A 72,089-nucleotide genomic window follows, 5' to 3' on the forward strand; every position below is an offset into this window, starting at 1 on the left:
TCGCGGAACGGATTCTTTTCGTCTTGCGAGGCACCACTATATATATATATCTCACAATAAGATGTCCTAGGTCATTTAGGTGTTGTAGCAACAACTACATGGCATGCAGCCCTCTGCGGTTTGTCTCAACTGGTAGCGTCTGCACTGTCTGTGAAGTCTACAACTTTTATGTTTACCGATACGCTCTTCTTGTGGCCTGCATGAATTGCCGTGTCCACCTACTGAAGAGATATTTGTTGGGAAATTTTCAAGAGCCAATTTGAGTCTAGGAAACATATTGGGACCTCTTGTTTTCAACTGTGAACACTGCTGTGACTGAGAGTCCTGTGACTGCTCTCTCCATCACGATCAAATTTGCTGTTCGTTTACACATAACTTGGTGTTCTTCTTTCTACAAAGTTATATGTTTCACCTATGATTTCATTACCTTGTACCTCCAAGCTTCATTCGATTTCCTTGCTGCTTTCTTTGTCTGTGCTTCTCTTTTTGTTCTGAATGTGATAAGGAAGCTTATGTTTTCTAGAGTCTTCTTGGTACCAGTCACTTGAGGGGGGGATACTCAATGTAATTGGTAATTTTGTGATTGAAAGACCATTATTTGAATCTCGCCTCTACCACAAATGCTGCCAATTATACCAGGCAAGTCAGAGTGCATGGAAGTACATGTTACAAGGGGAGCAAGTCAGATTCCCCCAAAAAATCTATGTGAGGAGTTCTTCCCTTCATTAAAATGTCAGCATTGCTGTGTCCCATTAATAGGGAAGACCTGCAGATTATTGGAACAACACATTCTTTCCATGCAAACAGTCCCATATTCAGTCCAAGTAGGGCAGAAAAATACACTTCCTCTCTGGGTGATCCCAGCCCATCACTTTTAAATAACTGCTGCTTTTACACATTTTAATACTGTTTGATGATCTGCATTGTGTTTTATATTCTGTTTCTGCACACAGCTTCTATCTTCTCTAAATGTATGGTTGTCTATACATTTTGAAATAAATAACATTTAAAATTGCCATTTCAAAGATTCTCTAGATTTCGGTGGATGTGACATTTGGGAGAGATTGTTGAACTCACGCCCTGCTTGAATACTTCCCACATGCATCTGGTTGGCAACTGTGAGAACAGAATTTTGGATAAGTCTCTGGACTGATCCAGGAGGTTCTTATGATGTTCATTATGTTTCCAGATTTCATTCCTTAAATATATGCTGGTGGCTAGGTTGCTTGCTCAGTTGAATACATTGAGTCCAAATCAATTGAGTTTCAAGCCAGGAATGTGATGACTGATTCAAAGCTTGTGCTTTTGTCATCACCATCGTTGGTTAATTTATATATTGCTTAAATGCCAAAATCACCATCATCACTTTTAATTTGTATACAATTTTTCTATCTTACAATACCCAAGGCAGTTTACAAGCTGAAGAAACAAAGAATGCACAGTGGTACCTTGGGTTAAGAACTTAATTCGTTCTGGAGATCCATTCTTAACCTGAAATGTTCTTAACCTGAGGTACCACTTTAGCTAATGGGGCCTCCCACTGCCGCCATACCGCCGCCGTGCGATTTCTGTTCTCATCCTGAAGCAAAGTTCTTAATCCAAAGTACTATTTCTGGGTTAGTGCACAGAATCTACACTGGCCATATGGTCAATATCAATTTATTTAATGTATTGATTTATTATAATTTATTACCTTCCCTTCACCCTAGCGTCCCAAGAGGGCTGTTTGCAATATGTGAATTGCCCCTAAATGTCTGGATATTGTATAGTTATTGTTTTCATTAATGGATGACATGAAAAGACACACAGTTGCTGAAGGCAAAAAATAATTATGGGGCTGACTTCTAATATGGAGCTGACTTCTAATACAGCAAGTGTTAGATTAAGTTTCTGGAAATGCCACTGATACTATATAAAATCTGGCATGTATCAGAAAGTAGTTACTTCTAAATGTACTATGCTCCTCTTTGGAAAGTAATTTTAACCACTCCAAAGAAGGGGTAATCAAACAGTGCCTACTGAAAACTTTCTTCGTATGAATTTTATATTAATTTTTAATTAATGTCATATATTACTTGGGCTTTTATGCAATTACATGATAAATTATTCAATTTTGATGTTCGGTTTTAGACAGATGTTAAATCAAAGACGTGAATGATTAAACACATTTTAATAGATTTCCCACTATGGCTTTATTCGCTATATCCAAATGAATTCTGGTCTTCGTGTAAGTGTGGAGTTGAGGGCTGTATTTCTTTAAGAAAGGGGACCTTTATCTGGCTCCCGACTTTGATTTTGTTGTAAAGCAGCCATGATGTGGTTCACATGCCTTAAACAAAAGCTCCTTTGCAAACAAACGGCTAATTATGCAGATTAACTTCCAAAAATAAAGCTTTGAAAGTCAAAAAATGCCAAGTCACGGAACATTTCTTAAACTAGCCTGGCACCCTTGCTCTTCCAGCTAATGGTAGCTGCGAGTATTTCTAGTCTGCTTGTGCTCACTGAAGCCAGGTGAGAATATTGGATTAGATGAGGACAAAGATAACATGGCAAACGTTCCTTTCCATTCAATCCAGAATGTGAACTGTAACAATATTGTATAGAGACACCTTGTAAGTGCCAGAGTTCACCTTCAGCAAGCAATAGCAACATTTTATTGGATCAAGCAGAAGTCATCACAGTTTCGTCAGGAGTCAAAACTGCACATACAGAAATAAAGCCCATTTAAAAATGATTCTCTACATGGAGCTCCAAAATGAGGAGCAGCAATTTCCGTCAAAGTACAAGAGTTTCCACCCTTGCTTCCTGTACAGTGGAAGTGTTTTTAATAATATTTTTATTTATTTGAACAAAAACATATGCCTCAATAACACACAAGGAAAAAAAAGTGAACAGAATAAAAACTAAAATTAAACATACCCAAAGTACAAATTTGGGTTGTTTCATTCACAGTCCCTAGGAAAAAAACACACCATTATTATTACTGATGTTGGGGGATGGTAACATTTTTTAGGATATTCATTTTATTTATAAATATTAGTCTATTGTCCATGTATGGCAGAAGTTGAGGTGAATTTGTGAATTGTTTCTCAGGTGAAACTTGTGAGGAATTTGTTGCTGATTACTAGGTTGGCTTCAAGTAAGATCTCTCTCATTCACAATTTGGTTATGGATGAGAAGGTGAAAGTGGTCAGTATCACTGAGACCAGTGCAAGATTTACGTATAAGCTAAACAAGCTGTAGCTTAGGGCCCCACTCTCTTGGGGGCCCCCCAAAAAATTAAAGGAAAAAAACCTGGATGTACATTTCCAAAATATAAGATAAAAAACAAATAAAATAAAACCTACATATAGCAACAGTGTTTTGTGTTGTGTAGGCTCCTATGATGTAAGTAATGGGCCCTGACTGCTAGCCTGCTCCCTAAAATATCACTGGTTTGCTAATTCTATATCAATTACTTTGATAAAATACATATTTTGTTATGTGCAAATTGCTTTAGATACCTATTAGGTCCATAAATTACCATATAGCATATATTGGGACACCAAAAACAGTGACAATTTATTGTTGACAAAGGACAGCTGGACATATAAAGGGCCCCATTACCTTCAGTAGTTTAGGGCCTCATCATACCTAAATCCGGGACTGACTGAGACCTGGGTAGGTGAGCAGGTGGAGTTGGCCTCACTCAGCCGTGCCCACCTGGGTACTCGGTGCATCATCAAGATAGACTTGAGGGTCATGCAGGGGGATTTGCTGTAGTCTATACTGATTTCTGAAGAATTGATGCTTTTGAATTATGGTGCTGGAGGAGACTCTTGAGAGTCCCATGGACTGCAAGAAGATCAAACCGATCCATTCTGAAGGAAATCAGCCCTGAATGCTCACTGGAAGGACAGATCCTGAAGCTGAGGCTCCAATACTTAGAAGAGAAGAGAAGAGAAGAGAAGAGAAGAGAAGAGAAGAGAAGACTCCCTGGAAAAGACCCTGATGTTGGGAAAGATTGAGGGCAGAAGGACGACAGAGGACGAGATGGTTGGATAGTGTTCTCGAAGCTACCAGCATCAGGATTTTAGAGATGCTTAGGTGGGGCAGGGCAAAAAAAGGTTGGGAACCACTGATCTAGAGTTTGTGTTCCTGGCTCTGGGCAATTGGGACAGATATGGGATTCTGCTGTTTTACCGCCCACCTCGCTGCCCAGCAGTCTCCCTGGCTGAGCTGACAGAGCTGGTCTCGGAGGCAGTGTTGAGGACTCTGAGACTGTAGGTTCTGAGGGACCCTGTCATTTCATTCACTGGACTGCATTTGAATGTAATGCTTTTTCATTTCATATTATTGCCAGCTGATGAAGATTTATCATTGAAACAGTTCATTATCCTGGAAGAACTGCAGTTTGGAGCACCCATCATCTCATGTTTGTTGTGCCCATAGCACCACCGTGTTCAAACTCCCTTCCAACTACATTTTGGATAGCATATTGACTGTGGAAAGGCATGCTGCCTTTATTTCAGTGATCCATGACAGTGACTTACAGTACCAATCCTACCATTCCTGGTTATGGAACATTTATCTGATTCTCATTAGTTTGTGACTCCATGCACATATTATATGTCTTTTGTTTATGAATTTTGATACAGGATAGTGTTATAAAAATATTGTCAGTATATTATTAGCCGACGTGTTGCTTGTTGTTGTTCAGAGTGTTCTATTTTGCAACACAGGGGATTTTCTTTGTTGTAGAATAAAAAGTGCATCAGGGTGTCAAGATGACTATATACTGGATTGCTTGATTAAATAAATAAAGTTCTTTCACATGCTGGGTTTTGTGTGTGTGTGTGCAACTTGACTTACCTTACTGTTCACAAGCACATCGATCATAACAATAATTTGCTGTTATCAGCCACCTCCTTTTGTGGCACCCAAGACAAAAGAGGGGTGGGGGGAAATTAAGATACTTCATCTTCATGCAACTCTGAACCATCTAAGAAAGGATGAGCAGTTATGCTTGAATATTCATCTCAAATTGGCTGGCAGATACTCAGCATGGCTGAAATAAGAAGCCATTCTAGATAAATGCACTTTCATTGGGGTAACAGTTATTTTCTATAATTGAGCTTGTTTGTTTTGATAGGCTCGTAATTTGCTTCCGTACATTTTGCCCATAGTGCATTTCAAGTGGTCAAAGTGCTTCATGTATATTATGGTTATTTTACGTCTTTATCTCTTTCTCCAAAGAGCTTAGAGAAGAATACATAATCCCTACTCCATTCTTATTTTCACAAAGGCCCTTTGAAGTGGGTTTTATGGCTTGCCATCTCTAATTAGACAAGTTAATGGAGGGCATGGCTATCAATGCCAACTAGCGACAATGGCAGGCTTCTACTGCCTCTGAAAAACAGTTGTTTGAAATTGCAGGAGGACAGAGGGATGTTGTGCTCATGTCCTGCTTGTGTGCTTCACAAAGGAGTCTGTTTGGCACAGTGAGAACAGGGTGCTGCTCTAGATGAGCCACCTGCCTGAATCAGCAGGCTCTTACTATATTTCAGGAATAGGCAAACTCGGCCCTCCAGAATTTTTAGGGCTACAATTCCCATCATCCTTGACCACTGGTTCTGTTAGCTATGGATCATGGGAGTTGTAGGCCAAAAACATCTGGAGGGCTGAGTTTGCCTATGCCTACTATATTTGATGGAGAGAAGTGTAACTGGACCAGGATCACCCAGTGACTGCTCCATGATTGCAGTCATGGGATTTTTGTCTATCACATGATGGTATATGTTTTGACTCCACAGAGTGGGAAGTGACGGAGACAGGATGTTTGTGTTACTGTGTTCCGTGAAATGGAACTATTGTCCTTTGTTTTTTCTCTTTGCTGTCTGATGCTAGAGAGAGAGGGAGCCATGTTGCAGTGCTCCATGTGTGTTTATATGTGAATAAAGTAGATTAGCCAAAATGCTGAGTTGCTGAGGTCTGTTATGCAAGCTGCACAAACTCTGCGGATCCCTAAGTGTGATGGTGTCTGTTGGCATTGGTCGCTGTGATGTTCAGGCAGAAGAAAGCTTTTAAAGCTCTCAAACGATTGACCAGGAGGGAGAGAACATGCCGGTCGAGCATGTGTCTCTGCCAGGGTCCTACTCGAGTGCAGGCTGAGCTCCTGACACCTTACTCTTTCGAGTCCTAGCAGGGACACCATCTTTGCAGGGACGTGCTCCCCCAATTTTCAATGAAGTGGCTGCCCCCCAAAAAAATTCTGTGTGGCTATGCATGCATACTATGGAGCATGCTCACATTGCAAGCATGCCGTGGGGCAACAGTACAACACGTCAGCATGCATGAGTGATGTCAGCATGCATGGTGTTGGGGACTGGACAGAACAGGAGGAATGGGAAATGAGCCCTCGGTCTGATCAACTCCTCTCAGGAGAAGAGGGGAAGGGGGATGCCCCCCCCTTTTTCAGCAGTTTCAGGAGGAGAGGGAGACAGGGATGATGTGCAGATGAATGAGGAAATGCCTAGTTACAAGATAGTGGAGAAGGAGGATGAAGTTGGAGAGCAGACAGCAGAGACCTCCCTGGAGAGTATAGGAGATGCTCCTAGTCTAAAGGCACGCTGGTCCCTTCCCATTCAAGAACAGAGAATGCGGAGGGATTTGACTCCTGTGGCTTCCCGTAGGTTTCCAGGATGTTGTGGGAGACGGAAGAGGAGGGACTCAGAGTAGCCAACATCTGCTCTGTGTGGAGACATGGGTCTTTTGTCTTGCAGCCAGATGACTGAATAAAAAGCCACAAAATGCAAACTGTTTGTTTTTCTTGCCTCTGAGGCATCACACCTGAGTCCGAGCTTGGTAGTCATACCCCAGTACCACACACTCTTGACTCAGCTATCCAGCTGCAAATAAAACATTTTTAGCGTGTTTTAAGCGCAATATACATTGTGACACAAGATGGAAAATTCAATGTATTTTTAAAGATGCTTTTTAAAAAAGCATTTTCAGAACGGTTTTTATATGTGTGTAGATTCCACCTCTGTCTCTCTAATGGCCCTTCAAAGTTAGACAGTATTTTTATCTGAACATATGAAATGGGCTGGGCTTGCAAACAGAAGAACATGAATAAAAATACCTGGAATCCTACATTGAATAAAATAATACATGGGATGATGAACTTGCACAACTAAAATCCTGCATTAAAATAGCCCAAGGATTTCCATAATTGTTCTTCCCACTTTTGGGGGGTCGGGTGTGTGGTGGAACTCACATTAGTGCTGTCAGGAATTGAACCACCCGGTTGAAAGAATGATGGAAATCCTAGTAAAGGTTACAGAAAGACTGAACATGACAGTGAAGGATTTAGAGAATTAATCAACAGGAAACTGTCCAGCACTTCATTTCTGAAGAAAAGGCAAGATATAAGCCTGCTGTCTTTATTATCAAGCTTCAAGAATCTTTTACAGTGGCTGAAACTTTTGTTTACTTTTTTATTTTGAAATCCAACCCACCTTTTCATGTTACTGCAAGATCTTGGCAGCAAGGCTGGCCAGTGTTTAAAGCCTTCAGATCTCTGCCTGAGAATGAGTGGCAATTCAGGATATATTTCTAAAATGATGTTTGAATAGCACACCGGCCAATTGGGCGCAAATAGTTTGGGGGGGAATAAAGAAAAAATCCCCCCCAGGCACGGGGCTGGGGCGGGGGAAGCCCAAGCTTCCCCTGACCCCAGCCCCCAGAACAGGCTGCTATCCGCAAGTCTGGGGAGACCGCGGGAACTCCCGCCGGTCTCCCCAGGCTTGTGGATATCTGCCCAAAGCCTGGGGCGTGCTCTGCTGCGCTCCCTGGGTTTCAGGCTGCAGGCTGCTGTCCACAAGCCTTGGGAGCCCGGCGGAAAGTCATGCCAGGCTTCCAAGGCTTGCGGAGAGCTTCCTGAAGCCTGGAGAGCGAGAGGGGTCGGTGCGCACCAGGCTTCAGCGAAAGCCTGCATTCGCCCCATAGGACGCACACACATTTCCCCTTCATTTATGGAGGGGAAAACGTGCGTCCTATGGGGCAAAAAAATACGGTAATTCCCATTTTTAAAGGGAAGTGTTAATGAACCAAAGGAGAAGGGAAATCGTACATTTCCTTTAAGTGCATTTGGATTTATACAAAAATAAAGCACTTGGAGATTTGATCCTGATGTGAATCACAGAAGCTAAGGGAGAAGATCTGTCTCCCTGAATATCAAAGAGATATTCTCACAGCAATATTCTAAATCAAAACTGATGTATTCTGGTTCCTGAGCTGCTAGTACAATGGCTAGCGCCAAACAGAAAACAGAATGATGGGGGCTGGGATGAAGGGATTATGGGAGTCTGATGGCAGCTGGGTGTGTGTGTGACATCTAGTCAGTAGAATAGAATGTCCCTATTTTCATCTGAGGAATGTTGGGGGGTATGCTATGGACTACAAAAGGCAAATCTAGAATGTGAAATAAACCAAGGAAACTAAATCTGAAATAATAAACGATTTGACTTTTAGAAGACATCTGAAGGCAGCCCTGTTCAGGGAAGTTTTTAATGTTCGATGTCATACCGTGTTTTAATTTGTTGGAAGCTGCCCAGAGTGGCTTGGGTAACCCAGTCAGATGTGTGGCTTCTTCTTCTTCTTCTTCTTCTTCTTCTTCTTCTTCTTCTTCTTCTTCTTCTTCATCTTCATCTTCTTATTGATCTAGAGCTAGTTTGCACCTTGTGCTATTCAATAAACTGATTCTCTGTGAAGAGGGATTTGATTATTAAACCACTCTGGGATCTATAACTCTGTGTGTGTTTTAGGGGGTCTCCTGACAACCATCAGAACTCTTTAAAAAACTGCAGCTCCCAGAATTCTTTGGGGCAGCTATGATTGTTTAAAGTGGTATTGCAGTGCTTCTTAGTGGCCGCTTCCAGACTTTGGATCTCCCTCCCTAGAGAAGCTAGACTGACTCCTTCTGCGAGTAAATGAATACGTTCTTGTTCCAGCAAGCTTTTGGCAATTGACTTCTTTTAAATAAAGGGCTGGTGCCATGCTGATATTATTGTAATTGTTGGTATGTTTTAAACAGATTTCACGTATCAGTGTTTAATTGTATTTTAATGATTGATTTTTCTGTTTTGAGTGGTTCTTGTTTTTACCTGCCTCGAGTCCTGTCAGATAATAATAATAAGTATGGTTTGAATACGACCATAGTTTAGCTGACTATAGAGAACATAGCATTTTCCCTAACAAAAATATGGTGTACTATCTACATGTAATATTCTTTAAGTACATGGTTATAAATGAATAGGGGGTCAAATTCCATAATTCTTTCTTCAAAACAATAAATAACATAGCACTTATATTAATTTTAAAAAGAGAGCTGAGCTAAGACCTTTTATAAATAGTCTCACCTCATAACTTTGTTTAGAATCACATTTTTTTCCCCTACAATTCAATATGAATGGTGTTTCATAACTGCACATTTTAAAGTGAATGTTAATGTACTTGAGTTCTGGAACAAAATAGTTATTATTTTTTTCTTACAGATCTAAAAATAAATAAATAAATCTGCATGACAATGCACCTAAATATTAAATTCAGCTCTTTGCAGAATTTGGATATTTTTTTTAAAAAAAAAAACCATTGGCTGAATTCTAGCCTTATGAGGCACTAAAAGATAGTAATAGCTTTATGGACAGAGTTGTCTTCAAAATATTTATTTATTTTGACCGTTATATCCTGCTCTTTTTCCTAGAACTGTCTCAGGGTGAAAACAACATAAAAACCTTTAAAACCAACAATTTATTTACAAAACCCCAATACAGCGGTACCTTGGGTTAAGTACTTAATTTGTTCTGGAGGTCCGTTCTTAACCTGAAACTGTTCTTCACCTGAAGCACCACTTTAGCTAATGGGGCCTCCTGCTGCTGCCGCCATGCCGCCGGAGCACAATTTCTGTTCTCATCCTGAAGCAAAGTTCTTAACCCGAGGTACTATTTCTGGGTTAGCAGTGTATGTAACCTGAAGCATATGTAACCCAAGGTACCACTGTATATTTACAAATCCCACAATGTGTGTGTGTGTGTGTGTAAAATATCTAGTGTTTTCAACCAATGCACTGGAACACCCTGGGATGCCTTGAATGATGGCCAGGAGTGCCATGGGTGGGGGAAGCTGTGGGCAGCACCAACCTCCTTCCTTCCTTCCTTCCTTCCTTCCTTCCTTCCTTCCTTCCTTCCTTCCTTCCCTCCCTCCCTCCCTCCTCTTAATAGATAGATTAGATCATGTATATTAGATTAATATAAGTGGCCATGTGTGGAGGAAGTGAGGGCTGCATCAACTGCAAGGTGTGCCTAGTAGGAAATAGCATTCCTGAGCCCCACCTCCACCTCGAAGGAGGCTGGGCTGCCAGCAGATAGGGGAAGCCACACAAATAACATAGTTGCTCAAGGGAGCCATGGACTCAAAAGGTTGAATACCTCTGCAATAATCCATTCCTCCACCTGTAATATTTAAATTGGTAGGCCAACACTTGGTTCAAAAAAAGCATTGAGGGATTTCCTCAATATGATAGGGAGCAAACATATAGCAAGATATGCCTGGATGAGCAGCTTAGAATTGGGTGGCTCAACAAAGGATGTCCCTGGTGTAGCTGGGATTTGCTGGCTTAACTCTCTCATCTTCATCTTAGCCTAATACAGGCATCCCCAACCTGCGGCCCTCCAGATATTTTGGCCTACAACTCCCATCATCCCTAGCTAACAGGACCAGTGGTTAGGGATGATGGGAATTGTAGTCCAAAACATCTGGAGGGCCGAAGGTTGAGGATGCCTGGCCTATACCACAAAACCAGCTAATGTCAGTGCTGCATTGAGGTGTTGCTGCCAAGAAAGTGCTATTGCAAGTTTTGTCAGCTCAACAATTGTTTTCTTATAGAATAGCTGAAAAGATTTTTCCTTGCAGAACTTAAATCATGGACAGGACAGTATCAGGAGTGGTGCTGCTTATAAGGCAGCAATGGCAGCAGCATTTTATACTAGCTGGGAATTGTGAATTGTCTTCAAGGGCAGCACCACGAAGAGCACATTACAGTAGTCTAATCCTTAGATGACTAGGGCACGCTTTGCTCTGGTCAGGCTACAGTACTACTGCCTAATATGAAATCTGAAACAAATTTTGGGGCTCCCCTTCCGGTAAAATATATTCTGTGCCACATCTGCCAATAAGGTGCGGACTTTCTGAGAACATCAGTCTTCAGGAAAAGTTCCAGAAGCATTTAGTTTTTTTGAGTTGGAGTTTGATAAATACGAACAAGTCCACATACCTCATCAAACGTAGGGGTGGATCATGATATGGCAGCGGTGTGTTTAAGGTGGTAGTGAATAGATCAGATTGTCTCATAAATAATGCAGAGGGGAAATTAATTCAGCTCCCTTCTGCATCAAAACAACTCTACAGAAATTGCTCTAAGATTAAAAACTATCAGGAAGAGATAGTTGGGGTATTTTTGCCACAGTAGCAGATGACTTATACAACCACCAATTAGTTTATCTGTACATGTACACAGAGATTTATTGTCAGGATTGCACAGCCATGGTGGGGTTGGGGTTTTTTTTGGGGGGGGGGGACTTAAGATTTTACCTCAGATGTTCATCTCTTCTCTCTAACCATCACAGTTTCTTATCTCCATTGTTAACCCTCTCGTGTACACCATCCCAACGACTGCAGCATTCTTAACCCATGTCACATTAAAAGTTTTAGACTACATATGTAATTGCAACGGCCTATGAACTTCTCCAACAAATGGGGCTTCCCCCACTCCCTTCACTTTATTGATTTCCATCCAAACACTAGTTATACTTCTAGCTTTTTGTAGCCTATTAGCTACAACCTATTTTGTTGGCATCCATCTGTTACCAGAGACAATGGAATGCCATCTCTCGGGGTGAAGTCAAACTGCTGCGTTAGCAGCACCAAAATGACCTCCCCGGGGCACAAGCCTGGGCACTGTGTATATGGAAGTCTGGGTTACCCGAATGACCAGACCTCACTGACATGGTCCAAAGGAAAGCAGACCAATTCATTTGGCACCACCTTGACTGCAGGACTTGCTGGAAGTAGGTATACACCATCCAACCCTCTTAAAGATGCCACTCTAGATTTGTGTAGGGTTTACTCCTTGGCCTTTTCTTCTCCCAAAGATATCTTGCAAGCCAATAGAGGTTTAGGATGAGAGTTTTCCTTCTCCTAGATGGGCTATCTTCCCATGCTGACGAGCCCCATATGTCCCTATAGCACATGCAGAAGCTGCTTTCTTTACTGTTGGACCCATTGCTGATCATCTACTTAATCTGCTGGAGCCTGTCTTTGCATGTAAGAGAAGTCTCTAACTCACCAAGGGTTTGAGACCCATCAGCTACCCTCACCTGGTTTATACCCTATACAGTGGATGATATAGCATAGTTGTGTTTTCTACCATTCATTATCTTGGTCCACAACCATTATGAAAAGGTATGAAATAACTGTTACATAATATACACTTGTAATACATACAGGTAGAAGCGCAAAAATTTTTATTCAATCCATATTAATAGTTAAGGAGCGAGGAAGTGGATATATTTCAGAATCATTGATTCAGCCATTTGCCCGTATCATGATTCATACATGCAATTTCAAAAATGATTCTGTGCTAAAATCCAGTTTGGCTTATAGATGCTAAATGCCTCTTTGTAAAAATGAACTTCTATGGGGTAGATACACATGATAACAATTTCTGCCACGCTTCTTTAAAAAAATTCTCCTGTTATTGATCAAACTCAAACAAAATGGTCTTTTCAAGTGACTGCTCCTCACAGATATTTAAGTTAAAATAGTCACGGGACATAAAGGTTGCTCTTCATGTAACACAGCAAGGCCACCTGGTAGATTTTGAAACATGGAGTTGCAGCTACTACTTAAAGTGGTTCTCATTTAATTAAATGTGAAACTCCTGGGGCCTCTTACCCAATTTCACAGCTGCATCACAGCACCTTTCTGTGAACTGCTGTGCAACTGAATACCAAAGAGCTCTGAAGGTTTCTTGTGGGAAAGTCGTAAACTGAACCAAATCAACAATTCTTAAATCTCATGCTGAACCTTACAGGCACATTTAAATCTGGTGCTTAAGTACTTTGATATTTATAATAGAATTGTCCTCAGATTCATCCCTTTTAATTTTTTACTCCTGAAAATACTGATCTGGTATTGGTGAGAATTGTTTGTTAAATCAGAGTCCTCTGTAATGAGTTTGGCCTCTGCTCAGATTTTGCCAGATTGGAAGAGAATCTGCTGGTCTCTCTCTTCTCTCTCTCAGCAAAATCTAGCTTTCCCCTTATTCCATCCTGACTAGTTAAATGATTGCTCATTCACCCCAAAGAACTTGTCAATATTCTGGAGAAAATTAGTCAGACATAAGTTTGCTTAGGTGACTGTGACAGAAAAGTTTCCCCTAGGAATTTTGTGTCTGCATGTTTTAATCAAGAGGTTTTCAACATTTCCTATAATAAAGAATTTCATCAAACAGAAAGAAAGAAAAGAAAACATTGGGAACCATCTCTTTTGAGCCCCTGACCTTTCTTTTTTGTTCTAATGTCTATGGGATGTTGTTGTTGTTGTTTAGTCATTTAGTCGTGTCTGACTCTTCGTGACCCCATGGACCAGAGTACGCCAGGCACTCTTGTCTTCCACTGCCTCCCGCAGGTTGGTCAAACTCATGCTGGTAGGCTCGAGAACACTATCCAACCATCTCGTCCTCTGTCGTCCCCTTCTCCTTGTGCCCTCCATCTTTCCCAGCATCAGGGTCTTTTCCAGGGAGTCTTCTCTTCTCATGAGGTGGCCAAAGTATTGGAGCCTCAACTTCAGGATCTGTCCTTCCAGTGAGTACTCAGGGCTGATTTCCTTCAGAATGGAGAGGTTTGATCCCTTGCAGTCCATGGGACTCTCAAGAGTCTTCTCCAGCAACATACATAAAAGCAATTCATGTTTACTATACAAAGGCAGTATCCAATGAATTAGTTCTGCTAGCACAATGATTTCTGGCTGCACAACAGAATGGCTGTTCCCTCTTTTCTCTCTTTGTCCCCCCACACATCCCCTTAAAATTGTTCTTGGGGTTCCCCCAAGCCTCTGGAGCAAATATGGGGAGGGCACAGTGGCACACAGGAGATGTCTAGGATGAGTGTGTTTTGTTGTGAAAGTGGAAATTCCTGCACTAGCTTTATCAGATCCAGTTTCCCTAAAAAAAACCACACAGATAAAAAACCAAACCATTTCCCCTAAAAATAATAACGTGTGACAGTTATCCTCATTTACCTCAAAAATAGCTTCTATTCACATGAACTAACCCAGACCCTGCATTTGTCACCTGAGGCTTTTCTCTTGTGTTGAGATTGTGTTGGGATTTGTGTTGGAAAATGGAAGCACGTTGATCAAGAGAAATGAGCTAAAGCATAAATAATAATTCTGCTAGAAATAAAAGCTGGTAGACACTGGCTTCTCACAGGAGACAAAGAGTGCACATTCGGGGGTAAAGTCAAACCATTGGAGAGTTATAGTGCCTGCTGTGGCTCCTCCCAGCAGTTATTCCTCCTCTGGTCACTGCTATGGATACCTGACTGTCTGCCTCCAGGCACTGTGATCATCTGCAAGGGATTCCCACACAGTAGGTTTAATGTCACTAGCCTTCATGTCTTGTTTGCAGACATCTCTGTAACACAGAGTTGGTCTGCCAACAGGCCTAATGTGTGAAGCTATGTGTGAAGCCAGCTCCCTCAGGAGCACATCCTTGGATATCCTGCCATCTTCCATTCTGTGTACATGACCAAGCCAGCGTAGACATCACTGAGATAGAACTGCAGACATACTGGGAATGTGGGCTTGGGAGAGCAAAATCTTCCTTACATATGAGTATATGAAAGGCATTGAAGCATCACACCTGGTGGGTGTAAGTTTCATATAATTCACTTCCATAAAGCTGTGTGCTCAACATGCAAGTCTGGTAGACTTTTTTCTTGATATTGATCATATGCATCACATTCTCCTATACCATTTTGGAGAGGCAAGCCATTGCCATAGCTGTCTTGTCAATACACTTGTCCAGCTCAGCACTGATGGAAAGATTGCTGATTAAAATCCAGCCCAGGTAGACAACATTGTCTACCACCTCGTGTGTGGTCACCAATGCCAATGTGTGGACTCCTGGTGACATCTGGTGACATCCTGACCCAGGATGTTGGTCTTTGTCATACTGATGGTATGACCGATCTCTATGCAGGCTTGGGCAAAATGATTGATGAGTTTCTGCTGAGCTTCCTCAGAGTCAAGGCTGCATCATCTGCAAACAGCATCTCTCAGATAAGAACCTGTCGCACTCTTGTCTTGATGTGGAGATGTGCCTGGTTGAACAGACCCCTGTTGCTCCTTGAATAGAAATACACATCTTCTTCAGTCAAGCTGAAGACATGCACACCACTCTTGATAGGGAAGGTGTCTGAAGTTGAACGGTCATATTGGATGGTGTTGTGCATGTTCTCATGGAAGGACACAATTATATTTTGGTGTTTATGTGGGCATCCTATCTTGTTGAGCACTGAGAACTCTTTTTTGGCCGAGGAGGTAAAATGCCTTCACCAGATCTATGAAGGCAATGTATATGTGTGGTCTCTGCTCTTGACATTTCTCCTGCAGCTGGCACAGTGAGAAAATCATGTTGACTCTTGACCTCCGAGCTTTCATGCTGCATTGTGACTCAGGATAGACCCTGTTAGTGTGTAACTGTAATCTGTTGGGAAGTACAGGGGCAAAGGCTTTCCCCACAGCATTAAACAAGGAAAGTCCATGGAAGTCGTTACAATCATGGTGGGCACTTCTGTTCTCTTATAATCCTTTTATTATAATTGTATTAATATGACTGGGTTTTTAGGTTGTATCTAGATTATGTGGATACATTTATGTCACATGCTGTAAACCAGCATGCGGCCTTCTGATGAAGGACGGTATACAAATTTAATAAAACAATAGGACTATAATTATTATTTATCTAAAAATAAGAATTCTTGCTAAATGCAGGCTCTCAGTTGATGGCAGCATGCTCCTGAACCCTAAAGCCCACATCCCACCTTCAGTGCTTTCTATAAAGACTTTACTAGCACATAGATCAATGTGTAAGAGCATAATGATTACAGCTGCCACACAACTCATCTTGAAATGTGAAACCTGGACTGCGTTTTGCTGGGTGCCCTGGACATTAGGAATTCAGTGTTTCAGGAGATCACAGACACATTGATAGATTGCACCTGGTATAGCATTAAAATAAGAGCATTTTAAAGGCACCTTTAAAAGAAACTGTTATCGAACTAATGATGGGCAGCTCGTTCACTTCCCATCTATGATGTCATGTTGATGAAATACTCACACTTTTTCTTTCTTTCTTTTTTTACAAGGAGATTGTGGCACATGATGATTAACTAATGGAAACAGCATTTGGCTTAGTACCCATTTGGAAATATTCCCAGAATCTGAGTCCTTCCTCGACTATGAAAAAAGAAAGAAAGAATAGCTGAGGGATATTTTCCTTCAAAGCAACATTGTTAAAGAGCAGCAAGATTTTCTATGGAAGAAATGTCCTGATGCTTGCTTCCTACTTTTCAGCTATATGAAAAAGCTTTTAGTGTTTTGTTTAATTTACTTGCATTGTGTTTGTTCGTGCGTCTGTGTGTTTTAAAAAAGTGAACTAGAACAAGACAGGCAACTAGGGGACAATTTAATGACCACTTAAACTGAACTGGATGTTGGTTTTGTGTGCCCTGTGGAGTGGAGGGATTAAGGTGCAATTAGAATAGGATTTACAAATCTTTAAGCACAGCATTCCAAAGCTTTGAATAGTGTGAAGAAGGGGCTTGAAGAGTTTGTGATTGCTCCCTCAGTGCGAGCATCCCATCCCTAGGCCACTGGAATTGTGATTCAAATATAAAACTAGACTATACAGTCTCAAAAAGTTGAAATGGCCTGGAATTATCCATTTAGAGCAGTGGACTACAACTCCTACAATCCCTGGCTAGCAAGGCCAGTGGTCAGGGAGGATGGGGATTATAGTTCAAAAACAGCTGGAGACCCAAGTTTGGGAAACACGGATTTAGAGCTTCAGGAGAGGCATTATCAGCATTTACAGCACAGTCTTAACCATGTATACTCAGACGTAAATCCTGTTCAATTCAATAGGGCTTAATTCCAGGGAAGTGAGGTTAGGACTGTAGCCTTAGTCCATTGTCCCATGGATGTTTGAAGAGCCCTTCAAGCTAAACCCTTCAAATATTGAGTGTATGAGAGATGAAGTGAGGAAGAGAGAAGTGAGGAAGAGAGGAAGACAGGCTTGTTGACAGGCCTCTCCAATAAAACTACAGTGGTACCTTGGGTTAAGTACTTAATTTGTTCCGGAGGTCTGTTCTTAACCTGAAACTGTTCTTAACCTGAAGCACCACTTTAGCTAATGGGGCCTCCTGCTGCCGCTGTGTCGCCAGAGCATGATTTCTGTTCTTATCCTGAAGCAAAGCTCTTAACCTGAAGCACTATTTCTGGGTTAGCGGAGTCTGTAACCTGAAGTGTATGTAACCTGAAACGTATGTAACCCGAGGTACCACTGTATTGTCACATAAAGGAATGAAACTTTCTTCTCAATAATCCCATAGACCAAACACAAGCATGACATTTAAACTGTTTTCTTTTAGCATAGAGAGAGCCCATGGGGTCACAGAACTCTGTCTGCAGCAACTAGCAATGAAATCTCTATGAGCACACAAGTCTCTACATAAAAATGAATGACAGATGTCCATCAAAATGTGATGCCATAAGACAAACCATAATTTCAGATCATGGTTAAGGAGGAAAGACTTTAACCAAGATCCCGGATAAGGTATGGATGATGTTCTGTGTCACACTGAACAACAAAACACACAGAGGGAGTACATCCACAGTAAGCTATGGTTTGGCTTGGTTTAGCATTCCATGCAGATGTGGCCAAGGTCTCTGTGTAACACCGAATAGACCATAGCCTCCAATCTCAGAGGAGTTGAGGGAAATGATGCTTTTGTCCCCACTCCACCCCTCAATTTGCTTTTGCAATAAAGGAATCAAAGCTTCTGAGATTTGGGAGTGGAGAAGTGGGGATTTCAGAAAGTTATTACACTATCAACCCTAAAGCAGCTTTCAGGCTGGGAAGGGAAAACACTTCCAAGGGAGGGAGAGTCAATGTTTTGAAAGCGGCAACAAGTTATGTTGCTGGCTCTTTCCCCAACATTTTATTTTATTTTTAATTAAATTTGTATACCTCCCTCCAGCCGTAGATCACAACCTAAAATGATAATATAAAAAACACAAAATGCATAATAAAAATAAGAACAAAAACAAACCAATTATGCCCCCTCGCACAACACCTTTAAAAGGGCATCAGATGTTAATCAGCTAAATACCTGGTTGAAGAGGAACATTTTTGCCTGGCACCTAAAGGTGTGTAATGAAGGTGCCAGCCTAACCTTGGGGGGAACATTCAGCAAATGGGGAGCCACTACAGAAAAGGCCTGTCCTTGTGTTGCCACCCATCCATGTGCTAGAAGGGAGGGAGGAAGACATTCAATTCCGTTCACACTGAAAGGCAAGCCAATTAGAAAGTGCTTCCAGAGATACTTCAAAGAGCTTTATTCACAAGGGCCACAGAAAGATTCGGAGGTGGACCAATTTCTTAAAACCAACGGATTACAGAAAATACCTCAGGAAATGAGAACAACCCTGAATAGTAATATCACACAGCAAGAAATTGAAAGCGCCATTCAGAACCTCCAATTAGGCAAATCTCCAGGCCCCGATGGACTTACCTCCAAATACTATAAGGTTCTGAAGGACTATTTGATACAACCTTTGCTGGAGGTTTGTAACCAGATTATGGAGGGGAGGAAGGCACCGGAAACGTGGAAAGAAGCCTTCATCACATTGATACCCAAACTAGAAACTGAAAAGACTCAGCTTAAGAACTATCGCCCCATCTCACTCCTAAATGTGGATTACAAAATTTTTGCAGACATTTTGGCAAGTAGGTTTAAAAAAGTGCTTAATGAAGTGATCCATAAGGACCAGGCTGGCTTTCTCCCTGGTAGGCATCTGTTTGGCAACACAAGAAACATTATTGATATCTTGGAGCTTTTACAAACAAAGCTTAACACTAGAGCGGTGCTAATCTTTATTGATGCGGAGAAAGCCTTTGACAATATTTCCTGGATGTTTATGAAGAAAAATTTGGAAGGGATGGGAGTGGGGCGGGGGTTTGAAAATGGAATAGAAGCAATATACTCAGAACAAAAAGCGAAATTGATAGTAAACAATGTGGTGACAGAGGAGTTTAAAATTGAAAAAGGGACACGGCAGGGGTGCCCCCTATCCCCCCTATTGTTTATTTCAGTTCTGGAGGTGCTATTGAACATGATTAGAAAGGACCGGTTGGTACAGGGAATTGAGGTCGGAGTGAAACAATATAAATTGAAAGCATTTGCAGATGACCTGGTATTAACATTACAGGAGCCAGTCTCTAGTACTAAAAGAGTGTTAGAATTAATTTTGGACTTTGGTCGGGTGGCGGGATTTAAGTTGAACAAGCAAAAAACTAAGGTTCTAGCAAAAAATTTGACAATTACAGAAACAGATGAGTTCGTGAAAGAAACAGAATTAAATGTGGTTAAAAAAGTAAAATACCTAGGGGTGTATCTGACCTCCAAAAATTTGAATCTGTTTAAAGACAACTACGAGAAATGTTGGTCAGAAATCAAAAGAGATTTGGAAACGTGGTCAAGATTGAAACTTTCCTTGTTGGGCCGAATAGCAGCTATAAAGATGAATGTATTGCCAAAAATATTATTTTTGTTTCAGACCCTACAGATCGTGGACAAGGTGGAATGCTTTGGAAGGTGGCAGAAGGATATCTCTAAGTTTGTTTGGCAGGGCAAAAAGCCCCGAATAAAGTTTAAGATATTAACTGACGCGAAAGAAAGAGGGGGATTTGCCCTGCCAGACTTGAGGTTATATTACGAATCCGCAGCCTTCTGCTGGTTGAAAGATTGGATCTTACTGGAAAACACTGATGTCCTAGATCTGGAAGGGTTTGACAACGCCTTTGGGTGGCATGCATATTTGTGGTATGACAAGGTCAAGGTGCATAAACTGTTTAAAAACCACATTGTCAGGAGAGCAATTTTAATGGTCTGGACAAAGTATAAAGACTTATTGGAGAGTAAGACTCCGAGGTGGCTCTCACCGGTGGAGGCCAAGGCACGTAAGAGACCTAATATGGAAGCCAATTGGCCTAAATATGAGGAAATTATTGAAAAGATTGGAGACAATTGGAGGTTGCAGAGCTTGGAAAAACTAAAAAACAAGGTGCGAGATTGGTTGCATTACGCACAAATTCAAGAGGTCTTTAAAGTAGACAAGAAGGTTGGATTCCAGGTGGAAAAATCGAAACTAGAGACAGAACTGTTAGAACCAAAAAGTAAATTACTTTCGAGAATGTATAACCTGCTGCTTAAATGGAATACTCAGGATGAGACAGTCAAATCCGCCATGATAAAGTGGGCGCAGGATTTGGGGCATAACATTATGTTTGAAGACTGGGAAAGGTTATGGAACACCGGAATGAAATTTACGGCATGTAGTGCCTTGAAGGAAAACATTATGAAAATGATATACCGGTGGTACATGACCCCAGTCAAGCTTGCTAAGATATATCACCTGTCTGATAATAAATGCTGGAAATGTAGAGGCGGAAGGGACATTTTTTCACCTCTGGTGGACCTGCCCGAAAGTGAAGGCCTTTTGGGAAATGATTCATAATGAACTAAAAAAGGTACTTAGATTTACCTTACCTAAGAAACCAGAGGCCTTCCTCCTGGGCATGGTGGACCAGAGAGTGTCTAAGAAGGACAGAACCTTTTTTATGTATGCTACTACAGCAGCAAGGATCCTGATTGCAAAACATTGGAAGACACAAGATTTACCCACACTGGAGGAATGGCACACACAGTTGATGGACTACATGGAACTGGCCGAAATGACTGGCAGAATCCGAGACTTGGGAGAAGAAACATTCGAGGAGGACTGGAGAAAATTTAAAGACTATTTGGAAAAACATTATAAGTTGTATGAATGTTAAAAAACTCACCTTTTAGGAAATTCTAGCTTCAGTAATGTTAAATTAAAGAAATGGAAATTAAGGTACAAGGAGTCAGAGATAGAATAATGAAACAACTTTATTGTGTTAAAATGAAAACGTACATGATTTGGGCCATAATATATTTGAAATTGGGTAACACGATAAAATGGAAGATACAATAAGTTATTGAAACAAGTTAACAAATTGCAGACGTTATGCATCACAGAGAATGCAGGGTTGGGAGGACGCGGGGAAGTCCAATAGATTTGGAAAAGAGAGTAAGAAAAATTTGTAACTTTCTTCTTCTACTTTTATAATATGCTCTTTATTCTTTTTTCTGTATTTCATAAAACTAATAAAAAATATTATAAAAAAAACACACTGAAAGGCAAGCCAAATCAAATTCACACTTCTCAAAACAATGCCTGAACCAGAATCCAGACCCAGAAGAATCTTTATTTGCATCAGCCACTAGCTATAGCAATGCCTGAACCAAAACACAGCTATCCTTTGAAATTTGCACTTTAACAAATTTTGAAACGCAGTTCTGCAACCAAGTAATAATGTGCATTGCAGATGCATAGGCCAGGGTAAAGTGTATATGAAAATATGTGTGTGTTCGTTTAAAAAATACAAAAATACATCATATTACCAGAAAGCGTATATTAGGTAAAATTGGATACATTTTTAATTTATGTGTTCTGTTTCTATGCTAGGGGAAGTGGGGAACTTTGGAAACAACTTAAATGGGGATATATTAACGGTCTAACAGCCTATATTTCCAAACTGCTTTGCTGCACGTTTTGTGATTTTAAATCTCTGCTGTGGTTCTCTCACCAAAGAGTACTTACCCCAAACCTGGATGTTGGCACCCAAGGAATTCTGCTTTTTTACTTATTCCAGCATGGCCTCATTTAAAATGGGTTGGCATGCGGAGGAGCAGATACACCTGGAGTTGCTACTGCCTGAGGTAAGAAGAGAAAGTCACAGGAGACCGTGGTCATCGAGAAGTGAGATGGTTCTGAAAGGCCTTATTGCTTTCTCTGGACATGACTCCGACAGCTTCTAATTGTATGTTCAGAAAACTGTTTCCAGTGGATTCTGTGCACTTCTGACCCATGTAATGGCTCTGGGTCTCTGAGAAAATATAGGAAGGGCTTGAAAAAACTATATTCTCCAAGACAAACTTGTGCTTCAGTTTCTTTTTTTCTTCTTTTCTTTTTAAAATAATTTTTCCATTTTAACAATCCAATCAGATAGCATTAAGTATTCCAAATTATATAAATACATATCATATAGTCCAGATATTCTGCCAAATTATAAATTTTTGTTGGGGCTTCCCATGCTTCAAGTTCAGTGGGGCTCTAATCATCTTATGTTTCTACTGCCTTGAGTTTCCATGTGCTTCAGTTTCTAGGCCTTGATCTTGTGTTCTTTTATACATATGCATGGCCAAAACAGCCAGGATTTCTTGGTAATTGTTTTAATTTAGCTTTCATTGAAGGCAGGCCAAGTCCTCAATGTACATCTACTGTAATGGGGCAGAATGAATATCTATCTGTTGTTCAATCAAAGCAGTTAAAAAGGAGACTCAGATCACTCACCATAACATTATTTGAATTAATAGCCCATATATTTAGAAACCTACCTGGCTGAGGATCCCCCCCCCAAAAAAAAAAAAATTTCTGCATTGATTATAATGAGCAAAAATTCTTATTGATTGCACACATGGAAGGCATTTTGATGCCAACAGAATTAGAAAGATTGCTTCTTTTATGGGCAAACTTTATTTGGATGTAAGTTCCCCTAAAACCAATAAAGCTTGAAGGTGTTTAGAACTGAAGTGTTAATTTTATACTCTTTGCCTTTCCTCACAATGCTTGGAACAGATGCTACTGCTGCCTATTTCATTATTTCACCTGGAAATAATGGGGTTAGATCTTTTGTTAATGTTTCTTATTTGCACATCTGAACTACAGACTGATGTGAAAGCTGCCCCCTCTCTCCAGGAAGCCTAGGGAAATGGAGTTCTCTGTGTGAAATGAGCATCTCTAACAGAGAATTTTCAGGAGCTTCACCAATCACCAATTGCTATAATTCTTTTGAGGTATGGCATGGCACTTAAACCAGTGTGAAACATGCAGTACAGATGGATGTAGGTTCTGAATTGCATTAACCTCAGAGCTATTATTTAGTACCAGTAACAGATGAACAGTGGATAGCCTTGATATTCACACAGATTTCAGATGGATGGATGGTTTGACAGATAGTAATACTGGATTAGAATAACAAACTTTATTAGAGATCTGCCAATCAAACTGACAGCACAAGACTCCAACACAGATCTGTTCTGTAGAGGAAGGTTTCCAAGACAACACAGCCACAGACAAGACATAGAGTTTTAGCAAACCAATACGAAAGGAAATGGAATAGTACCTCCTAGTGGTCAGTGGTGTTGCATGTATAATAATTAAACCAGGCATCTAACTCACTTAGGAACAGGAGGTTTAGGGATTGATACTGGGTATGTTTGTTGGGGCACCATTTGGGTTTCAGGCAGCAGAATGTCTTGGGCCATCACTGATGATTTGATTTGTAAAGAGAAACACATTTCCCCAAGACTAGAGTACTAATCGATGCATCTACCCAAAATGTGGCATGGATTGACACCTGCTTTGCAGGGACGAATTCTGGGAAATACAGACATTCAGCCTCCCAGAGTGGTTGGGGCAACCCAGTCAGATGTGTAGGATACAAATAATAAGAGTATTATTGTTGTAAATGCATCCTTAGGTATTATGATACAGGGGCAGGCAGGACATATCAAACCAAAAGCGCAAAACATGCATCTTCAAAATGTCTTTTGCCTAGAAATTTAAAATACTGATTTGTCATTATTTTGTCCCCCACTCCATATGCTTCACCACTGCTGGTTCCTTATTAACTGGTGAGGTCAAGGGCTGAGCCTGGGAACATCACAAAAGAAAGTATGTTCTTTGCTGCAGGGATATGATTTGCCACTTCTAATAGCTTGTCTCCCACCCTGCTTTTTAAATTGTTGATTTAACATTGCTGTCTTATTGTACACCTGCACACCAGGTGTTCTGTAACTGGAAGGTAGTGAAAAGGGTGTTATATTCATAGGAAAAATGTACACTAATGTATGTGATGTTTTGGGTTACAGTATATAGAAGGGATTGGAATCTTCAGGCATAGCGGTGTATGTGGCCCTCTAAACATATCTGGCCCTTGAGACTTTGCTCAGGCTACATTCCCTCCCCAGGTACATAGCCTCTCCCCAGACCACATTCCTCACCAGACCCACTTTGCTTTCTTCTTCGAGTGCTTTTGCCAGGCTGGAATGTGTCCTTGGAATTCTGATATGCTTCTTGCTTGTCTGGATGGTGATTAGATTGAGGGATATACAAAGCTGACATTCATGTTTGTTGCTATGCCCACTCTTGTCCTACCACCAACATCTGGACCCAAGAAGTAAACCCACAAGGAAATAGCACCCTCAGACTGAAAAATGTCTCCCATCCCTGGTATACAGAAATGTTTTTGGGAGATGGTAGGTGCCTGAATCAGAAAACAAAATGGCAGTCTCCCTCTCCCTGCCAGTAGGTTTATTTGTTGCCTTTCATCAATGGTCTCCATGAATAGGCCACTTGAAGTCACCCACATCACCCTTTTTGGTGGCAGATACATTCACACACAATTTTCAAAGATTGATTAAAAACATCACATAGGATTTCACTTATCTCTGTAAAAGCCTTCACAGATTTATGAACAAAGACTGGTGTGATTTCAAGGTACAGTAGGTCGATCTAGGACTAACACAAATCTTGTTTGCCTTATGAACCAAGTACATTAGATATAAAATCACTGATGGCAAATAAATAACATGGAATGCATTGATGACATTTTTATGGGGTCACTTTTCTGGTCCACAACCATAATAGCTATTGTATGTCATTTCTCTATTTTAAAAAGGCATTTAAGTTAATATTTACAGACCTGTTACTGCCTTACTTGTATATCACCTTATGCATTTATGCATGAGGTGAATATTTAGTGAACCTAATTCTTATGGTGATATAATACATGAACAGGATCAGAATATTTCCTTCGTATTTTTTTTAATAAATGTATAAAGTTTCCTAGAAAACACTATTAATTTCTACCCTAGGCTTGGAAAGGACAAGCAAAACTTCACATTGGATATTTTCCCAGGGAAATTAATGGCTGTCAGTATAGCTCAGAGCACAGTTTCAGCTGAAGTAGAATCCAAAGTGAATTATGGGTTTTATCCTCAGATGGACTATTTTAGGGATTGTGGAAGAGTGTAAGGCAAGCGAGGTGGGGAACCTTATCCAAAAACTCCCATAAGTAATGAGAATCACATTACTTAGTATAACGTGTCGACTTAGCAAGATAAATGCAAATACAATGAGAATCATTGTAACTAAGTGTAACTAATTGTAACTACATTGTGTTCATTGTAACTAATGAACACGTCTCACTTGGAGCTAAGAAAAACCTGTTTTTGCTTCTGGGGAGTGTGAAAACTCTGGAGTTGCCAAATGCCAGGCAGGCCTCAAAACTGATGGGCTGTGTTTGAGTCAGTGGAACAGAGGTTGTGTGCCTAGCTTAATTATTCTCCCAGGCTAGAAGTTGCTCAGTTAAGGAAGAGAAAACAATCAGGGTTTATAATATAATTACAGACTATGGTCCCATTGGAAAAATGTGGTGCATGAAAAGAAGGGTTCCCCCATCAGATCTCAGTGAAACCCATCATTCATTCATTATATTTATTACATTTATATACTACTTTCAAAAGCACGTCAGTGTGCAAGTAGATAAATAGGTACCTCTCTGGCGGGAAGGTAAGCGGCGTTTCTGTGCGCTGCTCTGGTTCACCAGAAGCGGCTTAGTCATGCTGGCCACATGACCCGGAAAAACTGTCTGTGGACAAACGTCGGCTCCCTCGGCCAGTAAAGCGAGATGAGCGACACAACCCCAGAATTGTTCATGGCTGGACTTAACTGTCACGGGTCCTTTACCTTTATACTACTTTTTCAGGTAGGGTGGGTGAGTTCATACTTCAGACTAAGGGCTTCCTGAATGTGAATTAGGAAGTGATGATGCTTGGCCTATTTGTGAAATACTTCACATGCTAATTTATGCAGATCAAGCCGCTTTCAAAGGCACAGACGCAAGGCAGATGCATTTTGACATGTGAGTAGAGGGCCTTCTCGGTGGTGGCGCCCACCCTGTGGAACACCCTCCCATCAAATGTCAAGGAAATAAACTATCTGACTTTTAGAAGACATCTGAAGGCAGCTGTGTTTAGGGAAGTTTTTTGTTTAATGTTTGATGTTTTATTCTGTTTAACATTCTGTTGGGAGCCACCCAGAGTCGCTGGGGAAACCCAGCCAGATGGGCAGGGTATAAATAATAAATTATTATTATTATCATTATTATTATTATATGAGTAGTTGATAACCCTATGTGCCTCTCACATTCAGAATTTTGGTACCAGATTCATTATCATCCTGGAAGTCTGCCTTTTCTTTCCTCTAATTTCAATTTCCGATTTCAATGTCCCCAGAATGTATGTAAACTCTGTAATGATTGCTTAAAACAATTCTACTAAGCTAGGCAAGAAATTTGGGACAAGCACAGGTACTCTGGTATACAACAAGGGGACACTTACTATCCTTGTTAAGAGACCTTCAGCTGAGCAGCAAAGACATGCAGCAAGTATTATTTCATAACACTGTCATTAGAAGAACACATTAGGGACCTGTTTAAAAGTAATTTGTCGTACCCAAAAATCAATAATTCAGAGCTTAGCAGGCGAAATCACTGGGAGGCAAGCACACAGAGCCAGGTGAACATAATGAAATAACTCTGTCTAGAGTTAATTAAAATAATAATACAATCTAAGAGTGCTAAATCAAGAATTTTGAACACATCAGCAGAACCAATTTATCTTCCTTTTCCATTTGGAATTCCCATTACAACAGACAGTACAATTCTATTATGCTCCCATCTCCTTGTTGTAGATCATCTGATTATAATTAAGCATTAAACATCCCCCAAAGTGGGGAAATGCATTATGAGCTTCCCCCAACACATCACTTTTGTTATTGCCAGCTCCAGTAACTAAAATGGAATTTAAATAAATAAATGCAATGAAATTTCATAGGTAAACTGAGCAGTTTCAATGTGCATCACGTAGTAATTGTAACTCTCCATGTACCGTTGAAATTATCAATATGGCATATAGAGTTTGGAAGTGAGCTGCAGCCCAAGGGGAATAAAAGAAAAATATAAATAAAGATCATGAGTTTACTCAGCACACCCTAATCAAAAGAAAGTTCCCAGGATTCTATTTTTAATATGTAGACATGAAAAGACATTCCATTCCATCAGATGACCATCAGATGACCATCAGATGACAATCCATCAGCTGAAGAGGGCCATGGTAGTTCACTAAGGGTGCAATCTTAACCCTAGATCTGCTGGGCTGGGATGAGTGAGCTGGGATGTGGCAGGTGTCTGGCTCAGCCAGCAGGTTCTCAGCTCAACTTGGGTGCACTGAATCCCCAACCCTGACTCAGCTGGAGATACACCAGTGTAACTCCTCCATCTTGGCTCAGATGGAGCTAAACCAGCTGAGCTGAGACCAGTGCCAACATAAACTTTGAACAATGGGTGTTCTGAGGAGCTGGGCTTATGCTGGATTGGAACTCCATTCTGTTTGGTCACATGATCTGGCAATGTTGCAGAACTCACATTGGGAAAAGGATGGTGTATGCCAAACTCAGGCTTCCTTTCTCTTTGCCAGATTCAGCCAGCAATAGTCCCAACTCAGGAGACTGTGGTTTAGTTAAACTCTAGTTGTGTGGAGGGAAGCCACAATCTAGAGTTTAAAAAGTGTGGAGATAACAGAAAACTGTGGTTTGTTTAAGACTGGAAAAGAAACCTTCCATTTTCATTCTCTGCCCAAACAGAAGAATTGGAAAGGGGAAAGGCCATGAGCTGAAGCTCAAATAAAATTGTTCATGCAGGAAGAAACCATGGTTTCCCACTACATCTGAACCAGGTCTATGTGTGCTTCTGAAGTCAGCAGGATCTTTGCTTCAAATACTTGTTAGAGTACTTTAGGTTGGAAAAGTTACAAAGACTGGTTGTTCAACTAATACTAATATATATTGTTGATAATATTTTTTTATCAGCTCTGAATTCCATGACATAACTGTTGAATATTTCCACTATAGGAATGTGCTGAAACTTTATCTGAAGTGAAAAAAATGAAGTTATTAAAGGTTTAATAATTTAATATCCTAATTAACCTGTTTCCTTACTTGATGCAAAATGTTAACTTCAATAATTAAACTGTGCTGATCAGAGAGTTCATATCTTTTTGTAAATATAAAAATAGATGTGCCTTTTCAATTCACTTTATTCATGTTCAGTAATTTTATTTCAGCTACATTCTACCAGATTTTCTCCTCTGCTTTATGGTTTCACCCTAAGACTACAATACTGAACAAAGTTATTCTAAGAATTAACAACCCCATAATATGCATTTTTGTTGAGAATATCTGTTCTAGTGATGTCAGTGGTGCATACTCTTGAATAAGACTGCAGCCCTATGAAAACTTATTTAGAAGGATGCTTCTGAATAAAGTTAGACCTACTTTTGAGAAAGCATACATCGAACACAGCAACATGTAGGACACCCTGAATTGAAGGCCCAATCCCCATTCCACCCCATCATATTAGTCCACTAGGACTAATAAAAACTTGCTGTAGCATTCAAGCACTGGTTCCCACCTTTATCAATTCCCCAGCCTCGTGGTGCTGCCTGAAGCCAATTGCTTCACCTAGAGGCACAGGAAGGCTGCCCCCCAAATCCCATGAAAATTGTGGAAATTCATTCCAGGTAAGCGTTTCTATAACTGTTGGTGCACAGCCAGGTGTTTTGTGGGGAGTAAAAAAAAAAAAAAGATTATTGTTCAAGTTGCAGGAAGAAAGGGGAAATGAAGAGGAGTGCAAGGAGTCCCTTCTTAAAAATAAATAAATAAATAAAGCTGCTTTGTGCATCCAGGTCTAATCCTGCTCCTTTCTAACGTTTCTTTATTGGTGTGTGTTTTTCTCTTTGTAAATCTGTCAAAGAATAAAATAAAATTGGGATTAAAGGATTTTCTTGACCTTCTTCTGATAGGAAATGCTCTGCAGGGGGCAGTGGGAAAAATGCAGGGAGGTTGAGGAGGGTTAGATGGAGGAGAGAAATGTACTCTAATTTTCATCTGAGGAGTGTTGGAGGGATACAGTTCTTTCTTTGGTCACTTTCAGAAGCTCCTTGCAGAACTCTTCCTCATTGCTCACCACCCTTTGATGGTGTCACTGCCAATCTTTAGTTTAAGCTAGTAATTTAGCTCTTTCCTTTTTTTGCATACCATGCTTCCAGCCTCTTCTTAGCTTCTTGCCACTTGCCAGTCCTCCACCTCATAGGAGCCAACTTGTAGGGCTGAGGGGTCTTCAACCCCCCCCCCCCAAATAAAATAAGGTCACCAGATGTTCCCATTTCCCAGGCACAGTTGCCGGATTTACAAGTCAGTCCACTGACAAAATCCACTGAATTCAACTGAAGTTAAAAAGTGTCCCCGGATTCATTGGGGGGAAATCTGGTAACCTTACAATAAAATATTTGACATGGTTGCCCTCCCAAAGCTGATGGGCATTGCCATTCACATGGTGAGCGTGCACCACATCAAGTGATCAGTTCTGTGGGGTGGGGCTTACCTGCCCCCCACAAATATTTTATTCAAGTTGACATCCCTGCTTCTCCTGTTTCAGCTCCAAATTTCGTATTTCTGCCAGCAGTCTTCTCTTCCAGCTGCTGTTTCTTAGACCATAATCTCAGGCATAGAATTATCCCCTTTTTCAGTTCATTTTGCCCATCCAATAATTTGACCAAGAATTTCTATCCAGCAGGTAGAGGTTGATAACCCTCCAACTCAGTAGAAAAAGAACCCAGCTTTTCCCAGACCAGTCTTAAGTAACTGCCAAATGCTAGCTATCAATGCGTACTTAATACAGTGGAACCTTGGTTTTTGAACGTAATCCATTCTGGAAAATCGTTTAACTTCCAAAATGTTTGAAAACCGAAGTGTGCATTTCCGGAAGCATTTACATCCTGTCAACTCAATACAGAAGCCACGTAAACTGAAGTACCACTTTAATTCAAATTTAGCCCATCACATACACAGCAAATCTTTATTCTTTGTATGTAAAACAAACCCTGTCCCAGTAAACAAATTTTGTTGTTGTTTAATTGTTTAGTCGTGTCCGACTCTTCATGACCCCATGGACCAGAGCATGCCAGGCATTCCTGTCTTCCACTGCTTCCCGTAGTTTGGTCAGACTCATGTTTGTAGCTTCGAGAACACTGTCCAACCATCTCATCCTCTGTCGTCCCCTTCTCCTTGTGCCCTCCATCTTTCCCAACATCAGAGTCTTTTCCAGGGAGTCTTCTCTTCTCATGAGGTAGCCAAAGTATTGGAGCCTCAGCTTCATGATCTGTCCTTCCAGTGAGCACTCAGGGCTGATTTCCTTCAGAATGGAGAGATTTGATCTTCTTGCAGTCCATGGGACTCTTCCTCCAGCACCATAATTCAAAAGCATCAATTCTTTGGCGATCAGCCTTCTTTATGGTCCAGCTCTCACTTCCATACATCACTACTGGAAAACCATGGCTTTAACTATACGGACCTTTGTTGGCAAGGTGATGTCTCTGCTTTTTAAGATGCTGTCTTGGTTTGTCATTGCCTTTCTCCCAAGGAGCAGGCATCTTTTAATTTTGTGACTGCTGTCACCATCTGCAGTGTTCATGGAGCCCAAGAAAGTAAAATCTCTCACTGCCTCCATTTCTTCCCCTTCTATTTGCCAGGACGTGATGGGACCAGTGGCCATGATCTTAGTTTTTTTGATGGTGAGCTTCAGACCATATTTTGCACTCTCCTCTTTCACCCTCATTAAAAGGTTCTGTAATTCCTCCTCACTTTCTGCCATCAAGGTTGTGTCATCTGCATATCTGAGGTTGTTGATATTTCTTCCGGCGATCTTAATTCCGGCTTGGGATTCATCCAGCCCAGCCTTTCGCATGATGAATTCTGCATATAAGTTAAATAAGCAGGGAAACAATATACAGCCTTGCCGTACTTCTTTCCCAATTTTGAACCAATCTGTTGTTCCATATCCAGTTCTAACTGTAGCTTCTTGTCCCACATAGAGATTTCTCAGGAGACAGATGAGGTGATCTGGCACTCCCATTTCTTTAAGAACTTGCCATAGTTTGCTGTGGTCGACACAGTCAAAGGCTTTTGCATAGAAGTAGATGTCTTTCTGGAACTCTCTATCTTTCTCCATAATCCAGCACATGTTGGATTATGGAGAAAGCTAGAGACAAACTTTAAAAGTTGGTTTTTCCACACCATCTTTGAGAGATCCTCAGAAACCACTCTCAGTTGTGTATGTTTGTCTGATTTAAAATGTTCCATGGTAGGTAAACAAAGTGTTCATTTTCCACCCAAGTTATTGTGCTACTCACTGCAAATGCTGATATTGCCTTCCTGCATTTCAATGAATTCCATTGGAAAGTTGGGCTTAGGTGCTCCTTCAAGCAGCGCTATCAATTTCTGCTAGGATTCATTGCTATTTAAGAGCCCACTTTCAACAAGTGCTTTAAGAAAATGGATCCATTAATTCCAAAACAGTTTTATTTAAGACACTGGAGAAAATTCTGCAATAATTCCTAGATGGAAATGTGTAACAGGTGTTAATTTATTCAAACAGCAATTGCACGTAAAAGCAAAAAAACCCCACACACATTACATTTATCTTTGTTTAGTAATATGCCTTCTCTTTCAGGATTCACTTTTGCTGGCAGGGTGCGAAGACTGATGAAGACAGGAATTGTGCATCTGAATAGTGCAGCAAGTATTGGGGCAGTATTTGCATTCTGCTTCAGGCAGAAAAATGTCACCCTAGAACAGCCAGTCAGCAATGTGTTGTGCTTTTTGTGTGGAGGATAAGCATGGCAATGGATACTTGCAATGGTTACCTCCATTGCAGGGCCGGATTTAGGTTTGATGAGGCCCTAAGCTACTGAAGGTAATGGGGCCCTTTATATGTCCAGCTGTCCTTTGTCAACAACAAATTGTCACGGTTTTTTGTGTTGACAGTATATATATAGAGAGAGAGAGAGAGAGAGAGAGAGAGAGAGAAATTTATGGACCTAATAGGTATCTAAAGCCATTTGCGTATGTTGCCATGCAACCAGTCCATGCAGAATGTAGGTACCCTATATATAGAAATGAGCAAACCAGTGATATTTTAGGGAGCAGGCTAGCAGGCGGGGCCCGTTATGTACATCATAGGAGCCTACACAACACAAAACACTGTTGCTGTATGTAGGTTTTATTTTATTTGTTTTTTATCTTATATTTTGGAAATGTACATCCAGGTTCCTTTAAATTTTTTTTTTTGGGGGGGGGGCAAGAGAGTTGGATCCTAAGCTATAGCTTGTTTAGCTTGTATGTGAATCTGGCACTGTCTATTGTCAGAGGTAGTAAGTACCTCTCTGGGGAAAAATTCTTAGTGGTACATCTTTTATAAATCACAAGCGTGGTAAGAGCCTGTTATTTTCAGCCTTCTCCACCACCTCTTCCTTCCCAGATTTTTTGCAGAAGGTAAATTTAAGTACCAGAGAAGACAAATGAGCCACAGAAGGGGGAATAGCTTTCCATCCTGCAAAATACCCCCATAGCATCTCTCTCACACCTGATTTAATGGAACGTTCAGAGGTAGGGATCATATTCACTCCAGGAGGCGAGATCCAGATGTTTCTCACCCACACCAGGGGTGTCTACTTGCCACTCATCTGAAGTCAGGTGGCCGTTTTCCATTGCAGCACACCTTGTAACAAACTATTAAAGTGGATCTTGCAGGCAGCTTTGATCAGCTGATTGGCAGTGGCTACAATCCCGACTGAGGTCAGCTGCACTCTGGCATTTGCCATTGGAAATTCATCAGGTTTTCGGCAGAGATGGGCTTACATGTGGCACCAGATTTTAAAGGTACTTAGTACAAGCCCCGCTCTCCAAGGAACAACCAGGAGGGCATTTCAAAGCTTCTGGTTGTCCCTTTGCAGCCATGCCTTTATTCACCTGACATGTGACATCGTATAAGACACCCGGAGTAGGTTGATGTAACAAGCCCTTAGGGCCAAATGAAGACCTAATTAGGCAATGGACAGGATATTTCTCACTGCTGTCCTAGAAGGGTGCTTAGGATATAAGTTTATATACCACTTAGGATCAAGAAAATGTTCAGTTTAAGTGTTGGGGTGGTCAACATTTATTGACCTGATTTCATTGGCCAACTGTCCAATGATGAGTGTGATCAAAAGTGGGTATGGCCACTCCACTCATCCATTCATTCACTCATCCATCCACTCATTAATGTTTGATGCATTGCTGTATTTTAATATTTTGTTGGAAGCCGCCCAGTGTGGCTGGGGAAGCCCAGCCAGATGGGCGGAGTATAAATAATAAATTATTATTATTATATATTATTATCCATTCATTCCCTACCCTCTCTCTCTCACACACAGACATAGGACACACAAACCCCAGCTGAAATGACTGATTTGCAAACTGGAGAAGGGGCACTTTGTGTTGGGATACTGCCAGGGAGACAAAGGCCACCACTGCCTCCACGTCGGACTCCGGACGTCCATCGATCTCCCGTAGATACAGTATCAGCGATTAGTGAAACGAGCTCCAGAAATAGATTGCCACATTCCTGGGCTGATGCACACTCTATCAGCAGAATTCACACACAGCAAAAGTTGCACTCAGGAGGGTATCATTTAGAAGTTTATTCAGCGTTGGTCAGAACAAAGAACAAACATGACTGCCTGCTAGTGTGTTCTGGCACAGAGAGAGAAAACAAAGCAATAGCAAACATAAACATCCTGTGAACAGGAAATACGCAGACTCTGTGACTCACAAGCCTGCTCCCTTTTAAGGTGGAACGGAAATATCCTAACATCCTCCCCCTTTCTGTGTAACCTGTAGTACCTGTGGTTCAACCCAATTGCAACCTCTGTACGTAAACCTTAAGTTGTTCTCTGTTAACAACCTTAGACAACAGATCAGCAGGAATTTCATTTCCTGCCATGTAGGACACCTGAATCAGTCCTTTTTGAATACACTCTCTTGCACGATGTAGCTTAATCTGCAAGTACTTGGTTCTTTGCTTGCAACTCTCTGAGTTCAGCAAAGCCAAACAGGATCTATTGTCTTGATACACTTGTATAGGACATTTCACAGAAACTCTGATGTCCTTAAACAGTTGCATCAACCATTCACAATCCAAGAGTGAAAATGACAGAGCATTGAGTTCTGCTTCACAGGAACTTAGGCTCACTGTTGTCTGCTTTTTGCACAGCCAGTCAAACAGACAGTGGTTGTACATGTAGCATACTCCAGAAGTGCTTGTACCATCCATGGTGTCACTTCCAAAACTTGCATCTGCACCCCACTTTGCACCCCAATCAAGCCAATTAAAGCTCTCTGCCCACCCCAGCTCCATGTCTACTTTTTTCCTTTGCTCATTTGTTCTTCCCAGCATTGCCAAAACTTTGTGGTGTCCTGGGAGGTCAGAATAAACTGCTTGGGAGTCTGGATCATGTTTCCATGCTGAGAACTAGCCATCCCTAGTAAAAGATATCATAGTACAAAGAACACCATGGAAACATTGTGCTATGGCTCCAGCCATATAAACAATGAAGACACTGCACTGTTCCCTACATGTAGTGGCTGTTAACGACTTATGCTCTGTGTGATCTCTCTGCCTTAGTCCTTCAGCCTCAGTCCTCTTCACCTGCAGCTTGTGAGAGCACTGAAGCAAAAAAGTGCATCCTAAAGATTCAAATGACTTCTCCTTTCATCACACACATTCTTATTCCCAAGGTTGATTTTCTTCTTAATATAACTAAGAAAATACTCTTCATTTTCCATAGGAAGTGAAGCAGGCAGTGTGTATGTGGCGTACATAGCATAGCTGTTCTCAGCAAATTATTGCTCTCCCTGATACAAGCAGAAAGAGTTGCACCCATCTACCAGACTACCTCACATTTAAGTTTGCCATCATTACAGTTGACATACAGTTCCCCCTCCAGCCCTTCTCCCGTTGGCTTTAAACGTCTCTTCTTCAGGTTTGACCTGAAAAACTAGCAGCACAGGTGGCACATCTTCAAGCAAACATTGATTGCCGCACCTGTTCGTTGAAAGTTTCTTTTCAATGAAGTTTTTCTTCCTGGTACTTCAGACTTTGTTTTATTTTGTAGGACTAATGTCTCAGATTTTACCACATGAGCTGCTTTATTGACAATGTGAACACATTTCACAGAGTCAGCTTTCCAGCTGTAGCAACCTTCCACTCTTGAGACTCAACATCCCAGAACCATCCTACTTCCTGCTACGGCCCTTTCAAGTGTCTAAAGTGCTTTGTATGGATTATTTAGTTGTCATCCTTACAGAAGCCTGTAAGGTATGTCAGTATTATCATCCTCCACTCCCCATATTTCAGATTGGGGAATGAAACTGAGGATGGCTTGTGTAAGGCCACCTACTGGGTTTGTGGTAGAGGCAAGATTTGAAATGGCGACTTCCTGGTTCCTCATGCAGTCTTTTTAGCTGTCCCTGAGACTTGGTTGTTTTGTAGATGCTTAAACATAGGGGAAATCAACCTGCAGAGTGTGCAAGGGCTAGCAACAGCTGTCATTGTTAGAGGTAGGTGGCCAATCAAAGGTGGTGGTGGTGAGAGAAGGATGTGAGGTAAGACATCATGAGAGCAAGATAGGACCACACTCAATATCCCTCATTGAGTAGCTGCCAAGATCAATGGCAAATCCATGTTTACAGCAACATCTAGGCCTGCCCTATAAGTATGTATGGGGGAAATGGGGAAATGGCGCTTGTGGATACCTCACTGTATCCTTTATAGGAAACTTGGTACTAGTTTCCTTTTTTAATAAGAAAGAAAGAAAAATAAACACATTTATTCAAAAGTTACAATACACCTTTGTCCACTGCCATAATATCACAGAATGATCATTCCAAACCTCAGTTCCACATCACTGTCATGTTGACTCACTGAATACCTTCAATAGAACCCAACTACCAATCTGGTTTACTAGACATTTTCAATCAATATATCTCCTCCACAGACACATCTGTGATGATGCTGGCATTAAAACATCCCATTCTTCTTCAATAAAAGAAAAGGAAAAAAGGAGACCAAATCATGTCAAAGGTATCTTTTTTGAGATTCCTTTGATTAGTCACTGATGGGATGTGAGACTTTCTGATGGATCATAACACTTGGAGCATTGCTCTAAGTCTCTATCGGTACTTGTTTATTTACTTGGGTTTCTTTCTACTACTGCTTGATACATTTTCTTTTTAATTCAGTTTGCCCATGGTTTATATAAATATTCCTTGAAGGGGCTTTCACTTAGTTGGCATCAAAGGGTTATGGGATTTCCTTGTCAATGTTTTCATTTCCTGGGGGGGTCTCTCCCTCCCCAATCTTTCTCTCTCTCTCTCTCTCTCTCTCTCTCTCTATATATATATATATATATAGCTATACCTTCAGACTATATGTTCTGAGGTCCTTCCCCACCATTTATTCAACTTTCCTACATGGGCAAATCTCATTACTCATTTCGTTTATTCCTATTTCCCCCCATTTTCTTTAGAAACTCATTTTGCTGACAATTACCTCAAACCTCTAAGGCAAAACAAGCTATAACATGTGGAACATGTTAAGAAGGTCTGTTAGACCTAGAATAGAGGTGCTGTGGCTGGGGGGAAATAGTTCATTTGAGCAGATTTACTCATTTCCTGCAATTTACTTTTCAAGTGCTGCTGTTATATATTTGGGAGAACTTTTTAATAACAACTTCTGAACTATGGGAAAAAAGTAATTCTCTGTACAAAGGATTTTTAAATCTCTTGTTTGCCTGTAGTTGGATGAGTGTGATACGTGACGATTGTTAGCTTTTTCTATCTGTGTGTGGACCAATATCTATAATCTCCATATTTTATCCACATGCATCACTGGTGGTGGGGACAGGGTGCTGAGCTGAAGGGGCCCAAAATTGAGTAGATCCGTAATTGAGAAGATCAATTTGGAGGTGCAAAATCTGGCCTCTCACAGGATGCCATCTCATGAAAGATTACCAAGCTCTATTCCTTTCCATATGTGAGCAAGAAGTAAATGATAGCAAATAGTCCTGAAGTTCAGAGGTGAGTTCTCTTATGTGACTGAAATGGCATTGTCCACCCATATGAGGCAGGTTTCAGCAGGCTTTGAGGAACCACAAGGGTTTCAGAAGTACAGACTATCCAAATTTGATCACTGTGCCATTCAAGAGAGGGACTCCTGCAGATGCTATCTTTTCAGGAGGCCCATTCTTTAAAATTTAGAAACCGGGCCTTCAGTGTGGTGGCACCTAATTTTGGGAATTATCTCCCATTACAAATCAGACAGGCACTGTATCCACTGTAACTTTATGACAGCTTGACTGGGCCAGGTGGGATGGGGTATAAATAATACAATTTATTATTATTATTATTATTATTATTATTATTATTATTATTATTATTATTATATTGTGCTGGCTTGCTTTACACTAGCTTCTTGTGTGTAGGACTGTTCCCCTGGAGGAAACAAATTATTCCCAGCTAAATCATAACAACCCACTTTCTAGCAATAGATATCTTAATAAGGCATCTGCTGCATCCTCTAATGATAACAGCCTTGAGTGTAGACACTGCGGGTAAAGCTGTAAATATATTATACATCAGTATTTCTTTTTCCTTCAGGCACTATTTCCATCAGCATACAGTCAACCTTGAAGGAATTCAAAAGATTAGGCAATGAACTCAGCACACATATATGGCAGAGCGGGCAATACCAAGTTTTTTCAGTTAATACATTTATACAGACTGTCATGTGTGCAATTATTGCCCCCATACAGCTTAGGCTTCAATCTCATACAATGTTTGGGATGTTATTGAACCTCTTTCAGTGAAGATTTGTATGTTGCGATGCAACATTCTCCTTCTCATTTTTCTTTTCCCTCTCAAATACTTCCCCTGTCTCATATTGAAAGCTTTTTTTTTCATTTCTGCCATTCTAGTCTTGGTTCCATGTTAAAAAGGGGGGGGGGGAGTATAGTGTAGCATTATAAGACCAATGTCTTCTGTGCCGCGGATTTATTTGTTTGGATGCTTTCCCTAATGCCCATCACCAGAGATGGCCCATCCCATTTCACTATATGAGGCAAAATGGGAAGGTGCCAAACCAGTCCCGCTCCATTGCCGCCCCTCTGCCAAAGCCTTGTTTACCAAGATGGCATGATGGTTTGTGGTGAGATCTTGTGGTCTTGCCTGAAGCTACCGGTGCTTCTCCTCACTTCTCTAATGGTGGTGGCAACTGTCTCAGTTCATCTCATGAGCAGGCAAGTCCTGCCCATCACAACAGGCTCCTTACCTCCCCATTTATCTATCTGGCTCACACTACTCATTATTTCATTGAACGAAAGGCGAGAGCCAGAGTGGTACAGTGGTAAAGAGCAGTGGACTCATAATCTGGTGAACCGGGTTCGCTTCCCCGCTCCTCCACATGCAGCTGCTGGGTGTCCTTGGGCTAGTCACACTTCTCACTCAGTCAGCCTCACTCACCTCACAGAGTGTTTGTTGTGATGGAGGAAGGAAAAGGAGATTGTTAGCTGCTTTGAGGGGAGTGAAAGATGGGGTATCAACTCCTCCTCCTCCTCCTCCTCCTCCTTTCCATATCCAGCCATCTTCATCCAATTGCCACGGTCGGGGTTACAGGCAGTTGGAGTCCTGGCCTGGTATGTCTGGACCGGGGTAGAGGTCAGGAAGCAGGAAGCAGCAATCCAGGGGGCAGGAAGCCAAGGGTCCATGAATAAGGAAACCAAGAGTCAGGAAGCCAAGAGTCCGAGGGTCAGGATACCAGGAGTCAGGAAGCTGAAGCACAGCTAGGTGGGTAGCATGTTACTGTGGCAAAGAGCCAGAGGGAAATGCTGGTCTTATATACCCCTCCTGGCCCTTGCCACCAGGTGCTATGAGTCTTCTGTCAAGCCTCACCTGTGTGGCCACACCTTGCCCTTCCAGGCCAAACTCAGGAAGGCCCCAGTCCTGCGAGGCCCTACTAGTCACAGGGCCCAGCTCCTGTATGCACTCCTGACACCAATGCCATGAGTGGGAGATTTGTAGCTGGAATATGGGAGTCACATACACGTCTCCTACTAAAAGTAATGTAGTGATATATCCAAGGGGCAGCCTGGAGGTTGTGAAATGATGTCAATCCCTGCCCATACATTTAGCTTCACACTTAAATCAGTCCTTCAGCTGTTACACATGCAACGAGAGCTTACAGTGCGGTGCTTGTCCATAGAAATCTAGTGCGTAAGCAAGCTCAGACTGCAAGCACAAGTGAGCTGATCCAGTTTAAATGAGATGCCAGTTACGTGGAACACTGCATGCATACTCTGTCTTCATGCCTTGCACCACATTTAAATCGCAAGCAATGCTGTTGTGATGATAGCTGAGTACAAGAGAACCCTCATAACTGGCTTTTATATATGTTGTCGGACAGATAAATGTCTACATTATTTAAGCACTTCAAAGAAGCATTTGCTAATTCACTAGGCTGAATGTTTTTTTATGGTGGAGTTTACAAGCCAACATCCAACAAAATGTTTTCCCAAAGGAAAAACAGAAAATCCTAATGAAACATTCAAAGCTTTTCTTTCTTGTGTCTACATGCTAGAATTTGTGTTAGGGCTTCATCCTATTATCAAAGCCTGTTCAAGCCTGTAGTATAAAGAGAGCTCTGCCTTTCCTCTCTCATTTCCTTTCTTTTTGAAACAGATCTACGTCGGAGCATGACAGGATTCTTTTCAAAGATATACATTTTCTTGGGAAATTGATGCAAAGTGGATCACAAAATATACGCTTGAAATTTTAGATGGGGTGGGGAGTAAATACTCCAACGTGCTGCTTTTGTCCAATTGATAGTTCAGAAACCGGTCCCTCCCCCCCCCCCATTATGATGCTAAAAGCTCACATCAAATCATGGCTTAATAGAATAGCTCTCCTAATTGCGCAGGAGATGAGCTTCAATGGTTTGACACATCACAAATTCCCATGAAGCACGAAAATCCATTCATTTGTCTACAGAGGCTACCAATCTGTCAGAATAACCCTTTTGACTAATTTTCATATACCTCATACTAACTACAGTAATGTCACCAACACAGGAGAAATAGGCAACCATTATTGGATGTAAAAAGGATTGTGTCTATACACCAGCTGTGGGGAACCTCTAGCGTTATGAACTAATTAGGCTAGCCAGGCCTTCTCATTTGCCCCCCCCCATGACCACCCTAACCTGTCGTACAGGTGACATCAGGTGTGCAGCAGATAAAGACATGGTTACATGTGCAAAGCACTGTGTGAAGCACCATGCAAGGTGCTCTGCAAACCTTGACAATCCGTTGTTCATCAGGACATGCATAACTCTTTGCATGGTGCTTTGCAACCCCAACAGTCACCAGATCATAGGGACTCTTGTGCTGTACCCTGCCCTTTGCAAGTCTCGGCGATCAGCTGACTGCCAGGGCATGCAAAGTGCAACGTGTTGGCAGACCAACACGGCTACCTATCTGTAACTTTAACCACATGGTTTGTTTCAAACCATGCATGCAAAAGTATGCCACCATTGAAGTATCAGGTGATTGATAGATGTGCAGCCTCACCCACCTGCCAGACCTGGCTCAAAGACAATGGAAGACAGAAAGGTAATAGCCTCATGTGTCTTCAGAGAGTACTCTGGAACAAGGTAATGAAGTGGCCAAATAGGTCTGTTACAAATACTCTCTACAGGAACCATTGATGCACCTGGAACATTTCCAATATCATCTTAGAATGCAGAGATATTTCTTAGCAATGGAGAAATGCAGAAAGGGTTCCCTGAAAGCAGATCAGAAAGCCACTGATCTGTGCTCTCAGTTGACACTATGCCACATCTGTGGCAGAGAAATTTATATTATAAAAGATCCTCTCTTTCCTCATCTTCACATCCTTTTTTTTTTTTTTTTGTATTTTTAAGTATGCCCTGGTGCATTTGCGTCAAGCGTTTTTCAGCCAGATCCACACCTCTGAAATATGCACTTTGGCAAATCAGAATGTGATTGTGTTAAACGGCTCTAAGTTCTCATACTTTATTACTCCAAAGAAACTTTTAATGGATTTGGGCATAATAATAAGCTTTGCACATATGTTACTTCTTGAATGAATAACTGGGGGAGGAATTGTTTTTCAAGATCTTGGGGAGCTGCCACCTTTACTTTACTTGAATCACTGGATCAAGGCATTCTTTGAAATGTTGCATTCTGTGAAACTGACGGCTAATGTTTTAGCTAATGCAGATCTGAACCATGCAATAATAATAAAGTCTAATGAATAATGACTTAGCAGCAATATTGCCAGGAATTCAAGAACAAAAGCGTCACATTTAAGCATTTCATTTGTGCAAAAAAAAAAAAAAAAAAAACCTCTGATGTAGAAAGCCCCATTTCCTTATTATCAATGTTGTGTAAAGAATCAGCTATCTGAAACAAATTTTATCTTGGAGATCAAAATATTAACTTAGCATATATCTTTTATCAAAACAACTGTGCCCTGTGTTTTGAAATGCACAATTTATATGAATAAAAAAGGAGTCTCTCCTTACATCCCCTTTACCACAGTCACTAATTTTCTATTTAAATTTCTATGCTAAGCAGTTAGTACAGAATACAGGTGTAGCTTAAACTACTAAATAATGCAGAAGCAAATAATGGCTCTTTAAAAAGTAAAATTAAAAATGGACCCCACATTAAAAAAACTCACAGATCAGCACTGTTGGAAATAGCAGTTAAGTGAGAATACATGTTCTCATTGTACTTAAAATTAGATTTTTGGGCCTGAAAAAACACAGAAATAAGTTAAGTACTTATTAAGGGTACTTATTATATTTTATGTAGATGTTTGAACAAAAGCAGTTTCCATGAGGATGATGTAGAGAAGAATTAAGGGAGGAAGGGAGGGAGGAAGAAATGGTTTGGTTTGGTTTTGCATGAATGGAAAACAGAGAAGAAACAAGATATGTGTCTACCCCCCCCCCCCCATTCCATGTTATCGGATAGATATGGGGCAAACTACAGCTTGTCAGCATTACCATGTTTCTCCATAAGATGTAGTTTGGCTTTCACTATTTCAAGGAAATGTCATTCTTTCTTTCCCCACCAAATAAAATGAACTCGCACATTTCATTACTTTGTCCTAAAAAGTCAGCATCCATACCTACTCATTACTGTTACTTGTTATCAGCGAAGAAATATTATACCTTCTACTCACATCACAAGGCAATCAGCTCCCCAGGGGAACTTTCAAACTCAGCAAAACTTACAGTAAATAAGCAATTGTGATAAAGGTAATAAGGATTTGCTTCATCTTTCCTTCCCAACAGAATTTCAGATTAATGTTGCACTTATCTCTAAATCTGCAGGTGAAGATTTATTTATCGGCGAAGAAAGACTATCGGTGAACAAACTAATGTGGATGAACCACAACTATTAATCTTCTTAATGTGAGATGAAATCCTCAAATCTTTGCACAGGGCAACTTTTTGTTGTATTCAGTAAAAGGCCTACTTTGGATAGAGCAAACTCAAAGTGCTGCAAAATGTTTGATCCATTTCTTCACAATATTTATTGGAAAAGGTCCCTATCTGGACAGTGTTCGGAACATACCATATTTTTCCATGTAGAGGACATGTTTTTTGCTTTAAAAAAACTAGGCAAAAATTGGGGGTCATCTTATACACTGAAAAGTAAAATGTTTCTCCCTCTACCTCACAGCTGAGAGAGGGCAGGTGAGCGACCGGTGGCAGTGACTCTCTGCCCCCAAGAAAAGCTAAACAACTCAAGGGTGCCCCCCCCAAACCTCAGCTTCAAATATAAGAAATATTGATTTCTTAATTTTGGGTTTAAAAAATAGGGGTCATCTTATACATGGGGGCATCTTTTACACGGAAAAATTCAGTAAATATATATGTGATTAGACATATACATACACCTCTCTATAAAATAATTAGAATGTAATCGTGCAGCCCCCATTGGAGGATTTGAAGTGCCTTATCACTACATGGATTTGTAGTGATAATCCATTTTGCATTACATTCTATGGGAAAGCACGCCTTGGTTTTGGAACACTTTGGTTTTGGAACACACTTCAGGAACGGAACAGATTAAGTTTGAGAACCAAGGTACCACTGTAGTTGCCATTTGTGGAAGATATTGTTGTTGTTGTTATCATCAGCATCATCAGCATCATCATCATCAACAACAACAACAACAACATAGAAAACCTGTTGTTGTTATTGCAGTTGCTTAACCATTTGGGAAAGATAGCCAAAGATTATAAGATGACCTTAGATGGCAATGTCATTACACTCAGCATGTGATCTTTGATGAGCTAGAACCATACAGTGAGTAAGAAACATGTTGCAAATATCCATTAATGCAGGTGAAAAAGGTTTCACTGGTGTTCGAGAGGAAGAAAATTAGTATCCCCCTCTCCAAATTTTTTTGCTGTTTTCTTGCCAAAAATGTTAAGAAATGGCAATTTGGCACACCCCTAGATATTTACTTGCCTAATTATAAAATTATGAGGTAAATCAGATATTGTGCCTATTGGGGGGAAATAACACTTTCAGTTTAGCTGGATGAAACTGCCCACATTATTTTTAATGGGCTAAGCTTAATTTAAATTCAATCATATTCTGAAACAAGATTTGTGGAGGAGTGAAATGAAAAAAGGGTTCACTGACTGAAGAGGTGATTTTATTTATCTGTTTGATGACCTTAACTCGGTTAGAGCTGTTCTATACTCTCAGATTAATTAATGTTACGAGAGAATTTAGAAAGATGTCAATTGTGGTTTGTAAAGGCCAATTATCAAGCGTTATTATGAACGGCCAGTATCACAATTTGCCTTTTGCAATTTGCATGGTTTCTTGGGAAACAGTAAAACCAAATGTTGAGTTGTAGATCTTACCCCTCAGACTCTAAGAGTACATCCGTCTTCAAAATGATGAGCAATCCAATATTGAGCAATTCAGTAATCCAGGTCAATGCAATGCCAACAAGGGATAAAGGCTGTTTTAAAAATGAGTGAAATGAGGGTAAGTACATGTGAGGGAGCATTTCAGAAGTTATCACCACATGACAGACATTAAGCTTTGTTTTATTTGTTATATATATATAACAAATAATAACAATTCCGTTCCTGCATTCCTGTACCCGTGAAAATCTACGAAAGCAAATATATATATATATATATATATACACACACAATTTCAGAGAATATGGTAAACATCCAACACAGAATCTCCAAGTGTCCCTATTTTCCAGGGACAGTCCCGGATTTACAGAACCCATCCTGGTTTCTGATTTGATTCCAGTGTCCCATTTTTCCATAAAGGTAAAGGGACCCCTGACCATTAGGTCCAGTCGTGGCCGACTCTGGGGTTGCGGTGCTCATCTCGCTTTATTGGCCGAGGGGGCCGGCGTACAGCTTCCAGGTCACATGTCCAGCATGACTAAGCTGCATCTGGCGAACCAGAGCAGCGCACGGAAACGCCGTTTACCTTCCCGCTGGAGCGGTACCTATTTATCTACTTGCACTTTGATGGGCTTTCGAACTGCTAGGTTGGCAGGAGCAGGGACCGAGCAACAGGAGCTCACCCCGTCGCGGGGATTCAAACCACCGACCTTCTGATCGGCAAGTCCTAGGCTCCGTGGTTTAACCCACAGCGCCACCCGCGTCCCTTACCATTTTTCCTTAGGACATCCCTATTTTCATTGGAGAAATGTAGGCTGGTATGGTAGGATGTCCCTATTTTCATTAGAGAAATGTCAGAGTGTATGGATTTATATGACCCCCGGGCCAAGGGGATAAGTAAAAATACAACATTTAGAAGACATCTGAATGCAGCGTATATAGGGGAGGGTGGGTTTTTTTTAGGTTTAATGTTTTATTGTGCTTTTTTATATGTTGGAAGCTGGGACAACCCAGTCAGATGGGCGGGGTATAAATAGTAACATCATCATCATCATCATCATCATCATCATCATCATCATTGCTGTCCCTATTTTCATGGAGAAATGTTGAATGGTATACCAACATTAGAAATCATATGTATTACTATTTAGGGTGATCATCATCAATGCTACAGCTAAGAGCCAAGCTCAGCAGAAACGAGCTGTTGAAATTCTCAACTATGTTTAGGCAGCAAAATTGGGAAGGAGCATTTCACTGAACATTCTCAGGGTAAGGGAGACAAAATTCTCCCTTTTTAAATTTTATTTTTTTAAAAAAAACACAAATTGTATGTGGGGAGGATAGGTCGTGCTAATTTTGCATGAGGCTGATACTAGTTTCAACAACTACCTGTAGCTTTGCTGTGAGGAATGTGTCCTTCCTCAGTATGAGGCCTTGTGGGCAAAGTCACCCAGAGTGTGTCCCTGTGCTGCTGCCACCTCTTTGTGGATATTTAAAGCACAACTTTAAAAGCATAGTTCAAAATTTCCTTAAAACTTTAAAGTTCAAAGAGAATTTTAAACTGCATAAATACATATTATTTCTCTTTGAGTGAGGTGCCCAGTGCCATTAGTATGCTGGTGACACCCACTCTATATTTCAATTGCTAAACATCCAGGCACTCCTATCTTTGTTCTCAATCAGTGTCAGGAAGCTATGGTCTGGTAGATGAGTGTTTACTAGGTGGTTCCAGACAAGTCAGAGGTGACTCTAGTAGGGTTTAGGATGAAGTGTTTAGGATTCCAGGGTAAGAAACTGAGATATCACCCATTTTGGAACAAGCAGCAGAATTTGGCTTCCTCTGCATCAAACATGACCAGCATTCTGCTGTTGGGGAAAAAACCCACACATTCAATTCTCTTTAGATTACATCTCTAGCTAGTTGTTGTTGTTGTTTTTTAAAAAAGACAGGTGGAAATAATAGTCATAGGTGCTAGAAATACCATTATACAGCAAAATTGCTTTTGTACCCATACCCAAAAGATGTGTACAATGCATGATTTTGAGTTAAAATCTGTTCCTTTATTAAAACCAAGGAGCTTGGGACATAAGAACTATGACAAGCATGACCCAGAAAAGCTGTCTGTGGACAAACCCTGGCTCCCTCGGCCTGAAAGTGAGATGAGCGCCACAACCCCATAGTCGCTTTGACTGGATTTAACCATCCAGGGGTTGTTTACCTTTTTTACCTGTTAAGCTTGACCTTCTCCCAGGCTGCAGTATATTGTGATGAGGAAAACCAATGATACTACCCCCAAACCCTTTAGATCAGTAATAAGGAATAGGCAAAAAAGGATGACCTCAATAATGAATCAGTTTTGTTCACTAGGTGTAGTGAAGGGTTGATTCCCAAGGAAAGCAGTTGTTATATTAAACATTATTGTTACAGATAGACTCATCATAACTAAATATACTAGAAGAGAAACATCAGTGGATAAGAAATGTGTAGACTGTGCTAATCTTATCAAAGCATTGTGTTAAATTAAGATTGCCAAATTAAGGGGGGAGAATGTTTACAGGGCTTTGGGGGGATGACACAGATGTGGTATCAAAGCATTATGCTATCTTCTTTCTGAACATATACAAAAATAAAGTTTCTATTTGTTTTGATGGCAAGTTGTAACAGTAATTAAAATCAGGTTGGGTTGATGGTTTGCAAAAGAGATACTTGAATGTGTAAGCCCGCACTGGCTGAACTGCAGTTATCTCAATTCAAGATGGAGTCAGGACCCCTCCAGCTGCTTGAAGAGACAGGTTGTTTTCTCCAGATGCCATGCAAAGTGCCATCTCTTGTTGATAAATCAGTTGTGGCATCAGAAAAAAAAAATGAGGGAAAAGCAAAGAAAGGGGAAGTATATTTCTAGGTGGGTGAGTTGTGTCCCACATGTTAAACTTGTTGAAAAGCAATATAGGTTAAGGACAGGAGTCAAGTAATGGGAGAAAAGCTCCTTGTTTAGGATCAGCTCTTCCCAATGTCCTCTTCGGAAGCTGCCCATGTGATAATCATGGGCCTTGCAAAGTGTTTTGTCTGCTGCCTGGTAGGCTGCTGTGGGAGACACAAGTGGTTTCTGGACCAAAGTGAGAGCCTGTTGGTGGAACCTACACCCCTGGGTGATAAGAGGAAAGTGTGGACACCCAAGGTGACAGATGGGATGGCTTGGAGGGATACATTCAGACTCCAGGCTTGAGCTTCCCAATACTTGGGCTAGATCAGGGGTGTTGTTGTTTAGTCGTTTAGTCGTGTCCGACTCTTCGTGACCCCATGGACCAGAGCACACCAGGCACTTCTGTCTTCCACTGCCTCCCGATCAGGGGTAGTCAACCTTTTTATACCTACTGCCCACTAATGCTTCTTGATGGTAAAATTTCCATACCGCCCACCAGTGCTCGATGGAAGGAGGAATCAGCTTATGCCGTAGAACCCCCTACCGCCCACCTAGAATCCCAAAACGCCCACTAGTGGGTGGTAGGGACCAGGTTGACAACCCCTGGGCTAGATAAAAGCACCATATTGGACTCGTGAAAAGGGTCAGTCATTGATTCTTTAGCTAGGAGAGGGAGTTGACAGAGAAAGCTCTTAACTTGAGGCAAGGGTGGGCAAATGTTCCCAGTCCTTTTGACACTAAAACAAAAGGTTGAAAGCATTTTACAGTTAATAGCTTAGTGTTCAGCAACACAGGGCTAAGGAGCAGGGCCACACCAAGTCATCCTCCCCTGATATCACATACTTCTTACCTTGGGCTAGTCACACTTCTTTCAGTCTCTCAGCCCCACTCACCTCTGAGTGTTCGTTGTGGGGGAGGAAGGGAAAGGAGATTGTTAGACACTTTGAGACTCCTTTGGGTAGTGATAAAGTGGGATATCAAATCCAAACTACTCATCTTCTTCCTTGCCCATGCTTATAGGGCAAATATCTGTAGGGAGAAGAGTTTGGGAGGTTGCGGGCTCAGCCAAACAAATCAGGTTGTATTGTTGAAGGCTCCCATTGAATCCAGAATCCAAATAATCCAGGGTTCCAGATCCCTAGGAAGTCTTTGCACGCTCTTCTATACACTTCTCCCCTCCCTACAGAAGTTCACAGTGCATGCACTTAAATCAGGGACAATGCATGTGGTATGGTGGATATCGTCCCATTCCCTGCACTTACTTTGTTGAGGTGAGGAACTGTTTATGCTTCAACAGGGCTCTGCTAGTCGCCCGGGGGGGGGGAATATTTGACATGACGCAAATGAATGATAAACTCCATTAGCTGTTTTCACTATCTGCCATGGGCTTTTCTCGTAAATCGCCTTTCTCACTTGAAACCTGCTGGCTAGCACTCTGCTCAGATCAATAGCTTACATTTAATAAAGATTATAAAAGTAATGTGCATCAGAGTCTACAATCTCTGAGGGCATTAATGTGTTAACAAATATGGATTTGTAAATTAGGGTTTATTATATGGTGCTTGAGCATTCATAAGAGGATGATTACATATGATTTCTTAATTATAATACAGTAGGTTTCACTGTATTGTGATCTCGGAGTACATACATATTTGTCTGTTGTACAACTCTTTTCTACAGGGGACTCCAGGGTGCATCAGGCTAACTAATGCAGACTAGGTTTGTTTTTATTTTTTCCAGCAGCACATTAATTTGTTTAACTAACTTTACTGCTTAGTACTAGTGTTAAACATTTGGCTTCCTATTTCTGTGAGATATACATGTAACAAGGCCACTCCCACCCGCACCCCAAGTGGAAATAAACGTAATGGTGATCACAAAGCTGATCCCACAATGGCAGTCCGCTTTCAAGTTCCTTCTTCTCTTTTTTCAGTGTTTAGTTACATGTGGCTTGCCCTCAGGTTATGCAAGTCAGCATATGATTGGTTGCCAGTAGTAGGAGGGTGGGAAGCATATGTTGTGGTTGCAGCCCATCAAGTGCTTCCTTAACCACTCATTATGAGAAGAGGAAGGATAACCTGATACAGTGGTACCTCAGGTTACATATGCTTCAGGTTACATACGCTTCAGGTTACAGACTCCACTAACCCCAAAATAGTACCTCAGGTTAAGAACTTTGCTTCAGGATGAGAACAGAAATTGTGTTCCAGCGGCATGGCGGCGGCAGGAGGCCCCATTAGCTAAAGTGGTGCTTCAGGTTAAGAACAGTTTCAGTTTAAGAATGGACCTCTGGAACAAATTAAGTTCTTAACCCAAGGTACCACTGTAATACTGAACAACAGTTTAAGCAGCAACTGTACGATCGCCACCAGATCTATTTCCAGCCCCTTGCCATTTAAGCTCATGGAATCTCACTATATTCAAGGATTTCAAGTGAAATAAAATTAAAAGCATAGTGCAAGCTACGGGAGTCCTGATCATGGTAGAAATTGATTTTAGCAGCTACATGTATGTCACAGAGGGGATACCACATTGTTGCCCCAACATAAAATCAAGAGGCAACACACTTGCTGGATTTACTAGTGTCACATTACTGATACCACTGCTGTGTTGAAACATGTCCTTTGAGTTCCGAAAAACTGTGTTTTCTTGAAAAAGAGGCTTCCGTTTTTCTGCTTCCTTCTCAGGACACTTTAGAATTATGTTGGGTGTGGAATTGATATTACCTAGTTATTGAAAGGTTCTCTCTCTCTCTCTCTCTCTCTCTCTCTCTCTCTCTCTCTGTGTGTGTGTGTGTGTGTGTGTGTTTCTTTCAATAAAACATTTCTCCAGCACTCTAGTTCAGTTCATACTGAATTTCATGAAAACCACATTCCTGGAGTATCTCTAGTTTAGCACGATTGCTTCTGACAAAAGCTGGCTCTTCATTCTCATTTGTTATGCACTCAGTCATAATTCTTTTTGATGTACTATAGAATATACTACACTTCCTCTATCAACACCCACCCATCCCATTCATAGTGGTTAAGGGAGTGTATCGTTGTTCCTTAGTCTTGTAAATAGGGAATTTTACGATTGGTTTGGTGCTGATCACCATCTGTGGATAGAAAAGGTTTTTCCATCCACTGAAGGAATTTAATCCAGTGGAGGAATTCCACTGGCAAGGGGAGAGGTATTTTTTCTGTTTCCACTCACTCACTGCATTCCTCAGTTCTGCTTCCCACACTGCTCCAAAGGTTCCCCTGAACTCTCCAAAATAATCTGTGAGGTGGCTCTTGGAATGTGGGGTGGGGAATGTCTCTTTGGTCGGGAAGGAGGAGAATTTTTTTAAAAATGAAAAAAATCAAACCCAATTGGCACTTATTTAACCAATTCACAAACTTAAACACAGCAATCCTTTGAAGTTCACACTTCTCTGAATTTTTCAATAGCGTTCTCCAACCAGCTAATTCACCAAAAGTGCATATTTGGGTAAGTTGCTTGCAAAAAATTGAAGATTAGTGAAAATGGCATACCAAAATATGTTTATCAGGAGAAAAATGCACTTACATGCTCAATATTTTTTGTGATATTTTTTTAAAAAAACAAATTTCTGCATAAATGTGTAGAACTGAATTTAAGAATGGGGGAGGGCGGGGGGAGGAGAGAAGAAACATAGATAACCCAAACGGACAGATTCATTCATCCCTATCCCTGGATATAACTCTGTTCCATTGATGATTCTGCCCTTGGGAGTGGTTTGGATCCAATCCGATGTAACATAATTGTTGTGTTTCTTTTAAGGTATTATTTATTATTATTATTATTATTAATACCCCACCCACCTGCCCATCTGGCTGGGTTTCCCCAGCCACTCTGGGCGGCTTCCAACAAAATATTAAAATACAATAGTCTGTCAAACATTAAAAGCTTCCCTAAACAGGGCTGCCTTCAGATGTCTTCTAAAGGTCTGGTAGCATCATGCTAATACCTGCAACCTGAAATTTTGAGAAAAGGTTCATTTAGCTATTAAGTAAGATAATTACTTAATAATTATCTTACTTAATTAAGGGACACGGATTACTTTAAAAAGGGATGCAGGTGGTGCTGTGGGTTAAACCACAGAGCCTAGGGCTTGCCAATCCGAAGGTCGCGGTTCGAATCCCCGTGATGGGGTGAGCTCCCGTTGTTTGGTCCCTGCTCCTGCCAACCTAGCAGTTTGAAAGCACGTCAAAGTGCAAGTAGATAAATAGGTACCGCTCTGGTGGGAAGGTAAACGGCGTTTCTGTGTGCTGTTCTGGTTCGCCAGAAGCGGCTTAGTCATGCTGGCCACATCACCCGAAAGCTGTACGCCGGCTCCCTCGGCCAATAAAGCGAGATGAGTGCTGCAACCTCAGAGTCGGCCACAACTGGACTTAATGTTCAGGGGACCTTTTACCTTTAAGATAATTACTTTCAACATTTATCTTTGGCAGAGGAGGATGAGCAAATGTCTAGGCTGAATTATCCTGAGTTCTTATAGTAGAGCATGCTAATCTTTTAATAAACACACCCACAAACAGACACAATCCAGCCAATAGGTAAGCACAGTCCAATTGATGTTTCAGTGGGAGTGTTAGTCACCTTCATTAATCCTTCCTATTGAAATCAGTGTCACTTAAAATTTGCTTAACTTTGTGCCCACTATAATCTAATTAAACCCCCTCACTTTCATGATGAGAATATTGCTGCTAACGTTTTATTCATTATCTTAAGAAGTATTGAAATTATTACTGTACTCTACTGATATTACGAGGCTGTCTTGAGCCTATGTTCAGTTTATTTCATTGCCAAAGCAACCCATTTAGCACTATTTTCCCCTTCTTTTCCTAGAAAATTTCCTCCTACTCTTGTTTCAGCAAGTCTTCTGGAAATATTAAGCGAACAGCATGTTTGTGCCTTTACCAAAATTTCCATGCCCAATAAGCATGGGACGCTTTTCCTGGCAGCGCTGTGGTCCCATTAGATTGCAGCAAAATACTAGGCAAGGTTTTGCCCAGTGTCTTCTTTGTTTGGGGGGCTCATGGGGAAAAGCCGTCCCATGAGCCCTTGCAAGGGAGAGGGGAAAGAATATATACGGCTGCTTCCCCTGGAGCTCACAGCCATTTTGCTTTGAGGGCTTCCCGCCCTCCTGCCCTTGGGTTAGAGACTTCACTAAGCAATTTTGGGTCAATGGTTTGCAGGCCGGAAATGATTTTTTTCCTCTCAACCTTATTGGCACTTGGTATGTGTGTTGGGGGGTTAGCCTTCCCTTCAGTGAAGTTATGGCCTTCCTTTGTTTGGTGAAGAACATTATTTATATGAGGGCAGAAATGGCATCGGGCAGGATCAACACAGTATAAAGGTAAAGGGACCCCTGACCATTAGGTCCAGTTGTGACCGACTCTGGGGTTGTGATGCTCATCTCGCTTTATTGGCTGAGGGAGCCAGCGTACAGCTTCTGGGTCATGTGGCCAGCATGTCTAAGCCGCTTCTGGCAAACCACAGCAGCACACGGAAACGCCGTTTACCTTCTCGCCGGAGTGGTACCTATTTATCTACTTGCACTTTGACATGCTTTCGAACTGCTAGGTTGGCAGGAGCAGGGACCAAGCAATGGGAGCTCACCCCGTCGTGGGGATTCGAACTGCCGACCTTCTGATCAGCAAGTCCTAGGCTCTGTGGTTTAACCCACAGCCCCCCCATAAAAGTCCTGACGGGAGAACTGACCATGGCAAACCCCAATTCAGAGTTGGGGTATCTTGTTGGTTGGAATCCACACCCTGGTCCCCCAGCGAGACTTTGCTTCCTTGACTGGCACCACGACAAGGTTCAACACTGGCCAGCTCCCATGGAACAGATTTGGGGTTCTCCAAACCTGCCAGATCAATTCCATCCACATGGGGCTTGCGAATTGTCGAAGTGATCCTGGGACCCAATGCCATGCCAACCCTTCTCCTGCCTGCTGCTATCAATAAAGATTTGGTCTGATTTTATCCCATCACCATTGTACAGTCTGGTTATTTTGCTGCTCTCTTGGGTCATATAATGGACCTGCTGGGGCAGTAAAAGGCTACAGTTTAAATAAGAAGAAGAAAGAGGTCACTATGGCTTTACAGCAAGTACTATATTCATTGTGAAACCTGAGTTTCATGCATTAAATCCATGATCATCTCTATTAGAAAATCAATAAACACTTAATGTTGATGGACCACATGCAATGATGTTCCCTGACTAACTCTGAGTGCTGCTTGGATCTGCTTGTTCAGTCTAATAACATCTTCAGGGTGTATAGATTGAGATTAAAACATATTTGGGGTTTTTTTCTTTACATAAAGTATCTATTTCTAAAATATTCTTCATTGTAGGTAGGCAAAAGCTATTCTGTTTTCATTGCTCTTAATTCAATTTAATTCAGGGCAGACCTGTTGAGATTAATTTAATTTCAGTGAATCTATTCTGAGAATGTTAGTTGGATACATACAACGCAATTGAATTTGCTTCAAATCTAATGAAGGTAATGTCAAAGAAGACATGTAATTTGTCTTATCTGTTACTTTTGTTCATTTACTGAAAAAAAGGTGTGTGTACTCCAATGTAAATAAAAGGAAATGGTAATTGTGTGAGTCCACATAATATGTTGTAAGGTATACTTAACAGCACATACTAAAGCCATAACTACAGTATATTTAAGAGACCTCTGATAAGACACTAAAAGGACAAAAGAAATTTGAGTATTTCCTTAATGTCATTGGAATCTTGACACAGAATTACAACTATGTGTGCTCAGTTTTGCTAAATTTGTGTGATAAATCTTTTACTAATCTATGGGAATTGATGAACTGTTAGCAAAAGAACAGACAGGTTTTTCTGAGCTCTTCATTCGGTTCTGAAAGGCCTTTTTTCTTTCTTTAGAAAACAAACTCACTCCATGTGATTGTAATGGGGCTACATTGTGTTTTGTGTTACAGCTAAAACAGTATTTAAAATTATGCAGTATAAGCCTATGCCCTGGGTATCCAGCTTCATGCCCAGCAGTTGTTGTGAGCTAGAACTCCCATCAGCCCCAGCCAACATGACCAACAGTCAGGGATGATGGGAGTTGAAGTACAAAATTTCTGGAGGGTACCAGCTTGGCTACCCATGGCCTACCTGGTCTTGCTGCCATAGTTAAATATAGCAGACCCTCCAAATGTCCCTATTTTTCAGGGATATCCCTGATTTAGAGAAGCCATCTTGGTTTCTGATTTGATCCAGAATGTCTCACTTTCCCTTAGGATGTCCCTATTTTCATTGGAGAAATGTTGGAGAGTATGGATGTATCCAGCCCCAGAGCTGTCTGAAGGCAATCCTTTATGGGGAAGTTTATAAAAGTGTTTAATGCTTTATTATGTGTTTATATATTTTGGAAGCTGCCCAGAGTGTCTGGGGCAACCCAGTAAGATGTGTGGGGTATGAATATTAAAGTTATCATTAGGGAATGGGACATCCATATTTCATCAGAGAAATGTTGGGGAGTATGATACAGTTCATGTAAATAGTGAAGGACTGATCTAATGTAAATGCACATTAAACAAACAGGGAAGAGGGCCAGCTTTTGAAGCTTTGTTGAGCACTTGCAAACCAGACTAGCTGATAAGAGAACAAGTTCTCACAGCAAATAGGAGCCATCCATTTGATTTATGGGTTTTCTATAATTTAGGAGGCTAATAACTCCTGTGCCAGATTCATATGGAATTCTAAGACAAACATGACCCCAGAAATTACAGCTCTACCATTTGATAAATGCCATATTAAAAAATAATCAACTCTGCATTCAAAAGCAGAATAGAAGGATGCACATCATATTTAAATGTGAGTTATGATGGGAATCATCCTTCAATACCTGGGTTTGGCTGTCGAAATAAGGCACAGCTAATGTCCTTGGAGCTCTGTTTCCTGCTTTGTACCTTACATGTGTTATATTGATCTGTGTTTTTTATTTTTATTTTTTATAATATCATGGAAATGTAGAAAGACCAGCGGTGCCAGTGCTTGAGAATGACAAGCAGAGTGCCAAGATGATGAGCAAAGATCTGCTGTAGAAGTACTCCTGGTTTTCCTGACTATGTAAATGTGATTTCTTGATTGAACATAATGTGATCCTGAAATCAGCAGCCTTTGAAAGTACCTTGCACCTCTTTGATCGTGTGTGTCAGGGGTTCAGAAGGAGAGACACAGGAGGGGGAGCAAATGGAGAGTGAGGAGGAGGAGTACGAGGGGGGCGCAGGCAGTGACAGTGGCCAGAGTTATTCCACAAGCCTCTCTAGCGAATCGGAGGACTCACAGAAGGGAGCGCCGGTGGCCAGAGCAAGGGAGATTCCAAGGGAGAAACCTCAAGAGGGAGGGGCCAGCGGGGAGTCTCTGAACAGCAGCTGGAGATCAGGGCCAGCGTCTCCACCAGAGCGCAGTGGGGAGGGGGAGTCCCAGGAGTCGGGACCAGTGTCCTCACCACCAGAGGGAGGAGAGGAGTCAGGTTTGGCAACACCCACATCAGGAAGCGGGGAAACGGTCAGAAGGAAAGTCACCGGCTGGGCGCGCGCGCCAAGTTCAAATGTACAGGAGCGCGGCACAGCGGGGAGCCCGGGAAGGGAGCCAGGTCCTAAAGCCCGCCGGAGGGAGGGGCAAGACTCAGGAGGCTCCGCGTCAGAGGAGTCCAGGAAGGAGGGAACCCCAGAGGGCAGAAGGACCCAACGCAGGAAAGAGCAGCGCAAGAGGTGGAGCCAGGCTAGAATCTTAAACTGGTGTGGGTGGAGCAGTGAGTCAGAGGGGACTTAGCCGGTCTAGCGTTAAGACGTGGGCCTGCGCGCCCAGAGCTTGGAAATGGAAACTAAACTTCAATAAAGACTTTTGTATATAATATCCACTGGGCGTTGGTCCTCTGTGAGCTGGGACCTAGCGGCAGTCCTGACAGTGTGTAACAACCTCCCCACCCCCAACCAGCCCAATGGCAGTATTTTTGGCAATATTGCTGTTTGCTGCACATTCAAAGCCACCAGGGAGACCTTGACTAAGGCAGGGTGTCTCTGATCTGTTTCGTTGTTTTCAACAGCAGTTCTATGCAACATAGATCGAAATGATTAAGAGTAAATAGAAGTAGTCATAAAGGTACAAATGATGCATCTTACTTTAGCATACATTATAATTTAGATAGGAGAGAAAGGCTTACATAAAATTTAAAAGCAGAAATACAACAGCTGTCGGGAGGAATGTGTATAAGCAGGGAATAATAAACTTGGCACCCCCACCAAGTGAAATGATTGCACCAACAACGAAGAGGGCAGTCAAGTTGTGATTATACACAATTTTCGGAAGAAGTGAATCCTAACAGAATGAGCTTTGCTGGATTTATTGATCTTTACTCACTCTTAAAGTAGCTTTATGCCATGGTAATTTTACCACTTTTCCCCATTTCATTGTGAAGCAAAGTACTTATGTAGGCATTGCAACATATACTGCTGGGGGCAATATCACCACCTGGGTGACATTCTTATTAGTTTGTACTCTCCTGCTCAGACTTCTTGAGGTCCACCTTTGGGGGGGGGGGGGCTTTCAGGAAAATCTTGCTGTTTCAGAATGTAGAAATATTTTATTTTATTTTTTATTTTTTATTTTTTTATTTTATTTTATTTTTTTATTATCACCCTGCCCATCTGGCTGGGTTTCCCCAGCCACTCTGGGAGGCTTCCAACAAAATATGAAAATGTCCATCAAACATTAAAAGCTTCCCTAAACAGGGCTGCCTTCAGAGGTCTTCTAAAAGTCTGGTAGTTGTTCTTCTCTTTGACATCTAATGGGAGGGCATTCCACAGGGCGGGTGCCACTACCGGGAGTGCCCTCTCCCTGGTTCCCTGTAACTGCAGTGAGGAAACTGCCAGAAGGCCCTCAGCACTGGACATCAATGTCTGGGTAGAACAATGGGAGTGGAGATGCTCCTTCAGGTATATTTTCCATGCATATAGTCATGAAAAACTATGGAGGGGCTTCAAAAGTGGGATTTACTTTCAAAGAATGATAACATCTGGAAGTGCCATGGTTTGAATCTATGACCTTCTGCGTGTAAAGTGTATGGTATATCCTATTAAATTCATTTGGAAAGCAATGGAGGTGTATCTTCAAGAGGAATAGACAAGCCTCAGTCAACACACTTCCAAAATCCAAGCAACCTTTAAACAGAGCAATTGTACATGCATGAGACAATGATCAAATACTGTAAGTCTCTCTAATAAAATTCAGGTTTCTAATTCAAGGGAGTTCATTAAAAGAAGCAAGATGAAGGAGCAAGCGGTATCAGAAACTGCATCAACAGAAAATAAACAAGAGGTTTCTAAGTCATCATTTCACCAATACAGGCCTTACATTAGATCAGTTACTTACATCAGTGCAAACTTCAGGCTCTCAAATATCAGTGGCTCCCTGCACGACACTAAAACTTGGTGCCCCCTGCCTCTCACACTCTGTTTTACAGCATTGTTGTGGCGTCCCCTACAGTGTGGCACCTAGTGTGGCTGAACTGGTCCCTCTACCCTAAGACTGCCTCTGATTACACGAAGCATTGCTATCTTTATTTCAAGGAGGTAAGTGAATGGCACTCTAGAGGCTGAAACAACTGAGCAGCAGACTGAATGAAGTCTGCTTGCACTGAGACCAATCAGGTGATATGGAGTGAGGGAGGGAGAGAGCTTTGTTCTTGTGTTTAGATGAGATGGGTGCCAGGCATCAATATCAGGATGTTCTTCTGCTGTCGCTTTGCCAGGGGGGCTCCTAGTTATACGAGTCCACTCCACCCAAACACCTCCTTATTTTAGTTTCTATATACAGTAGATATTAAAAGGTAAAGGTACCCCTGCCCGTACGGGCCAGTCTTGACAGACTCTGGGGTTGTGCGCCCATCTCACTTAAGAGGCCAGGGGCCAGCGCTGTCCGGAGACACTACCGGGTCACGTGGCCAGCGTGACAAAGCTGCATCTGGCGAGCCAGAGCCGCACACGGAAACGCTGTTTACCTTCCCGCTGGTAAGCGGTCCCTATTTATCTACTTGCACCCGGAGGTGCTTTTGAACTGCTAGGTTGGCAGGCGCTGGGACCGAGCAGCGGGAGCGCACCCCGCCGCAGGGATTTGAACCGCCGACCTTTCGATTGGCAAGTCCTAGGCGCTGAGGCTTTAACCCACAGCGCCACCTGCGTCCCACAGTAGATATTACTGTAAGTATAACTGGTCACTTTGGGACTGCGTAGGGCTAAGATTATTTGGCAGGGTCCGAATCAATAGGCTGACCATATCAGCAGGGCTGGGCAGGGAATACACAAAAGGGGAGAATTGATTAGTGCCCTGAAACACCTTTATGGTGAAAGGAGATCACAAGACCTGTTAACAATGGATTTACGTATACGCTAAACAAGCTATAGTTTAGGGCTCCACGCTCTTGGGCGCCCCCCAAAAAATTAAAGGGAAAAAACCTGGATGTACATTTGAAAATATAAGATAAAAAAAACAAATAAAATAAAACCTACATACAGCAACAGTGTTTTGTGTTGTGTAGGCTCCTATGATGTAAGTAATGGGCCCCACCTGCTAGCCTGCTCCCTAAAATATCACTGGTTTGCTCATTTCTATATATAGGGTGCCTACATTCTGCATGGACTGGTTGCAAGACAACATGTGCAATTGGCTTTAGTTACCTATTAGGTCCATAAATTACCATATAGCATATATTCAACACAAAGGACAGCTGGACATATAAAGGGCCCCATTACCTTCCGTAGCTTATGGCCTCATCAAACCTAAATCCGGCCCTGTGCAGTGGGACACTGAGGCAGCAAGAGGCTTGGGTTTGGGGGAGATGGCAGGCAGGTGGGCTAGGTAGATGCAAGCAGGGGCTTGAGCCCAGTGCACGATTTGCCTGTCTAAGGGGTGCAGGTTAGAAAGATGTAGCTGCCTCAACCTATGTCCACATCATTATTCAGTTATTCAGTGAACCCAGTATCTGTGTCTAGTCTATTCCAGGTATGTCAGGAGGACAATGACAGGTGGGTCATCCAATCAAAATGTGAAACATAGGTGTAGGCTGGTGGCATGGAAGTCGAATCCCTAAGAGACGGGGTCCTTAGCACTTGCCATTCTTGAGAATCAAGAAAAGCGCTGTGTGAACTCAGGGAATGACCACATTTGGTTCCTGTCAGACTTGCTTCACAGTCAAAGAACAAAAATTCTCAAGTGTATACAAAGTGTAGTGCATGTCGGCTTCATTCTTTTTCCCTTCATGTAGGTGATGTTTTATATTCTTAAAAGAGACAGAGGGCTGAACCTTTAGTTTTCATTACAGGATGCCTTTACATTTAAATTCTCATTAGAAAATAAAATCGTTCTTGAAACAAAGTAATCCTACCACATTGTAGAGATTTGTTAAAACTTTTTTAAAAAAACAACACTTTTTACAGAATTGCACCAAACCCGGCAGTTTTATTGCTCTTGATTTTATTGGTGGGGGAAAAGCAAAAGCACTCTGCCAATTCCTTGATGGAGTTTTTCTTCTTTAAAAGAAAATGACAACACGTTTTTAATTGCTGTTTAATCTTCTACAAGTAAGATTGCACACTGTTATGGAAACTCATATGAATATATATATGAACACCAGAAAAGAAAAGAAAACTGCAAGTGTCATTTATTTATTCAATTTTTAAATGACTGTTTTCCCAGCATGTGTTCAAAGGGCTTACAGCAGACAGGGACAAACAGATATGTGAATAGGAAAATCTAATCAAACCCAAGGGGGGAAAAAATCAAAGTAAATTAGTATAACATTTTGTGTGCATATATATCTGTACCCATTGACAACAGGTTTCTGAGATGAAATCCCAAAAACTTGGTGTAAAAGGAAGGTTTTGCAACTCATGTGGTACTTTAGCCTCCAGGCCACAGTTATAAAGGCTACATTTCCAGTGGCAGATTGTTTATATTGCAATGATCGAGAGTGAAAGTGGTGTGTGTTCACATCCTTTTTCCAAGGGCTTGAACTGCAACAAAACATTTTTGATTGTTTGTTGAGAGAGACTGCAAGACAAAATGTGGTACCAGCAAATACAGAAGATGGCACTTGCTGAGAATCTAAACGAACACATGGTGTGAAGGAAGTGAACACAAAGAAAAATAAAAAGCTCACAAAAATCCTGTGGACACTGAGGTGAGTCTAGGGAATTTCACTTGTCACTAGCCCCAGTTGACTCTACAGTTCTGCCAAGACCTCTTTCATTTAAATGGTGAGACTCCATTCCTATTACTGTTTGGTGACTGTGTCTCGTGATGGCACAACACAGAGACACCATTTTAGGAACACCTCAGCTATGAAGCTGGAGGGCAGAGACGTATAATGTAGAATGAGATGATGCATTTATGTCCTGTCCCCTTGATGCGTTCCTCAAAACTTGTGATATAAACTCTGTCATTTATTGTGGAAGAAGTAGGAAGCTTGCCTGACCAGAATTTGTCATAAAAGAAATGAATGTTAGTATCTTTTTTCCTTTTCTTTTTTAAAGCCAGCTAAAGATCATGGAATGTCACGCTGGTAAGAATAATGGGATACAGTCTTGTAAAACACATTCAGTTTGTCAAGTCTGCCACCATATTTTCCAGTGATTCCTACCCACTGGTTACCCACCTCAAAGCATAATGCATGTGTGTGTGATACAAGATGGTTAGTTGCACTTTTTCACAGGAGTCATACTTAAGGTAGTGATTCTTCTGCTTAGAAAATGTAGTTTATTGTACAAAACTCACATATACATGTACAAAACTCACATATATGTACATTAGTAACGGATATGACCTCTGCTATTTTTAAGCAGCATTTGAACACGATTTGGCATGGAGTCTACTAGTTTCGAACACTCACTGTTGATTTTCGGATCCCTGTACCACACTTGAATCAGACCAGAATGAGCTTGTCCATAGTTGTACAGTCTACAGCATGGAGGCGACTTTTGCATATAGCCCACAAATTCTCAATGGGATTTACATCTGGGGAATTCCCAGGCCAATCAATTACCTGTATTTGCTGCTCTGTCATGAATTTCTTCACCACTTTTGATGTGTAACAGGGGACTAGGTCCTGCTGCAATATTCCAATACTGCCAGAATACTTCTTTTCCAGCTCTGGAATAACTCTCTTTCGTAGAACCTCAATATATTGTGGCGAGCACATTATTCCTTCTATTGGCTGCAGGCTGACTTTTCGTGTTTCGTGCAAACTGACTTTTCGTGTTTCGTGCAAACTGACTTTTCGTGTTTGTTTTGAGTACAGGATTACGAGTAAAATAGAAAACATGCTTTGTTTCAATTAATTTGCAGAAGGGTGTAGCTAGGTCACAACCCACAGATAATATCTATCTCTTTCTGTTTTGTAGCAGCTGCCTTCTAATTTGGGCACTATTCCTCTGCCAGTTCAATTCCTCAACCAATCCAGTGGGAGGACCTCCAGATCTCTCTTTCTGGTCACTGGGACTCTCCTGAGACCACATCCCCTCTCCCTAGGCCACCACTTCACGGGTCCTGATTCATGGTCCAAGTGGTTTTTGTCTGGATTGAACTCTGATAATGACTTTTGCTTGTGTGGATGGAAGATAAAGAGGTGTGTGTCTCTGTGTTTGGAAACTTTCATGGAAAGGTTTTTTAAAAGTGCATTCATTCCTCCACCCACATTTTCCTCTGGCCCACCCCCACTGCCATATGGTCCTCTCAAGGTTCCCTTGGGCAACAGAACAAGTTCCAATAAATGTTGGAAGTGTAAAAAGAAGGAAGGCACATTTTACCACATGTGGTGGAATTGCAAAATTATCAAAAGCTATTGAGAAATGATTTATAATGAAATGAAAAGAATGTTTAAGACAACTTTTGTTAAAGGACCAGAAGCATTTTTGTTAGGTATTATAGGTCATGACTTGCCAAAAGAGTGGAAGAAACTATTTATGTATGCTACAACAGCGGCTAGGATATTACTAGCCCAAAGATGGAAAGACAACAAGATACCAATGAAAGAAGAATGGCAAGAAAAACTGATGGAATACACTGAAATGGCAAAGCTAACTGGAAAATTAAGAGACAAGGACAATAGAGACTTTAGAAAGAACTGGGAACCATTTATGTGGTATTTACAGAAATATTGCAAAGAAGGGGACTCACTAGCAGGATTTGAGTAAACACTTACAATTAAGGAAACAAGCATAAAAGTGAAGACACAATAATGGGGAAATAACAAAGGGTAAGATATGATTTGAAAAAATATGGTACAAAAATGATAAAATTATAACAATATTTAACTAAAAGATTACAAAATTTAGGTAGAATACGATAGGCAGGAGAAGCAAGTATTTAAAGAAGCAGAAGAGGAGGTTGGGGAAGTCTTGTGAGGGGAGGTGGGGGAAATTGGGATTCATATATTATTTTTGTGATGATGATGATGATGATGATGATTGTGTTGAATAGAGAATTGTAAAATTTGATTAAAACTATTTTTTTAAAAAAAAAACCCCAAAAACCAAAGGTACCCTTGGTCTGAAAAGGATTCCCCATCTGTGGCCTGACCTGCAGGTCCCACTAGCTAGAGAAAGCTAAACTTTTGTTTGATCCCATGGATTGAATGGAGCCAAGGGTGGAGTGGGCCAGGAGAAAGCATGCTGTTGGACTGTGAAAGAGATGGACACAATATGGAGAAAGCGATCTGACAAACTTTGGGTGTGGTAGTGGTGCGTCAGGGGATGAAGTGGTGGTGGCACCTTCCAGGCTGCAGCTATAATGCACTGAATGGGTTAGGGACAAAGCTGGGGCAGGTGAGGCAGCAGTGAGATCAGGGGAACTCTGGGTTAGTGCTGCACACATCTGCAGAATTGCCAGCCCAGATCTCATCTGCCCTTCTCATTGCTACCTTGATCCATCCGCCATCATCTGGGAGGCAGCCTGCCAAGTATGGCAACCCAACAATTTTTTGTTACCCTCAGTTTTCACCAATTGGCTGCATTCAGTTCAGTAGGGCTAAAGTTGTGTAAGTATGCCAAAACCAAGGGTTTTCAAACTGTGCTCTGCAAGGCCCTGGATTTCTCCAGGAGCCCCTTAATGAGAGGTTTTGAAATAGCAGACAAGCCTTTCCAAAAGGCATCTTGCCTAACTTTACCACTAACAACCTTCTTCTGCAATGCACAGATGCAGAATATATATTTTACTTTATCAAATGCTTATCAAATTGCCCTTCGCCCAAAGTTGCAGATCAGCTTGCATCATGATAAAGCAGAAAAAAGGGAACAGATAAATGGTGAATCACTAAAACAACAGCAAATCCAATTTTGAATAAGACCAAGGGGCAAGTTAGACATGTCAGATTTTCAGCTTGATTGGAGAGTTGGGGGTGAAAGGGGAGCAGGGAAAGATGAGGAAAATTTGGGTGGAGAGCAATTCAAATTGGTTTAGAGTTTTAACTGGGGCCCACTAGTAAATGCTTTCTCCCATCATGTTCACTTTAGCCTTTTGTGCTGGCAGTGACAGAGCAATTCTCAATGACCACCACCTGGGTCTACCTCTGCCCCCGAAATATACCTGCAACGTCAGAAATGAGGCTCTGAAATTGGGGCATTTCAGCTCAGCCCTTTGGGGTTTGTCTTAGGGTTCCCACATTGCTGTTGTTGTGTTGTTGTTGTTGTTTAAAAAAAAATTTCCCACCATTCTTCCATCATGGAACCCATAAAGGTACACACGTGGTTTCCAGGCCATCACCCATTCAGACACTGACCATACTTAGACCTGTTTGGCTTCAGCAAGGTAATGACCTCATGTGTCTTCAGAGAGTACTCTGGAACAAGGCAATGAAGTGGCCAAATAGGTCTGTCACAAATACTCTCTACAGGAATCATTGATGCACCTAGAACATTTCCAATGTTGTCTTGGAATGTAGAGGTATTTCTTAGCAATGGCGAAATGCAGAAAGGGTTCCCTGAAAGCAGATCAGAAAGCCACTGATCTGTGCTCTCAGTTGACACTATGCCACATCTGTGATAGAGAATTATAAAAGATCTTCTTTCCTCATCTTCACATGCTTTTTTATATTTTTAAGTATGCCCTGATGCATTTGCGTCAAGTGTTTCAGGAGCTATGAATAAACGGGCTCAGAGCAGATCATGCATACACTTTTCCTGATTAAAAAGGCTATAACTCCACTAGACATCCCAGGGTTCTGCAGGAGTCTAACTCCTGCTAACTGAACCTTCAGTGTCTAGTAGGCATCTTCGTAAATGAATCTAGAAATGCAGTTCACAGTAATTTGCCTCCAGTGCCATTCATTCTAATTGAATTGTAAATGAAGCAGTCACAGTGTAAACAGACTGGAGCTGTTTTCGCAGTGGGAAGGCATTAAGAGGAAAGGAGGAGGGGAATGAGTCTGCGTGGGGGAGCGCCCTTTAAACACACACCTTTTTGGATTCCAGATGACTTTGAACTAAAGGGTTTATTTTCTTTTACTTCACAGCTTGCATCCCAGCATTCCACTACTTGTCTGGAGGCAGCAGGAAACAAAATGGGGAATTGTGCAAGAGTAACGCAAGGCATTTTGAAGTGAATGAAAGGGCTGAGGAAGCGAATACAAATGCTTATCCATCCTTGGTCATAACAGCAACAACAACAAAAATATAAATAAATAACAAATGCTACAAATAAATTACTCGGCTTCCCCCAGCCTCCAGCCCACACTGTGGAGCAGCCAGCAACCAACTAAAGGACAGGGACTGATTATATGAAGACCAAAGCATCTTTCTACCTATCAGCCAGTTCTTGAATTATGGGAGAAAAGATACAGCAGGCGATTTAATGCAGAGAAGGGTTTAGGGGAGGGTGACCCATTTGGTCATACTGGGTGCGGTATCTCAGGGCGCCTCAGGGGACAGCACAACTATGCTTAGAATAGAGGTTGAGAGGTGGGGGATGCTGAATTTTGGCATTGCACAGCGAGCTGCTGAAATATGACACCCCTAGATCTGCCACAGCTTAATGCAATTCATAATCCCCCCCCCTCCAATTTTGGCTAAGTTTTCATGCCCCTGTAGCACCAGGAAAATACGGGCTATGGGAAGGGGTTGCAATAAAGTGACAGGGAATTGCATTTGCTTTGGAATTTGTGTTACAGTGACTATGTTAGGGAATGTTTCACAATGACAACCTGAGTTAGAAAGAGCAGGAACTCATTTCTTTGCTGCTGCTTTCAGGGGTGGGGATATTCGCATGTCCAGGCTATATTAAAATTTGAGGTTATCTATTGATTTTGATGAGAAACTTCTGTACTTAGATTAATTTAAAACACCATTTATTTATTTGGATTCATATGCTGGTTAATAATAATAATAATAATAGCAGCAGCAAAAACTCTCAAATTTACACAGAATAGTATAAAGCAAGTGTTCCTAAACTGTGGTCCAAGACCACTAAAAGTCCACAAGCTTCATTCAGGAGGTCCATGGCGTGTCCATAGCATGTCCACATCAAATGTTTGATTTTTAGCTGTATTTTATGACCCCTTTTCTTTCTCATATTGTACTTCGTCATATTCCAATCTGATTCGATGGAGAACAAATTGTAATATGCTAAAATAAAATATCAGAAATAAAAGAAGCAACGATAACACAGTACACTGAAATATCACACCGCATTCAGAACAGCATGTTACAGTGGCAACAACGGACAGAAAAATCAGCAGTTTTCTAGTGGATTGGGGAAACATTTGGGAGCCACTGGTGTAAAATATTCATACAAAAACAGCGATAAAATCATCAGATTTTAAAAACAAGTAAACACAATAAAATTATCACTGCATACACAAAATGAACAGTTTTAAAAACAAATATACATGATAAAATTTTGTGTGTTGCTGAAACAAAGCAGTTTTTTTATCAGGTGTCAAAAATAGTACACAGAAGGTGGCAACCTAATATTAATAGCATACTCTATTTCATTATGCCCTCTAATTTTCTCTTCCAACTGACTCTCCAAATTTTGTGGCTACTGGGCATGTTCAGTCCTCATTGGACCATTTTTTTAAAAGGTCCCTTCCCCCCAAGTTTGATTTTTAAAATGGGGTGGGTTTTTTTGGTAAACATTTCTATTTGGCAAGCATAGAGGTACCTTCCTCTTTTTCCTTTATGTCCTGGTTTTACCTGCAAAGTGACTGACATACTGCCACCAAGCTCAGTGTTAGTAGGAGTGATAAATAATTTCTTACCTCTTCTCATAGTTGCAAACCCGTGTTTGATCTGAGAAGAGCTGCAGCTCAAACTTAGTGGTTTGAAAAATGTCATTTTTATTTACTCCATGTCAGGAACTGCAAACAAAGGGAGGATTTCAATTCCCTGCCACACTGTGATATATGCTCGATCTGAGGGCATTCTGCTTGGTGGGTCACAAGTTATGCAGACTTGCTTCAAGAGCAAACTACAAGTGACTGGGCATGTCCTCTTTTGGGGAGCCAACATGACCATCTGGGTGGATTTTTACATTTTAAAGGAAATGTCTGGGTTTTGGGCTCAGGCTCAGACAGCTCAGGCCCAGGCTCAGGCTGCTCTGCATGCCACGGCTGCTGCCAACCTGAGCCGGGGAAAGAGGCACACAGGTGCAGTGGCGCCAGCCCCACACAACTCTTTCCCTGACTCGGGTTGGCAGCAGCTCAGGCTGTCCTCTTTTTTGCTCTTCAAGATATGGCAACCCTACAAGTAACCTTAACCGTGGCTAAATGAAGGGCCCCCTTGGCAATAAACTGGTAGTGCAAATGGGAATTGGGGGCTTTGTCAGGGACTGGACTGGACAGGAGGAATGGGAAGAGTCCCCTCGGTCTGCTCAGCCCCTCTTGGAAGAATGGGAAGGTTCCACCTCCAGGAATGGGAATGGGAAGGTTCCACCTCCAGCAGTTTCAAGAGGAGAAGGAGACAGTGCTGAGTTTCAGCTGAATGACAAAATGCCTAGTTAGGAGTGTAGATGTGATACATAAGTAGCAGTCAAGTACAACATTCCTTGTTTTCCTAGAGTGAACATGCAAAGGGGATGTTTGTTCCAGCCAGTCGAAAACTTCATGTTTCCTCCTGGCCTGGAGCATCCTTCCTCTTGCATGTGACTAGAGGTGGACATGACCTTACCTGTGCAGGTAACAAAAGCACAAGGCACACAGCCATCTTTCTCCTTTTGGACTTTGTTGTTGGACCAGCAGCTTTTGGATTTGATATCCCGCCTTTCACTCCCCTTCAGGAGTCTCAAAGCGGCTAACAATCTCCTTTCCCTTCCTCCCCCACAACAAACACTCTGTGAAGTGAGTGGGGCTGAGAGACTTCAAAGAAGTGTGACTAGCCCAAGGTCACCCAGCAGCTGCATGTGAAGGAGCGGAGACGCGAACCCGGTTCCCCAGATTACGAGACTACCGCTCTTAACCACTACACCACACTGGCTTTTTAGCTAGAGATGCCCTGTTGGCATCTTTCAGCCAACAGAGGACAAAGAAATTAAGTCCATAAGGGATAGACTCCCATGTACAGTGGTACCTCAGGTTAAGAACTTAATTCGTTCCAGAGGTCTGTTCTTAACCTGAAACTGTTCTTAACCTGAAGCACCACTTTAGCTAATGGGGCCTCCTGCTGCTGCTGCACTGCCGTCGCGCAATTTCTTTTCTCATCCTGAAGCAGAGTTCTAAACCGGGGGTACTATTTCTGGGTTAGTGGAGTCTGTAACCTGAAGCGTCTGTAACCTGAAGCATCTGTAACCTGAGGTACCACTGTATATATATTTGTAACAAAGTCTGCCTTCAGGGATCTATCTGTGAACTGATGCTGCTGTGAGTAAACTACTTTTATATAGCGTGTTCTCCTTCATGGAGAGCACGTGTTGCGGTGGGGTCTCCTGAGCCACCCCTCTGTTACCAGGCAGGGTCTCTAAAGATGGCCTAGGGCAGTGATTGGTTTGCTGGGTTGCTGGGGTAAACGTTATGTTGCAATTTTGGTGGGAGGGGTAAAATGTTTAAATACTCTGCATGCAGCCTGGAGCTTTCTCTTTGCTGTGTGCAATGGATCACCCGCCCACCCGCCCTTGAGTAAGGAGTTGCTGCATTGACCTTGCTATGCCTGTCATGGGGTCGTCTGCCGTTGGGGCAGGGGCTTGGTAGGAATTTTGTCCATCTGGCTGATTGGCTGGGCCATTTGGTTTTTGCCTACTGCGCAGCAAATCGTCACAACTTGTAAGGTTGTGGTTAGGCATTGGTTATAAATTGGTGGAGGAGGGGTTAGGATAGGCTGGGCCTGCCCCTCCATGGTTGCTGCGGAAAGGGAATTCCGTTAAAGGAATTCTGGGGCTTGCCATCTTTTCGTCCAATCCCTGGAATGGGACTAGGGCCGGCAAGTCTTCGGGGAGCATGCGGATGAGAATTGAGGGTCTGTGATTCAGCTCCATTTCTCCCCGACTTGCTTTCCCCCGCACTGTCTTTCGGTGGTGCCCGGAAGTCAGTTCTGTCCCCAGGCGGGGGGACAGATAGTCTTAACCAATGCCTAAACAACCACTCATGGTTTTGTATTTAAATAAAGTTGTGGCCAAAATTATGCCAAAAACCTTAAACAAAAATTAAGTGTGTGTTGTGAGTTATTTGGGGGGTGGCTTGGGGACCTCAACATGCAAGAAGGATTAATAAGGGATCTTACCAGGAATCTGTATTGAGAAGCTTAAACAAAGCTTCCAACCAGCTACCTGCTGTGCATTTAAAGGGGAATGTTAAAACTCTGCTAATTTATAGGACTTGCTAGTGCAAGTTAGGAAGGATATTAATAAACAATGTATCCTCTCCTGCCTCCCTGAACATTCCCACAATGAGATAATGGGGGAAGAAGAGGAGGGGAGTGAGAGATCAGCCAGCAGAGACCTCCTCCCTCTCCAAAACCGCGTAGATCCATCCACACTCCCTCTCCAAAACCATGTAGATCCATCCACATTCAAGAACAGAGGACGCAGAGGAATGTGACTCCTGGGACTTCCTGTAGGTACTCAGGATGTTGTTGGGGATGGAAGAGGCAGGATTCAGAGTAGGCAACGTCTCCTATGTGGGGAGACATGGATCTTTTGTCTTGAAACCAGATGACTGAATAAAAAGCTATAAAATATGAACTGTTTGTTCTTCTGGCCTCTGAGAGGATACTCCACGCCCGACAGGCTTCATGTTTTGGTCTTATTTGGATCCCTTCCCAATTTTCCTTGCATAGCATAAAATGGACATTTATTTTAACAATAGAAATTGTAGTAATGTACATGGGGGATCCATATAAAAATTGATGTAGGGCAAGTAGTAAAAGGCCCACTAACCCACGTGCCAGAGTCCGGATCTTGTTCAGGGTCCCTGCCATGACAACTTATGGGGAGCAAGCCCTGAACATAAGATCAGAAGTTTGCAGTCAAAATCATATGTACTTTGACCCTGTGATAAATGGGTTTGCAGACAAAGGTCTTATTCTGTTTAAGGCAGCCTGAAAACAGCATTCTGTGTGTTCCAAAAATTGTTGAAGGGATGGAATTCTGCCACAGTTTGGAGGTGTAAAAAGAAAATTATCAAAAGTTACAAGAAGTTTTGTAAGGAGAACTATATGAAATATTACAGAAAAGAATTATGAGAATGGACTTTAAGTTATGGATTATTAAAAGTAATAGTTACGATAATGAAATGCAAGATTAAGAGATGAAGGTCAAAAATCACTAGATGTGGCTGATGGAAGTCCTAGGCTTATAGCCAAAATGTTGTATATGATGAGAGGAGAAGTTATGTTCTGTTTGGAAAAGATAGGCAAAAACTAATTAAAAAATATTTATTTATTTTTTAAAAAAGAAAATTATCAAAAGATTCTTTTCTAGCAAAATTTGGCCTCCTTAATATTGAATAGAATTATGTTGTCTTTCAGACCTGTGGATGAAGGTTGCAGGCTAGAGAGAGAAGTCAAAGTAGTAGGGGGAGCCTACCATTATCTTGATGATATTAAACAATGCTAGAACTAACTCTGCAGCTGTGTCTAAGTTCCCTGTGATTATTGCGTAGGTGGGTGAAGTTCACAAATGTTATCTGGAGTTGGGCGGGTGGCGGGAGAGGCTAAACATTTTTGACAGCTCAGGGGAAGATTGAAAAGGAATATGGATCTAGAAATACTTTCCCTAGAAATTTCAGCCCAGCTCTAATCTGCTTTGATTTGCAAGCAGAGGCAGCGGCCGAACAAATCAGGCACCCTGGATCAGGCTTACTGAGTTCATGCCGTTGCACATCCAGGGCCTAGCCATCCTGCTAAATATAGTCATTACCTTGCTAAAAATAATTATCAGTGTTCAAGATCCCAACCTATCTCAGTTAATAATACTGGGTGTAATGTTATTAATTTCAGGTATAATGTACCATATAATGAGTACTCTGTAAATGGAATACTTTTGGATGTATTCTTCTTCCAAAGGCTATGCATTTCCCTCTGCTTTGCACGCAATGAGGTAAGCCAGCACCCTTTTCACTAATTTCTTGCATAGGGTGTCTTACCATTGCTACTTGTAAAAATGAAACAAAGCAGCAAACCCACATGGTTTCTTTCTTTCTTTCTTTCTTTCTTTCTTTCTTTCTTTCTTTCTTTCTTTCCCTCGGGAGAAAAATGATTGCATTTGCCAAAGCCAGTGAGCCTTGGTACTTGGAAGACCCTTGTTGAAGTGTGAGAGAATCTTTTGAGCTCTTCCCTAAATCCCATCCTAAGCTCTGAACAGACACAGAACTAGAAAATCTACTCTGAAGGACTTTGGGGACATTTTATATTCACCCAGCTATGCCCCTGCTCTTCATTCCCCCCTATTTCTAATTGATTTTCATTAAATACAGACATTAAAATTAACTCTGGAAGGCTCTAAGCACATCAGAAATGCAGAAGATCGCCTTCTTTAGCATGAGGATGTTGCAGATATAGTCAACATTGCCCAAGTCTCCACACTGGGAAGGTCACTTTGTTGCTATGCTAATGCAGCGGTTTGACATAACCCCTGGAGGCACACTCCATTGTCCCTCAAGACAAGACAGATGCTAACAGTTTACATGTAGGGCGAGCAACACAGTAGTGAAGTGAATCCCAGCTCTTAAGAGGACTGTTCCATGCATCCTGGAGAAGTAAGCTTACACTCCTATTTTTTTTCAATCTTATTTAATTAGAAAATTTATTAACTGGTTGCTCAAAAAACAATAATCTCCACATGGTTTACAAGTTCAATTATATGTAAAACATGACTAAAACACAGTAGCCAATTTAAAATCATGGATAGCACTCAGTGCTTGTCCTACTTAGAATACACCCATCATGATGGTGGACCGAAATGTCACATCACCCGTTTTTTTATAATAGGTTCGCCCACCTTTCAATAGATTGTTGTCAAACTCAGCACAAAGGTTCCTGGTGTGGGAACAGTGGTCTTTGTCAATGTTTGGACACTGGACACTGAGTGCCACTTTGAATCTAATTTGTGGACCAAAATGTGACTTTGGTATTATTGTACCCACCCACCCCCCGTAATGGTTCCAAACGATGTCAATTTAGACAACACTGAAGATCTCATCTCCCCATT

This window comes from Podarcis gaigeae (genome assembly GCF_964106915.1).
Source record: "Podarcis gaigeae genome assembly, chromosome: 7".
In the NCBI taxonomy this organism is placed as follows: domain Eukaryota; kingdom Metazoa; phylum Chordata; class Lepidosauria; order Squamata; family Lacertidae; genus Podarcis; species Podarcis gaigeae.